The 72089-nt window shown below is 41.9% G+C and overlaps 1 protein-coding gene across 1 annotated transcript; it reads right to left on the bottom strand.

Annotated features, from left to right (window-relative positions):
* Positions 1 to 39634: 39634 nt before the first annotated feature.
* On the bottom strand, positions 39635 to 40850 carry LOC122005993 (zinc transporter 1-like). Its single transcript, XM_042561289.1, has 2 exons — positions 40235 to 40850; positions 39635 to 40154 (listed from the first exon to the last, which is right to left on the bottom strand). Exons 1-2 carry the CDS (start codon positions 40848 to 40850, stop codon positions 39763 to 39765), a joined length of 1008 nt encoding a protein of 335 aa, XP_042417223.1. The 3' UTR covers positions 39635 to 39762.
* Positions 40851 to 72089: the final 31239 nt, after the last annotated feature.

Raw genomic sequence — 72089 nt, 5'->3', positions numbered from 1 at the left:
CTTCAAGATTCTGCGCAAGGCTACTAAGTTCCAGTGGGATGAAGAATGTGATCGAGCGTTCGGAGAATTGAAGACATATCTTAATTCTCTGCCAGTGTTAGCCAAGCCGATCGGGGGTGAGTCACTTTATATTTATTTGTCGTCAACTGAGCATGCTGTAGGCTCAGCACTTGTGAGGGCAAGCGGTGTATTTTCTAAGTCACATTTTAAAAGATGCTGAATCTCGTTACACCGGGCTCGAGAAGTTGGCCTTTGCTTTGGTTCTAGCCGCTCGGCGCCTTCGACCGTATTTCTTGGCTCACACCATCATTGTCCGGACGAACAGTCCACTCGGAAGAGTACTGTTAAATCCAGAAGCGTCCGGACGGCTCATCAAGTGGACGACAGAATTAAGTGAATTTGACATCCAATATCAACCCCGCTCGGCGATCAAAGCCCAATCCTTGGCTGATTTTGTGACCGAAGTGCAAAGGCCAGAGCCGGAAGCTATGTGGAGAATATATGTGGATGGGTCCTCCACTCGGCTCGGAAGTGGGATTGGACTATTGTTGCTCTCACCTCAAGAAGAGAAGATGCACCTATCCGTCCGGCTGGATTACAAAGCTACCAACAACGAAGCAGAGTATGAGGCCCTCATAGTCGGATTGCAGGCAGCCCGGCATGTGGGTGCCGGTCGGGTGACTCTCTATTCGGATTCACAGTTGGCCTCTCAAATTAACAGCGCTCGGCTTAAGCTCTACGCTGAAGCCTTTGAAAAACTCAAAGCCACTTTCCGAGAGGTCCTTATTCAAAAAATTCCCCGAACGGAGAACCAGGCAGCAGATGACTTGGCCAAGCTAGCAAGTTCTATAGTGCCGGTCACCATTCAACAACCTATTGAAAAAGTACTGCTGGTAGCACACGTCGACCGGATGGAAAGCCTTACGTTTCCCAGCGACTGGAGGACACCCATCATAGAGTTCCTTCGCTCGGGAGTCACACCGGCCGATCGGGATGAAGCCCAGCTGCTCAGGAGGAGGGCCGGTCGATTCACACTTATCGGCGATCAGCTCTACAAGAAGGCTTTCTCTCGCCCATTGTTGAAATGTGTGAGCTTGGAAGATTCGGCTTACATCCTCCAGGAGGTACATCAAGGATCGTGCGGAGGACATCCGGGCGGACGATCACTAGCCAAGAAGATTTTGCTAGCTGGATACTTTTGGCCGACCTTACAAACGGACTCCGCTCGGACAGTATCTACGTGCCTTTCATGCCAGAAGTATCACAACTTCTCTCACCGACCGGCAGAGGAGATGAAAGCATCAACCGTTTCATGTCCGTTCGATCAATGGGGAATGGATATTGTGGGTCCATTTCCCATGGCGACCGGGCAGAGGAAATTTTTGCTGGTAGCGGTCGATTATTTCTCCAAATGGGTAGAAGCCGAGCCACTAGCTAGGATCACCGAACAGATGGTCAAAAAATTCATATGGCAACACATCATCTGTAGGTTCGGTATCCCTCGCCGATTGGTTTCCGACAATGGGCGGCAATTCACAGGGAAGGTGCTGGAAGATTGGTGCAAAAGCTACGGAATCGAGCAACACTTCACGTCCGTGGCTTATCCCCAAAGCAACGGCCAAGCCGAAGTAGCCAATCGGGAAATTCTCCGTATTCTGCGCGCTCGGCTCGACCACGTGGGAGGAAGTTGGCCGGATGAAGTGCCGGGTGTTTTATGGGCCATCCGGACGACTCCTAAGGAAGGAACGGGCGTTACACCTTTTCATCTGGTGTACGGCGGTGAAGCGGTCATTCCAATTGAAGTCGGCGTAGAGTCCGTCCGGGTCCAGTGTTATGATGAAGTCAACGCCGAGCGGAGGAATATGGAGCTGGATATGGTTGACGAAGAGCGTGCCAAAGCATCCGTTCGGCTGATGGCATACCGTCAACGGATGAAGCAAAACTACAACCGGCGCGTCATTCCCCGATCATTTCAGGTCGGCGACCTTGTCTGGAAGAAAGTCAAGCCGGTAGGCGACGTCGTTAAGCTTGAAGCTCCGTGGGCGGGTCCCTTCAAAATCGTCGAAAAGCTCCGCTCGGGCGCGTATTATTTGGAAGATGAGGACGGTCGGCAGCTAGATAGGCCTTGGAGCGCAAACCACCTCTAGCCTTACCGGGCGGGGTGAAAGGTGTGCCTATGTAAATCATCCTGTGTACGTCTTTCGACTGAATACTTGAAATGCAGAAATGAAAAGTCAAAAGAACGAATATAAGGCATCGTCATCAAGGAAAGAAGGCCCCGCGCCGCTCGGCCGGAGGTAAAAGGGTCTAACCGAGCGCGCGAGTATCGAAGGCCCCGTTCCGTCTGGACGGAGGGAAATTAGCCGAGCCAAAGTGCTCGACGAAGCAGATCCTGAGCCGTTCGGCTAAGCGTACGTTCTCCAAGTTGGGCGAAAGGTGCGCTAAATACAAATTTATATACTTTTTGGTCGCCTATGTACTTGCGATGCAGGAAGTAGAAAGAGGAAAGCACATTGAGTATTCTTTGCTGAAAGGAAGGCCAAGGTCGCTCGACCTGGCAAGGAGTTAGCCTTAAAGCCATCTAGCCCAGACGTTAAACCGTAGAGCCGTGCCGACTGGCTATAAATATCCGCGCCGACGAGCTCCGTCGTTAAAGATCAAGAGACGAGCCGGCGTCTATAAACCCTCCGAGCGGAAGACCGACGAGCTCCGTCGTTAAAGATCGAGAGCCGCGCCGACCGGCTATAAATATCCGCGCCGACGAGCTCCGTCGTTAAAGATCGAGAGCCGCGCCGACCGGCTATAAATATCCGCGCCGACGAGCTCCGTCGTTAAAGATCGAGAGCCGCGCCGACCGGCTATAAATATCCGCGCCGACGAGCTCCGTCGTTAAAGATCAAGAGACGAGCCGGCGTCTATAAACCCTCCGAGCGGAAGGCCGACGAGCTCCGTCGTTAAAGATCGAAAGCCTCGCCGACCGGCTATAAATATCCGTGCCGACGAGCTCCGATGTTAAACATCAAGAGACGCGTCGGCGTCTAAAAATAATCCGAGAGGAATATCGTCGACACGGCAATTACCCGCAGCCGATATTGTTAGACCGACGCTAAGTTCCGCTCAGACTCGAGGTATAAAAGGTTCTGGTCGGCCTATAACGAGCGAGTCTTGCTAGCAACACAGAATGATATTCGGCCGCACGGAAGGGCTGGGGAAAACACTTGCAAGAATGCACCTCGAATGCCAAAGGGGTGATAGCGGACGAGCGGACAGCACAGGTATTAGCAAGTGGACAGTGCAATAAGATAGAGTACACGAAAGGAAAACATTTCATTAAAATTAAAAACCTTAGGCCGAGTGGCCTAAGTACAAAAAGATTCATGTTCAGTCGAGCGGCGAAATTACAAGAATTACTCGATGTAGTCGTAGAGGTCCCTCGGAATGTTGCTCAAGAGCTCCACTTGATCGCCGGCCGGAATATTGGTGGACTCAGGAAGAAGGCCCTTCGACTTCAGATAGGTCATAGTAGCCGTAATGGCCAAGTCGAAAGCCGAGTACATCCGCTCGCAAATTTTCTCCAAGAACTCGGGCGATCGGATGTGGCTTTGTCGGAGAGCGGCGACTCGGCTCGGCAAGCATCCCGGTATTCTTTGAAGGTCGCCGGAGCTTGGAGGGCCTCATTCGACTTTCAATCTTCTCCATCGACGGCCGAGCTGCCTTCTCCCCGAGCTCGTCCGCTCCTTTATCTTCAACTCCGGCCCCGGCCTCACGTTTTCTTCTCGGATCGGAGATGGTTGTGTGGTGGCCAGAGTTATCTTCGTGTCAAGCGACTTGACTTGTCGCTCGGATTCGGCTAGGGCGTGGGCCTGGTCAGCTGTTTTCTTCCGCTCAGCAGCCAGCAGAGTTTGAGCTTTCTTGAGCTCTTTTTGCAGCTCGGAGTAGGAAGGGCCTTGGGAGCCGCTCGGACCGCCTGCCGCCCGTAGTTGCTTTATCTCCTCGTCCGCCATAGCCAGGCGGCTGGAAACTGCTATCTCTTCCACCCATCTCTGAAGCAAGACGCATTTGTTAAAAGCCGGGCGGAAATATTCAGACAAAACTTCAAAAAGCAACAAACTTACCCCCGTAGCCGCTTGCATATGGCTGTTGGCTAAGTTCTGGAGAGGGATCATTGCTACTCGCGCCCGAGCGTCGGCCCACATCTCGGCGAGGGGCCCTTTCAAAGTAATGGTGTGCTCGGGCGCGGTGGGCCGGTCGGCTTCTGGTAGCAACTCTTCAGTTGGAAGATGAAGAGTAACTCGTATTGTGCGGCCGTGACCAGGGATCGCCCGACCGGGATCAGAAGCTGGCGCAGAAAATCGCGAATGGATGGTCGAGCGTTGGACTAAATGGCGAGCAGGGGGGAGAGTGTCGACCGGAGTGGCCTCAACCGGAGTAGGCAGCTCGTCCCAGTCAGAAGGCGTCCGATCGGACGAGATGGTCTCGGGCACTGGCGCCTTGCCTTTAGCAGTCGCAGCGGCCCGAGCGCAGCGGAGTAGCCACCCGGCGCCTCTTTTGCAGTGGTTGTTCCTCCTCCCGAACGGGTCCTTCCTCGGTGGCCGTTGGTTCCCTGGAGGGGGCAGCTCCGCTGGCCGCCTGCTGTTGAGAGGTCGGAGCGGCCGATTCAGCCCGGGTGCCGCTCTCTCCTTCGTGAGAACCGACCGGCTGAATGCCCAGCGCCTCCATTTCCTTGGCCGCCGCGGCCTCCAGCGCCGCTGCCTTTCTCTTTAGAACGCCGGCCATCACCGAGTCCATGACGATTTCAGCTACATGAAAAGAAGAAGAAATCAGTTAGCAATTAAAGCAAGTGCCCAAGCAAAATTCTTACCGAAGCCGGTCGGAAGTGGGGTCCGTAGAGGACTCAGCCCAAAAATGTACATCACTCCCTCGTGAAGAAGTTTGTTGATGTTAAGCCGCAGACCGGCTAGTACATTTGCGGTGTGAAGATAATCCGGTCGGGTCTTGAATTTCTTCAACTCGGGAGTAGGAGGTAGACTGACCTGCCACTGGGTCGGAAAGTTTGGCTGACTGGGCATGCGAATGTAGAAATAATAGTCCTTCCAATGTTTATTGGAAGTGGGTAGTTTATTGAAGAAGACCAGACCGGGCCGAGCTTGGAACATAAAGGTGCCCGGCTCGGCTTGTTTAGGATAATAGAAATAAAAAAAGACCTCCGGGCGGAGGGGAATGTTGTGAATCTTAAACAAAACGACAATGTCGCAGAAGAGACGGAAGGTATTTGGTACTAAACTTCCGAGCGGCACGCCAAAATAATTACAAACGTCTGCTATAAAGGGATGCACGGGAAACCGCAGACCGGCGGTAAATTGGTCGCGGAAGACACAGAAACCACCGCGCGGCGGTCTGTGTGGCCGAGCGGCGGGACCAGCTAGACGAACTTCGATATCCTCGGGTATTTCGAAATTGTCAGCCAAAATATCAAAATCCCGTTGTTCGAAACGGGACCGCATGGTAGTATACCATGGGCCTAGGGATTGTTCTTCGGGATGAGAGGAACTGGCCATGATCCGGATAGGAGAAATCACAAAAGGAAGTTCCAAAGGCGAAGAAATGGAATTTCAAAGACTGGAGCTAGGGGAAGAAAGGCGAATTCGATACCGAAAAGGAAGGAGGAAAGCTCTAAAACCTTACTGAAGGGAGATGGATCGAGGAGAGGCGCCGGAGAGCGTCAGAGGGCAGCAACAAGATCGCCGGAGCTCCAAAGCGCAGAGAGCAGCAGTAGAGGTAATGGAGGCGTGTGAAGGTGAAAAGGAAACGAAGAATTTATAGGGTGAGGGCCGGGCGGCCTCCACCGTCGGATCCAGGTCACGGGAATCAAAGCACACATCTAGCCGTTTATTTCGAATTGCTTCGATCACATCACAATATCATGCAACCGCCTCCGTACTCTGGTGGCCTTGCTCCACGTGGCAGTCAATCATTCGGAGCATTTAATGAAGGTATGATCGGCCTTGATGGCGAAGATTGGCGCAGAACGCGAGGAGATCCGTTGAAGGCCATCGTTGATTCATTCAAGGATATTTCTACGGCTGACCGAGCGGAGAGTATTAGCATTGAGGAGCCGTTCGGCTAGACTCACAGTCCAGTCAGTCGGACTATTCGCCTCCTTCGACTAGACTTGAAGGGGAGGCAAGTGATCCGGTAGTAAGAGCGGGCCCCCCCCTTCTTGCAAAGTCAACGCCAAGTGAAAGTCACCGGAGCAGCCGCCCATCCGAGGAGAGTGTGGTCCGACCGGACGGACGACCGTAGATGGCCGGCCGATGGAATCGAATACCCGGATGGGTCCGACCGGCTCGCACTTATGGTTGGAAGACACCCTGTCAAATCGGGGTTCTGACGCTCAGTTAAAAAGGTCACGGACCGAGCTGACCTTTTGACCGGCCACAGTCATAAAGCTTCCCTGTTTATTAGTCTCCACAAAGCACAGGTAAACCACTGCGTATGTCCGGTCGGATGTTGAGGGAGCTGTCCGCTCGGACGACAAGTTTGGAGCAAGGAAAAAGACCCGAGGATTTCTCCTCTGACAACCGGTAGGTTTCACGTGTGTGTCATGCTCCAAATCTTGTGACAGGGGATTCTGCTGTCCCATCGAGGGCATGCTTTGACTGTAGCGATATGGGTCAGGTAAGTTTTCTGACAGCCACATACCTAGGAAAGGACAGGTAAGCTTTCTGACAGTCGCATACCTAGGAAAGGACAGAAGACACGTATGCACCTAGGTACGCGTGCCCAGACCCTTCATAGCTCTATATAAAGAACCTCAGGTTTCGCCGGTGAGGTACGTATTCTGAGATTTGGGAAGCCACTTTGTTCATCGTAGCTTACCTGACTTGAGCGTCGGAGGGTCGTCGCCGGGACACCCCTCCCGGCTCGGTTTTGCTGCAGGTTCACCGGAGCACTCGAGGATCCAGCAGGGAGCGCCGCATCCCCAGCGTTCGTTGACTCTTGGTTCGAACAGGATCAAATTTATTCTATTTTATGTTTCAGCTATTATCTCTCGAGTTTCTGAAAAACCTTGAAAAAGCGACATGCACTATTCACCCCCTCTAGCACTTCCTCAATCTGACAAACAATGCGTGCAATCAATGTTTCGTGTTACTTGGCCTTCTTGTGGCTACACTAATGGCCATTTTCAACTGAACTGTACCAATTTAGAGTTTTGGCTCTATAGAGTTGTCCGAGTGGATGGTAGATTATCAGACAAGGTAAGGTCGAAATGGATGAACTGAGCCCTTGGGGCTTGGTGCGATGATAAGTAAACAAATGAGTTTCTCAAGTAAGGAAGTTTGATTCCCCATGCAATGCAAAAAAAATATATGTGGCGCTTGAACTACTTGTGGTGCTAAACCACCTTGTGACCCATCAGCATTTTCCGGATTTATGAGAATATGTGAACTCTAATTATCAAATTATAGTTGTTATTAGCAGTACAAAAAAGGGCATTTTGCAATGAAATTAAAAAAAACATCGCAAAATTAGTTTGTGATGAATTTTGTGATGAAGCTATTTTTGTTGCGAATAAGTCTTCACCAAATTCTACAACAAAATAATTTAAATTTGTCGTGAATTCTATGATGAACAGATTTTTCTTCTCTAAAATTGTTACAAATTTGCTACGAAAAATGTATTTGTCACATAATTTCATGATCTCAAATCTATGACGAAAACCTATTTTTGTCGCAAATCTACGATGGAAAACATATTCATCGTAGATTTGCAATGAATCAGGATTCATCACAAAACTATGACAAATTAGGGTTCATTGCAAATTCACAAATTTGTGACGAATTAGGGTTCGTTGCAGATTCGTAGAAAAATAGATGATTATTTTTGAGTTTTGTTTTAAAAAAAACTCTCTTTACTTTGATCTTTCCATGCTTGGACTCTAGGATAAAAATTATTAACTTTCCCCTCAAACTAAAAGCACTTAGTTAAAATCTTTAAGGCACTAATCAAGGGGGAGCTTAAAGTAAAATATTTTTAATTTATAATTTTTTTAATTACTATTCTTACAAGCTTTCTCTATTTTAAAATTCTTTTTGATATATGTTAAAGGGTGAGTAAAAGTAAGTTTTCAAAGTTAAGAATAGTTCAAAAAGTAAATTTATTTTTAAAAGTAAGTTTTAAAAGTTAAGAATGGTTCAAAAAGTAAAGTTATTTTTTAAAAACTAAGTTTTCAAAGTTAAACATTTTTCTTAAGCATTTTCTTTAGCATTTTCTTTAAGTATTTTTTAAAACAAAAACTTAAACTTTAGCTAAGGTTTTTAAAGAAAAAACTAAGTCATTTTCAAAATTTAAAATTTAGCTAAGTTTTTTTTTAAGAAAAAGCTAAGTCATTTTTAAAATTTAAAATTTAGCTAAGTATTTTTTTTCTTAAGCCAAGTTTTGTTTCAAAATTAAGAATTCAGTTAAGTTTGTTTAGGTAAGAAAAATGTTATATTCCAAGAGGAACCTAAAATCTTCAACTTAGAAAAATCATACCTCTTGAAATAGCTTTCATGAATTCTTACTTGCTTGGTCTTAACTTGATTAAACTATTGTGTACTTGATTAACTTAACTTTGAACTATGTTGCCATAATAAAAAAAAAGGAGAGATTGTTGGTGCAGGGAGTACTAGATGATCAAACCTATGTTTTGATAATGACAAAGGCTCCAAAAGTTAAGTTATTTTGTTATCTAACAAGTGTGAATGAGCTTTCAGGAAAGTCCTAGTGGATTCTAGGCAGGTGGAAAACCCAAGGAGGAGGTAACCCTATGTCCTAGGGGGAGGTAATTCTAAGTTATGGAAAGTCCTAACTACAGTTAGGCAACGAAGTCTTGGCGGGTCGAGGACTTTAGGAGAAATACTAGAATTGAGGACTCTGGGTGAAAATCTTAGGGGGTCGCGGACACCAGATGGAAGTCTGGACGGGTCATAGAGAGGGGTTTCAATAGAAAGTCCTAAAGTCTTGGATGCTAGGCAAAAGTCCAGACGGTTTGGAGGACTGGTCTGGCAAAAGATAATTTCTCCTAAGAGGAGTAGGTGAGAACGCATTCCCCAAAGAGGGAACAGTAGATGTCGATTCGACCTATGGTTTTCGAAAAATCCAAAAGTCAGAACTGAACAGCCTGAAGACTGTCAAAGTTAAATTTTATATTATTTCCCTATTTCTCTAACTCTTATGAAACTAATATCTTGCAGGTTGAAGTTTGCGGCCTTGATCGGTCGACCGAACCTCCGGATCGGTCGACCGAACCCCGGAGATCAGATCAGCTTCTTGGTAAGTTTCGACTAAGGGATCTATCGACCAAACTTGTGGTTCAGTCGACCGAACGATGGATAGGCGCTGACTCAATCGGACCAGATAAGCTAGTGAGGAAAGCGGGATCGTCGACCAAACGGCGGGATCGATCGACCGAACGAAGACTCATCCGAAGCGACAACATCTGGAAGGAAAGCAGGGCGGGTTCAGCAGGTTTGTTCGACCGAACAGCTGGATTGGTCGACCGATAAGCTTCGAGTCAAATCTAATCCTGAGATCAGTGGATCTAGATCAGACTCCACTGTACTATAAAAAGGAGCATCGACCAGCACTTTGAATCACCGAAACTGAACAACTTCTACTCTCATGTGTGCTGCTCCGAGATGATTGACGATGCCCAAACGATGCTCCTACAATCGACTAACAACTGCTAATCCTTTGTTGTCGGTAAACTTTATTGTTAATTTCAATACTTGTAATTGCTATCTCTCTAAAGATTTGTCGAGCTTATAGTGATTGCCCAACGAAAACGATCAACTATCGCAGACCTTGGAGTAGGAGTCGTCACTACAAGAAGAAGAATAGGGAGAGAGCAAGAAATAATATGAGAGCAATAAAATCTATTGTTCATTGATATTTGCCCCAAGGACAATACAATATAATATTCAAAAAGTACTTGGTCAATTAACCAATTAATAAATAACAAAATTATTCTAAGAATAATTCTAAGAATTATTCTAATAATTATAACAGAATTATTAGAATAATCCAAATACTAATTTGATTTAATTTGGTGATTTAATCCGGTCAATTCTGGTAATTTTCTTTTATATCTTTTACCCCCCGACAAATTTAACAGGAAATCTTTGACGTTGAGTTTGCTTGCTAACTTGTTGAAGCATTGTTTGGATAATGGCTTAGTAAAGATATCAGCTATTTGATCTTCAGCAGAAATATAAGAAACGGATAACTGCTGAGTTGCCACACGTTCACGAATAAAATGAAAATGAATTTCCACATGTTTTGTACGAGCATGAAAGATTGGATTTGCTGTGAGATATGTTGCACCAATATTGTCACACCAAATTTTTGGTGCAATATTTGATGCAAGATGAAGTTCAGAGAGAAGTGATTGAAGCCAAATAATTTCTAACGTTGTATTTGCTATAGTTTTATATTCTGCCTCGGTGCTTGAACGAGATACTGTAGATTACTTTTTTGAATTCCATGAGATAAGATTTCATCCAAGAAATATTACATATCCACTAGTAGAGCGTTTATGTTCAGGAGAACTTGCCCAATCCGCATCACTATATGCATGTAAATCTCGAGACGATTGACGATAGAAAAGAAGACCATGTAGAATGGTACCTTTGAGATAGCGAAGTATTCTTTTTACATTATCCTAATTTTGTTCAGTTGGAGCATGCATGAATTGACAAGCACGATTTACTGCAAAAGTAATATCAGGGTGTGTGATAGTGACATATTGTAAGACTCTAACAATATTTCGATAAATCTGTAGATCAGACAGAGCAAGAAAGGATGAAGTTGAAAAGTTATTTATAGCAATTGGTGTAAAGACCGGACGTGCTCCATCCATTTTGGCTCTTTGAAGAAGTCTAGTAATGTATTTGCTCTGAGAGAAGATAGTCATCCTCATGTGGAATAAGCTCAATACCAAGAAAAAAATGAGCATTACCCAAATCTCGAGTAGGAAATTTTTGTTTGAGAAGACTTAATAAAGTTGTGATACCCTTGTGATCATTGTCGGTTATCAGAATGTCGTCCACATAAATAAGGAACAATATTATAGATCCATCATTATATTTGTAAAATAGAGACGAGTCCGTCTTTGATCCAGAAAATCCTTGAGCTTGTAACCAATTAGATAGTCGATGAAATCATGCACGAGGAGCTTATCGAAGACCATATAAGGATATTTCTTAAGTTGGCAATCATGAGATGGAAATTGTGGATGAATGAACCAGGTGGTTGCGCCATAAATATAGTTTTCTCAAGATGACCATGGAGAAACGCATTTGAAATGTTCAATTGTCGTACAGACCAATTAGAACTAACAACTATTGATAATAATAGTCTGACAGATGTAATTTTGATGACTGGGCTAAAAATGTCATTAAAGTCAATACCTGGTTGTTGACTAAATCCTTTAGCTACAAGTCGAGCTTTGTGTCGTTCAAGAGAACCATCAGCTCGATGCTTAAGATGGAATACCCAGTTAGAGCCCATAATATTCATTGAGGGAGTGCGCGGAACTAAACTCCATGTTCCATTTCGAAGAAGTGCATCAAATTCTATAGTCATTGCACTATATCAGTTTGTATCCTTGTTTGCTTGTGTAAAACAAGTTGGTTCAATAGATTTTGAAGAGACCACTAGAGCTCGTGGAAGGGGATATCGAGTTGCATTTGGTGGGCAACGCTCATAAATGTCACTAATGGGAAGCATGCGACGAGGAGCATTATTATCTGAATCACTTGTTGATGGAGACGAGGAAGTAGGCTGACATGGTGATGTAGATGACGGACTTGCATTATCCGAGGATCCAAAACTAGAAAGCATATTATCTTCGACCGGCGAGGCTTCCAAGATTGGAGCAGCACCCTAAGGTGATTCTGATGGTATAGGGGAGTTATTAGAGAGTTTCGGAGCAAGACCTAGGATGTCATCACTTCTGACAATATTGGGTGGCATCAAGAATGTGTCACTTGTATCTGGAGGAGAGATCGAAGAAGCTACCGAAAAAGGGAATAGATACTCATTAAAAGTAACATGTCATGAAATATAAATTTGTCCTGTTGGTATATGCAAACAACGATAACCATGGTGCAAATTGATATAACCAAGAAAAACACATTGTAGTGAACGAGAGTCAAGTTTGTGTTTAGAATAGGGGCGTAACCATGGATAACATGCGCAACCAAAAATTTGAAGGAAAGTGTAATCAGGGGTTTAATTATAAAGTTTTTCAAAAGGGCACTTATGATTGAGCAATGGAGTAGGAAGTCGATTTATGAGATATACTGCAGTGCTAACAGCTTCATCCCAAAATTTACGCGGAACCGATGCATGATGAAGAAGAGCTAAGGCAGTTTCAACTATATGTCTATGTTTTCTCTCAACAGAGCCATTTTGTTCTGGAGTGTGAGGACAAGAAACTCGATGAACAATTCCACAAGAGACAAGATGACGATGGAGAACTTGATATTCACCTCCTCAATCAGAATGAAAAGAGAGTATTTTACGATTAAAATATCGTTCAACTTGAATTTGAAAATTACAAAATATATCAAATAAATCAGATTTCCTTCTCATATGATAGAGCCAAGTATATTTACTAAAATGATCAATGAAGGTAACATAATATTGGAAACCTTGATTAGACAAAATAGGTGCAGGCCCCAAACATCAGAATGAATTATTTTAAGTGAAAAATTAGAAACATGATCAGATGAAGAGAAAGGTAGTTTATGACTTTTAGATTCCATACAGGCCCTACATGAATGAGATGGAGAGGAAGTAATGGAAGTAGGTAAACCATACCTATTGATGATTGACTGAATAATACGAAGGGAATGATGACCAAGTCGAGCATGCCAAGCTGGTTTATTTGTGTGTTCACCAACAAAAACTTTGATTGAAGAACTCTGAAGATAGTAGAGGTCATTTTTTATTCTCCCATAAAACACAATAGCATTTGTTCCTCTATCCTTTATAAGATAATGATTATGATAAAACTAAAAAATGACATCGTTATCAAGACAAAACTGACGTGTAGAAAGTAGATTTTTAGTGATAGATGGAACATGAAAGACATTGCGCATGCGAAAAGTTCGATTAGATAAATGAACATATGTGTTTCCAAGATTAGTAATTTGCAAACCTAAATTATCGCCTACTTGAACCATATTTGAGTCATAATATGACATTACGTCTATAAGGATATTATAATCTGATGTGACATGATGAGTTGCTCCAGTGTTAATATACCAATCAGTAGATGAAAACTCTGGGGTTTTACCACAAGTAGGCACAGATGAGAGGACTTTAGGATATACTTGTGAAATAGATGGTTGTCTTGAGGCTGTAAGACCACCAATGAAATTTGAATCAAATGGGCTAGGACATTGAATATGTAACGACCCGATTCTCCTTACTTTGAGTTCTAAATATCTTTGGAAATGTCTGAAAATACTTTTAAAATATTCTAGGGATTTTTAGGAATTTTTAGAGTATTTTTATGTAATTTTTGGAGTCCGTTTGGCATTTTTACCGGGAAGAGGAAGTTTAGAAAAAAAAAAACACAAAGTGCAAGAGCTAGGATTCGAACCCAGCTTCTCGGGCCCAAGCTGTAATCGGCCCAACCAACCAGCTGAGCTACACGGTTTTATTAACCTAGTATGGAGAGAAATAAATTTAAGCATAGTTGGAATCGAATTAAAACTAAGTTATAAAGAGGTTAAGTGTTTACCGTGACCTAAACCTAAGTTTTTCCTCTCTTTTCTCTCCCGACGGCGCGATTTTTCTTTCTCGGGCGAAAAAGGGGCGACGGTGCTAGGGCTCGTTTCCGGCGGCCGGCGAGGACTTCTTTCCGGGAGTTGTTCGCGGATTCGTGGTCTCCTCGTCAAGGAGAACACGCGGATAGGAAGGGATCGCCGAAACCTTCACCTCATCCGAACCCTAGATCTCTTTCTCCGGTTGTAAGTCCAAGAACCCATGGTAAGTGCTTCTCACCTGCGGTAGGAGTAGCTTTCGGTTTTTTTCGTTTGTGTTTTGTTGTTGTGAAATGAACAACAGTAGCCTTTTTCCTCAGTGTATGTAGTTTCGGATCTTGTTCCTTGATCTGGCAAATAGGTTTAAGTTTTGGTTTCAATCCTTGATGTTTTATTTAGTGCACGAACAGAAGGTTTGAGGGTTTCCCTTGATACCACAGCATGCTAGTTAGGTGTGTTTACCTTACACATCAAGCATGTTTAAGTAGATATATTCTAGTTTAAGCCTGTTGTGTTACCACTGGAATTATACTATCTGGCATTACCTGGAATATTATTGTCGATAGAATTGGCTAACCTCATGTATTAGTACTGAATTAGAAATGCTAGTGCTGATGTATTAGTGCTTTGTTTGGATGCCATCATCCTCAGATGTTTTCTATTGGAAGCAAATTTTAGTTCAATAGAAACTAGTTTTAGTGATGAATGCAGTAGGTTCGAACTTTAGTCTTCCTATCAATTCAATCATGATAAAGCATGCAAATTGATCATAATTGGTTATGGATAGTTTCGCAGTAGAAAACTGATTACTTGTGATGTGATATATATTGAGTTGATTCAGCTATGTCTCATGAGGCTATATTTTTGGGTTATTTCTAGAATTCTTACCTTTACATCTATTAGGTATGAAAAGTTGGTATTGGAGTTAGTTCTGTAGCTTAATGTGAAAGAGGGATATGCTTAAATTGCTTAAACCCTTAATGTGAACGTGGCATGTGTTTGAGCTGCTAAATGAGTTGCTTAAATTGCCTCTAATAAATGCCAAGGCATTTTATTAGAAGAAGTAATTAAAGAAAGATATAAAGAAAAGTATTTTACTTTCAAGGGCATGTACCGGACATAAGGTCCAAGGGATGGGCTCCAAGTTGCCCCTAGACATAAGGTCTAGAAGTGTCTTAATGGTTTTGGGATTAGCTACCTCAATTCTCATTAAGAAAGGCGCACAAAGTGGTACAATGCCGGGCCCAAGTTAAGTTGAATATTATTTTTAAAGTATACAAGTATTAATTTGGAAACCAACAGAACAAGTTCTTTTATCAAAGTTGCCAATTTTAGCAAATTAAATTGTTGTTTCCTTTAGAGATGCATGATGTAGTTCCATTTGCTATTTTCATGTTGAGCATGTATTTCCCTGCTTTCTTTTATGCTTATGCATTCCGTATCGGATTTTGTGAGTAGAAAGCACTTACTAAGCTTTTAGCTTATAGATACTACTTTTTCCTCCTACTGCAGATATAGATAAAAGTAAAGGAAAGGCTAAAATGGCATAGAAGAAGGCGACAAGGAGACACTGGTGATGTGTGTGTGGATGGCGGTGATGGAAGATTTGGGGACCTTGCTCTTAAATTTCTGCAAGTTAAATTATTTAGGTTTCTTCTTAAATAACTAGGAGAATTAATAAAAAATTCAGATTCTTTATGCTCTCCCTGTTTTACTGTTTTGAAGTTGATTAAATACGTTGGTTCTGTTGAGTACAATATGAATTGTTTGAGTTATGTGAAATTCGGTTTTGGTGCATTGCTTAAATCTGGAGTTTCAGATTGTTACCGTGATACTTATCTGCTCTTGTGTTATCTGTTGCTGCTGGAAGTTGTTTTTTTTTAATTGCAAAGTAACACTCTGTGAAAACTGACATGCCATGAGTTTGCTCAAGATGAGTAATAGCCATATTTGCTAATCTGTTAATGGTTGTTAGATGTATGATTGGTAGAAGTACATGCAAAAATGTTAACTGGTAGTTTACAAATTTATCATGTGCAAGTTTGCTTAAGTTCTTAATGTGAACAAATGATGGATTTCGTTTGCTGGGGTAACTAATTCAGTTTGCAAGTTTTAAATGCCTACACATTTGTGGCTATACATGTTAACTGGAATTCGTTTGCAAGTTAACTGAATTGGTTTACAGATCTATACATGCCTATAAGTGTTAAATGCTAAACACTGTCATGGTAACATGTTAATACATTTAAGCATGATTGATAAGCTTGGTTGAGGGTAGTACTGAGATATTTAGAAGTGATAGCATGCTAAAAAAAAAAACAACAACAGATATCATGACAAGTTTATTTTCTTTAAGTTAAGAGAAAATTCAGTTTAGTAGAACGAGTAGTAAGTAACGGTCGTCATCAGAGTAGTAGTAGTAAGGAGGGCGGCCGTTACAGTTGGTATCAGAGCAGTTTCTATTTTCTAGCATCACACACACATCATCATCATCCTTGCCGCCTTCAAGTAAGAAAGTATTTAAGTTCTTTCTTTATTGCTTTCCTTTACTTACATTATTATTTGCAGTGTGGATTGATAGTTATAAGTGAATGAGTAAGATAAGAGTTTTATTCTTTTAGCTATTTCCTTTCTTAATATATAAATTGGTATGTTTAGAAAGGGTAGAGAAATCATCAAATTTTCTTATTTGTTTAACTAGATGTCGAGAAGAGGACGTCCCCGTACCGCTCGTACTGAGGACCAAGTTCAGGAGGAAGAGAGACCAGGCTCAACTGAGCCCAATCTTTCTGAAGTTGTTGCCCAACTTCAGAAACAAGTAGCTGAGCAGCAGCAAGTAATTGCCAATCTGATGGCAAATCAACAACCAGTCCCTCCTACTCCTCAAACAGTAACTGTGGAGACTCCAGTGGTAACTGAGGTTCCACCAGCTACCCAGGGAGGCGTCACAGCACCCCAGAGACAAGAAGCTTACCTTATACAGTGGCTGAAACTGAAACCAGAGAGCTTCTCAGGCACGACTGAGCCCTGGGATGCCCAGGCTTGGTTCAAGACACTGGAGAGCACCATGGAGCTTCTTGACTGGCCAGAAGTCGAGAAGGTCAAGTGTGCCTCCTTCTGCCTGACTGGAGACGCACGCATGTGGTGGGAGAGAGTCAAAAGTAAGAGGGCAGTCAATCAGATGAGATGGATTGATTTTGAGACAGAGTTCTACGACGAGTTCTTTCGCCAAAAGATCACCAACAAGCACTACGAGGAGTTTATGGAGTTCAGACAGGGGGATCTGACAGTGGAGGAAGCAGTTAAAAGATTCAACAGGCTAGCTCGTCTCTGCCCAGAACTAGTAAGCACAGAGAAGGAGCGAGTCAGACTAATGCTCAGAATGCTGAAGCCTGTGATATCACTTAATGTGAGCAGTGAGACTCATCAGCCCCTGACTGGAGAAGAGTTGGTCAGTAGAGCCTTAGTAGCTGAGCACTACCTGAGCAGCATGAAGGCACAAAGAGAGCAACACAAGCCAATCAAGATGGAGACCAAGACTGGGGGAAATCAGAAACCCCAGTCAAATAACCAGAACTGGAAAAGCAAGGGCACTAAAAGAAAGCAGTGGGATTTAGGAAGTAACCAGAAGGGAGGACCAGAAACCAAACAGACTAAGCTCCTTCCCTGCCCTAAATGTGGGAGAACACATCCAGGAGCCTGCCTCTTGGGTAAGACTGGATGTTATTCTTGTGGTCAAGAAGGACACATGGCCAAACAGTGTCCTAACAAGTTCAAAGCACCCCAGCCACAGCCAATACAATATGGAGCCAAGCCTCAACTACATTATATGCCTGCAACTCTGGAAGGACCTCAGATCAGTCAAGGAAGGTTGGAAGCTCCACCAGCCTTTGACAATGCCAGAGTATTCTCCCTTACCAAAGAGGAAGCTGCTAGTGCCTCCACGGTCGTAACAGGTCAAGTAGTTATTTTTCAGCATATAGCTACTGCACTATTTGATACTGGGGCGACCCATTCTTTTGTATCCATACCTTTTGCCAAAGAATTACAGGTACCTACAGAAAGCATGAATTCCAAGTTCCTGACAACCCTACCTTCTGGGGAAGTCATGGAATCTAGTCAGTGGCTTCGGTCTGTACCAGTCAGAATTTTAGACCGAGAGCTATGTGTTAATCTGGTAGTCCTCGCTATGCAGGATTTCGATATCATTTTGGGTATGGATTTCCTCAGCAAGTACAATGCTTCTGTGGACTGCCGCAGAAGAAAAGTGATCTTTAGTCCAGAAGGTGAACCATCCTTTGAATTTACAGGAGTACCAAAGAGGAAGACCCAGAAATTCCTCTCTTCTCTCACAGCTCACCAGATGTTAGCTAAAGGGTGTACTGGTTTTCTTGCATTCATCGTGAGTACAGAGGAAGAAGAAAGACCTAAGCAGGAGGAAGTTCGGGTAGTCTGTGAGTATCCAGAGGTGTTCCCAGAAGAGCTACCTGGACTACCTCCCAATAGAGAGGTGGAGTTTGAGATTGAACTGGTTCCTGGTACCGGTCCAATTTCAAAAGCTCCATACCGCATGTCCCCAGCAGAGTTGAAAGAGCTACAAGAACAACTTCAGGAGCTGCTTGACAAGGGTTTCATTCGCCCTAGTCACTCACCATGGGGAGCTCCGTGTTGTTTGTCAAGAAGAAGGATGGATCTATGCGGATGTGCATAGATTATAGGGCTCGAATCGGTGACCATCAAGAACAAGTATCCACTGCCCAGGATCGATGACTTATTTGATCAATTGAAAGGGGCAACAGTGTTCTCCAAGATAGACCTGCGCTCTGGGTACCATCAGTTGAAAGTGAAGGAAAGTGATATACCCAGAACAGCTTTCAGGACCAGATACGGACACTACGAATTCGTAGTCATGCCTTTTGGTGTGACTAATGCACCTGCAGTCTTCATGGACTTGATGAATAGAGTGTTCAGAGAATACCTTGACAAATTTGTCATTGTGTTCATCGACGACATTCTAGTCTATTCCAGAACTTCAGAGGAGCATGACACGCACTTGAGAATAGTTCTGCAGACCCTTCAACAAAAGCAACTCTATGCTAAATTCTCAAAGTGCGAGTTCTGGTTGGAACAGGTGGCATTTCTAGGTCACATTGTTTCAAAAGAAGGCATTCAGGTAGATCCAGCCAAAGTAGAAGCGGTCAGCAACTGGAAGAGACCCAAGAATGCCAGGGAGATCAGAAGCTTCCTTGGTTTAGCTGGGTACTACAGGAAATTTGTGGAGGACTTTTCCAGGATAGCCTCTCCACTTACAGCCCTCACCAGGAAGGACAAGAAGTTTGAATGGTCAGATAAATGTGAGCAGAGTTTTCAAGAACTCAAGAGGAGACTGACCAGTGCTCCTATACTGACTGTTCCAGAGAGTGACAAGAGTTTTGACATCTACAGTGATGCTTCCAAGATGGGCTTAGGAGCTGTACTCATGCAGGAAGGAAAAGTTATAGCTTATGCTTCAAGACAACTCAAAGACTACGAGAAGAACTACCCTACTCATGATCTTGAGCTGGCAGCTGTGGTCTTTGCACTGAAACTCTGGCGACACTATTTGTATGGAGTCCAGTGCAGAATCTTCACAGACCATCAGAGTCTTAAGTACTTCTTTACTCAGAAGGACTTAAACATGAGGCAGCGTAGGTGGCTAGAGTTGGTCAAAGATTATGACTGTGAAATCCTCTACCACCTAGGTAAAGCTAATAAAGTGGCAGATGCACTAAGCAGAAAGTCCAGTGCATCCTTGATGTCCTTATCATCATTAGCCCTGCCACTACAGAAGGAGTTGTCAGATTTCAGACTTGAAATTATTTATGGGCAACTCTCTGCATTGACTCTAGAGTCAACCCTGCTTGAGGATATACAGAAGAAGCAAAGTGAAGATCCAGATATCCAAAAGATCAAGCAAGGGATACGAGAAGAAGAAAATTCCGAATTTCGAGTATCAGACAGTGGAATTCTTTATCAGGGAAATCGCCTTTGTGTTCCCAATGATGAAGAGCTGAGAAAGAAAATTTTAGAAGAAGCCCATAGTACACCATACTCCATGCATCCTGGTTCTACCAAGATGTACCAAGACGTGAAACAGAAGTTCTGGTGGTAAGAGATGTAGCTAAATATGTCAGTACCTGCCTGACGTGTCAGAGAGTCAAAGCAGAACACCAGAGACCAGGAGGAGTTTTACAACCTCTTCCAATACCAGAATGGAAGTGGGAAGACATATCCATGGACTTCATAACAGGTCTCCCAAGAACCACAGATGGATATGATGCGATATGGGTGATAGTGGACAGATTGACCAAGTCTGCTCATTTTCTAGCCATCAAAGTGTCTCACTCTATAGAGCAGTTAGCACAGCTGTATGTTAAAGAGGTGATCAGACTTCACGGAGTTCCCAAATCTATTATTTCCGATAGAGATGGGCGCTTCACCTCTCACTTTTGGGAGTGTGTACAGACTGCACTAGGCACCAAGCTCAAGTTCAGCACAGCCTTCCATCCTCAGACTGATGGACAGACAGAGCGAGTAAATCAGATCCTAGAAGATATGCTTAGGGCTTGTGCATTAGATTTTAAAGGCAGTTGGTGCAAGTATCTGTGCTTAGCTGAGTTTGCCTACAACAACAGCTACCAAGCCACCATCAGGATGGCACCATATGAAGCATTGTATGGCAGAAAGTGCAGATCACCTATATGCTGGCAAGAATCAGGTGAAGGAAAAGAAATGGAAGTAGAGCTGGGCATTCAGACAGAGCTGATAGATGAGACCACTCAGGCCATTCAGAAGATCAGACAAAGAATTGAGATTGCCCAGAGCAGACAGAAGAGTTATGCTGACACACGCCGAAGGCCATTGGAATTTCAAGTAGGAGATTCAGTTTTCCTCAAGGTCGCTCCTATGAAGGGAGTGATGAGATTTGGCAAGAAGGGCAAATTAAGTCCTCGTTATGTAGGACCTTACCTGATCATAGAGAGGATTGGGAAAGTAGCTTACAGACTGGACTTACCACAAGACATGTCAGCAATACACAATGTATTTCATGTCTCCATGCTAAAGAAGTGTCTCCATGACCCTAGCCAAGTGATTGAACCTCAGTCAGTGCAGATCCAAGAGGATCTTAGTTATGAGAGTAGACCTACACAGATAGTGGATAGAGCAGTCAAGAGACTAAGGAACAAAGAAGTGCCACTAGTGAAGGTCGTCTGGCAGAACCAGAAGCACGAGGAAGTCACTTGGGAACGAGAGGACAGTATGAGGCAGAAATATCCAGAACTATTCTAAGTTCGAGGACGAACTTTTTATAAGGTATGGGGAGTTGTAACGACCCGATTCTCCTTACTTTGAGTTCTAAATATCTTTGGAAATGTCTGAAAATACTTTTAAAATATTCTAGGGATTTTTAGGAATTTTTAGAGTATTTTTATGTAATTTTTGGAGTCCGTTTGGCATTTTTACCGGGAAGAGGAAGTTTAGAAAAAAAAAAACACAAAGTGCAAGAGCTAGGGTTCGAACCCAGCTTCTCGGGCCCAAGCTGTAATCGGCCCAACCAACCAGCTGAGCTACACGGTTTTATTAACCTAGTATGGAGAGAAATAAATTTAAGCATAGTTGGAATCGAATTAAAACTAAGTTATAAAGAGGTTAAGTGTTTACCGTGACCTAAACCTAAGTTTTTCCTCTCTTTTCTCTCCCGACGGCGCGATTTTTCTTTCTCGGGCGAAAAAGGGGCAACGGCGCTAGGGCTCGTTTCCGGCAGCCGGCGAGGACTTCTTTCCGGGAGTTGTTCGCGGATTCGTGGTCTCCTCGTCAAGGAGAACACGCGGATAGGAAGGGATCGCCGAAACCTTCACCTCATCCGAACCCTAGATCTCTTTCTCCGGTTGTAAGTCCAAGAACCCATGGTAAGTGCTTCTCACCTGCGGTAGGAGTAGCTTTCGGTTTTTTTCGTTTGTGTTTTGTTGTTGTGAAATGAACAACAGTAGCCTTTTTCCTCAGTGTATGTAGTTTCGGATCTTGTTCCTTGATCTGGCAAATAGGTTTAAGTTTTGGTTTCAGTCCTTGATGTTTTATTTAGTGCACGAACAGAAGGTTTGAGGGTTTCCCTTGATACCACAGCATGCTAGTTAGGTGTGTTTACCTTACACATCAAGCATGTTTAAGTAGATATATTCTAGTTTAAGCCTGTTGTGTTACCACTGGAATTATACTATCTGGCATTACCTGGAATATTATTGTCGATAGAATTGGCTAACCTCATGTATTAGTACTGAATTAGAAATGCTAGTGCTGATGTATTAGTGCTTTGTTTGGATGCCATCATCCTCAGATGTTTTCTATTGGAAGCAAATTTTAGTTCAATAGAAACTAGTTTTAGTGATGAATGCAGTAGGTTCGAACTTTAGTCTTCCTATCAATTCAATCATGATAAAGCATGCAAATTGATCATAATTGGTTATGGATAGTTTCGCAGTAAAAAACTGATTACTTGTGATGTGATATATATTGAGTTGATTCAGCTATGTCTCATGAGGCTATATTTTTTGGGTTATTTCTAGAATTCTTACCTTTACATCTATTAGGTATGAAAAGTTGGTATTGGAGTTAGTTCTGTAGCTTAATGTGAAAGAGGGATATGCTTAAATTGCTTAAACCCTTAATGTGAACGTGGCATGTGTTTGAGCTGCTAAATGAGTTGCTTAAATTGCCTCTAATAAATGCCAAGGCATTTTATTAGAAGAAGTAATTAAAGAAAGATATAAAGAAAAGTATTTTACTTTCAAGGGCATGTACCGGACATAAGGTCCAAGGGATGGGCTCCAAGTTGCCCCTAGACATAAGGTCTAGAAGTGTCTTAATGGTTTTGGGATTAGCTACCTCAATTCTCATTAAGAAAGGCGCGCAAAGTGGTACAATGCCGGGCCCAAGTTAAGTTGAATATTATTTTTAAAGTATACAAGTATTAATTTGGAAACCAACAGAACAAGTTCTTTTATCAAAGTTGTCAATTTTAGCAAATTAAATTGTTGTTTCCTTTAGAGATGCATGATGTAGTTCCATTTGCTATTTTCATGTTGAGCATGTATTTCCCTGCTTTCTTTTATGCTTATGCATTCCGTATCGGATTTTGTGAGTAGAAAGCACTTACTAAGCTTTTAGCTTATAGATACTACTTTTTCCTCCTACTGCAGATATAGATAAAAGTAAAGGAAAGGCTAAAATGGCATAGAAGAAGGCGACAAGGAGACACTGGTGATGTGTGTGTGGATGGCGGTGATGGAAGATTTGGGGACCTTGCTCTTAAATTTCTGCAAGTTAAATTATTTAGGTTTCTTCTTAAATAACTAGGAGAATTAATAAAAAATTCAGATTCTTTATGCTCTCCCTGTTTTACTGTTTTGAAGTTGATTAAATACGTTGGTTCTGTTGAGTACAATATGAATTGTTTGAGTTATGTGAAACTCGGTTTTGGTGCATTGCTTAAATCTGGAGTTTCAGATTGTTACCGTGATACTTATCTGCTCTTGTGTTATCTGTTGCTGCTGGAAGTTGTTTTTTTTTAATTGCAAAGTAACACTCTGTGAAAACTGACATGCCATGAGTTTGCTCAAGATGAGTAATAGCCATATTTGCTAATCTGTTAATGGTTGTTAGATGTATGATTGGTAGAAGTACATGCAAAAATGTTAACTGGTAGTTTACAAATTTATCATGTGCAAGTTTGCTTAAGTTCTTAATGTGAACAAATGATGGATTTCGTTTGCTGGGGTAACTAATTCAGTTTGCAAGTTTTAAATGCCTACACATTTGTGGCTATACATGTTAACTGGAATTCGTTTGCAAGTTAACTGAATTGGTTTACAGATCTATACATGCCTATAAGTGTTAAATGCTAAACACTGTCATGGTAACATGTTAATACATTTAAGCATGATTGATAAGCTTGGTTGAGGGTAGTACTGAGATATTTAGAAGTGATAGCATGCTTAAAAAAAAAAAAAAAAAAAAACAACAACAACAGATATCATGACAAGTTTATTTTCTTTAAGTTAAGAGAAAATTCAGTTTAGTAGAACGAGTAGTAAGTAATGGTCGTCATCAGAGTAGTAGTAGTAAGGAGGGCGGCCGTTACAGAATATCAAAATGTCCAATTTCGAGACAAATTTTATATTTTATCCGAGACCAATCAAGTCTTTTAGGGCATATATTTCTAGTATAATCAACGATGTGACAAATCTGACATCGGTCTGAACTTTGCTTTTGTCCTCTTTGATGTCGTTGAGTATTTGACATCTAAAGTAAAAATAACTTTTCTGGCGGCAGCTGTTGGATGGCGTCACAAGAAAGAGCTTCTACCTTGTGGTCGATAGCCATGGAGAAAACCCATAGAGACAGAATCGTTAAGGAAACCTTTTTTTTTTTGAAGAGAAATATAGAGATTAAGGAAGAGGAAAGAGAAACAAAGGGGTTGGCGACGGAAGAAAATAGAGAAAAATAAGAAAATTAAAATACGTAGGAAAGAGGAAGAGGCTTGCTCTCAAAAAATGGGTTCGCCGTTTATTGGATCTCCGCCTCAAGAAGTTGAGGGAAGATAAAAAGAGATGGCTCTGATACCGTGTAAGAAGAAGAATAGGGAGAGAGCAAGAAATAATATGAGAGAAATAAAATCTATTGTTCATTGATATTTGCCCCAAGGACAATACAATATATAATGTTCAAAAAGTACTTGGTCAATTAACAAATTAATAAATAACAGAATTATTCTAAGAATAATTCTGAGAATTATTCTAATAATTATAACAGAATTATTAGAATAATTCAAATATTAATTTGATTTGATTTGGTGATTTGATCCGATCAATTCTGGTAATTTTCTTTTATCTCTTTTAGTCACAGGTTTCGAACCAAATAAATTCTACTTGTGTTTACGATTGTATTTTTATTTTCCACTACGTTTCATCCTGTGCTTTCTAAAAAGAAAGGAAAAATAACCACAAGTATTATCCCCTCCTCTAGCGTGCATCGATCCTACCTATATGTCGCAAACTTCTACGACGATTTTATATTTGTCGCAAATCTGAGAAAATATTGTATTTCATCACTCATCGGCAATGAATTTGGAGATGAAATATACTTTGGTACTAATTTACGATGAAATTCTTTCATTGCTAATTTCATGGTAAATTAGCGACGTTTTCTTATTTTGTTGTAAATTTGGAATGAAAATTTTCATCCTTAAATCAAGGTTTTTTTTTTTTTTTTTTGGTAGTGGGGTGCTATTACACTTAAGTTATAAAATATTTGAAAGTGGATATTTAAAATTTATTTTCAAAGTGTGCATAAATATGAATCTTATGGAAGAGCCCTTTTGCTTGTCCAAACAGGGAAGTTTAATTATAATGGGAAGAATCATATAGTTTTGGTTTTTTAGTGGTATTTCACTCTGAAAAAGACTAATCTGAAAATTCTTTCACATCAATTTGTTTGGACTTTTGCTTAGTTTCACCTTAGCTTCATTCCGATCATTCATATATAAGTTGCCTGGGTCGCATTAAGAAGAGTTGCATTCACTACTACTCTAGCGGGTTTCCTATTCCAAGCCTCTATCTATGAGTCTTTAGGTCATTCTTCAACAAACACAGTTTGAAATTACGTTTATCTCCCGCAGCAGGGGGCTCATAGTATCATATTCTATTTCATATCTCAATGAGTCAATGGGGGAATGCCAGTAAGCAAGGATTCTTTTCATATTTCTATTACTATTCCGTTAATAAATCTCCAAATGATCAGAATTAAATTTTGCCTAAAGAGAATCCCTCCATAAAATTTTCATGCATATGACGACCTGCATCTCGTTTTTCTTAATGTAGCTAGCACATGAGGTATTGTCATAATGAGATCTGGGGTTTAAATCTCGGTAAAGTCTGTTAGAGTGTATACTAAAAGCCTAGCTTTTGGTATAAACATTTATCCAGAAATAAGAATCACATTGGTCAAATGTCTACATTTATGATAAATGTAGTTGTTTAATTAATTTATATTGTAGATAACATGGTGTGTGGTGTCACACACAGAGGATCATGTTATCAGTATCTTATAAATTATAAACAGTAGCTCACGACCATAATGGAAAGGAACAAACCATTGGAAGGTCGTAGTGAAATTAGGTATCAGTTTATCTTGACTGTATAATTACACTAGTACACTCAGAGTGTATTGAGTAGGACCATTTGAGGTCGTTTCTTTTATACTAACTTTATAAAGAAACAAAGACCTCGGTTATTATGGAAGTGTGTGCTCTTAATCCTAATATAATAACAAGCACATATATTTGATATTTATTTCTTTAATTTATCAATGGGTGAGATTTAGTTCGATAAATCAATAAGCCCGATAAGTTGGGAAATGGTATCACTTATAGTGTGTGTTGTTGATTATAAAAGGAAACTGTGTCCTAGAGATACTAGGTTGATAATGTCCTCAAGAGGAGCTCATAAGGATTGTCATGTTAAACCCTGCAGGTGGACTTAGTCCGATATGATAATAAGGTTGAGTGGTACTACTCTTGGACTAAGATATTAATTAAATGAGTTGTCAGTAACTCACTTAATTAGTGGACATTCGATATCTTAAACACAGAGAGACTAACACACTCATAATAAGAAGGAGCCCAAAAATGTAATTTGGGATTGGTGCGGTAGTTCAATAATAGTTCTCTAGTGGAATGAATTATTATTGATAAAATTAAGTTATGTGTTCGGGGCGAACACGGGATGCTTAATTTTATCGGGAGGCCAAAACCAATTCCTCCTCTCGGTCCCTATCGTAGCCTCTTATTTATAGAGTACTATACCCACCTATACCCACCTTCATACCCATGAGAAAAGGGCCGGCCAAGCTAGCTTGTGGTTCAAGCTAGGGCCGGCCAAGCCTTGGTTCATGGGTGGCCGGCCCTAGCTTGAACCCAAGCTTAGGTGGCCGGCCCCCATTAAATTTAAAAGAATTTTAATTTTTATTTTTATTATGTGGAAGATATAATTTATTACAGAGAATTAAAATTAAAATATCTCTCTTTAAAAAGATCTACAAAAAGATTAAAAGAAAGAGATTAGATCTCTTTCCTTATTTGTAAATTGGAAAGATATTTTATTTTTTCTCTTTGAAAAATTATTCACATGTTGAAAATTAAAATTATAGAAATTTCTTTTTATCAACCATGAAGGGATTTTAAAAGGAAATTTTATTTTTTAAAATTTCCAAAGACAAAAAAGGAAGTTTTAATTGTTGATTAAAATTATCCTATTTGCTCTACATGAGGTGGCCGGCCACATACAATTAATTAGGAAATTTTATTTAATTTTTTCTTAATTAATTATTCTTAAGGAAAGTTAAGGAAATTTTATTATAAATAAATTTCCTTATTTGCCAAAGCCAAGGAATATAAAAGAAGGGGTAGGGGTGCCTTCATGGTGAACAACCTCTATTATTTCTCTCCCTCTTTTCCTTGGTGTTGTGGCCGGCCAACCTCTCTTCGTCTCTTCCTCTTGGTGGTGGCCGAACCTTCTCTATTGGCTTGGAGCTCTTGTGGTGGCCGGATACTACTCGGAGAAGAAAAAGAAGAAGGAGAGAAAACTTGTATCCCTTGGAGCTTGGTTGGTGTTTTGTTCTTCGTCCTTGGTGAAGCTTCTTTGTGTTGGCCGAACCTAGCTAGGAGGAGAAGAAGGTGCTTGGTGGTTTCTCATCTCGGAAGATCGTTGCCCACACAACGTCCGAGGTTAGAATAGGAATACGGTAGAAGATCAAGAGGTTTTTCTACAAGGTATAACTAGTAATTTTTCTTTCCGCATCATACTAGTTATTTATGGAAATAATACCAAATACAAGAGGCTTACGATTCTAGAATTTCGAATATATTTTTCGATGTTGTGTTCTTTTGTTTTTTTCTTTTCCTTGTGATTTGATTGTTCTTTTCGGTTAACCTAAAGTTATTTTAGGAAATTAAATATTAGCTTTCTATAAAAGGTTTTGTCTAGTCGGTGGTGGTTGCTCCCATATCCAAGAAGGCCGTGTGCCTCGCCACGTCAGTACTGGGAACCAATTATGGAAATTAATATTTAATGGAATTAATAACTTAAGGTGATTTGGGTCGAACGTGTTAAGTTCTGCAGGAGATCCAAGTCAAAACCTAAAAGAACAAATAGATTAAGTTTTGGATCAAACGTGTTAAGTTCCGCAGGCGATTCAAAATTTAATTTAAAAGAACACATGGTAGCTAGGAAAAGGTTAAGACCTTTGTACAAAATTTTTGTACAGTGGAACCTCTAGGTTTTCCGAGTAGCAACCAACAATTGGTATCAGAGCTAGGGTTTTGCCTCTGTGTATTTGGTATTAGTTTAATTATGCACATGTCATACATAATTTAGGTAGGTTAATAGTAGGATGTGCTAACTTTGTGGATGCAGGATCCAAGTATTATGGCTTTTAGTTATTATGTGTGTGATTGGACCCTTGGACATGTCAAGGGCATTTATATGTGTGTGCATGATTGTATTAAAATACAGCAGGAGCTGTATTTAGTTTTATTAGGATTTTATTTTTGATCTAGATACATGTACATTCCTTTTATGGAATATAGGATCAAAAATGTAAAATTCTATTTATGTCGCGGATCAAATCTTGCAAAGCGTGGAACCTTCTAAGGACCAGAGGCGCAGCGGAACTTGGAGCAAGATGGATGCGACAGCTAGACCCGGTGGCGGTGGCCAAATATGGCAGCAGCTTGGGATGACAACACACGGAGGACAACTAGAGATAAAAGTCATAATAGTTGAAAATTAGATTTTCTATTTATTGCTTTTATATTGTGCATGTTAGTTTACAAGTTTAGTAGGCTAGCATAGTTAAAATTCTTCATTTATAAATAACTAAGTGGGAGAGGGATTTTTAAGTAAATCTCATGGTCTCCATTACTGGTTTGTAAGTGATGCAAACAAGCTTGCGCGTTGGCTCTGAGTGCCTTCCTCCATAACGGATGAGCTTGTTTGTGGATCACTAGAACAGACTTCCTTTTTTGGATGACTATAGGAAGTTAATTAAGAGCGTGTGATCTTCCCCAACGGAAGGGGCATAATCTTATTAATGGATTTAGTGTCAAGTAATGGTATACACTTAGACACATTTAATAGTATCCTCCCCAACGGAGTCACTACTATCACTTGTGTGACCAAAGGGAAACCAACTATTGATTTGTCATAAAACTAGATTGGCAATATAATAAAATTAATAAACCCCTCTTACAAATGTTTGAATTTGTATACGTCCACACTAACGTGGCATACAAGATTCATGATGTTTGAGGTAATTTTATTTGTCAAAAAGTTATATTGACAAGATAATCAATGGGTAAAACCCTCCTCTTACAAATGATGAATTTGTATACGTCCACACTAACGTGGCATGCAAAATTCACGGTGTTTGAGGTGTTGGTGAATTTAAATAATATTGTTTAAGGAATCAATGTTATTTTAAATTCAAAGAGTTTTGACCAAATATTTGATCAAAGACCGATCAACTATTAATTTTATTTGTCATAAAGTAAAGTTGACGAGATAATAAAATTAATGAATAAAATCTCCTCTTCGATTTTATATACATAAAATTCATGGAGATTTTAAGGAGTTGATCTTGACCAAATATTTTTGTGATTCTTAGGATGTTTGTCAATCCCTAGTAGTCATACTATAGAAAAAGACTTAGTAGTCCCAATTGTAATGATTGGAAATAGGACTTGGACATTAAGGTAGACTGTCTTCTTAGAACTAAGAACAATTTAGGTGTATTTAATTCATTAGTTGAAACATGTCTAATGGTGTTATCTACTAGAACCTGGAGTGTAGATACAAGATGCCATTAATCATGTCTGCAATTCATTGCAGGGTTCCAGGAAACCTGACAACTAAATGAAAGGTAAATCACCATCCACATGGGCACTACTGTAAAAGTGGTAGCTGTTGCAGTGGGAGATGTTTTTCTTTTGATAAGAATAAAATTTGGATTTTAAGTAATTGTCTTTACGTACCAAGTTTAGAAAGAACCTGATTTCAGTTTCTAAACTATTATAGATATTGTGTCTATTTTGATGACAAAGTTGTTATCAAGAAAAATAGGGAAGTTATCTATTCTGGTATGATGGTTGACAATTTATAATCCAATAACTCCCACGATGCAACAAATGGAAATTAGTAACACATCCTCTAATTTTAAGAGAAAGCAACCTTCGGAAATGAACCAATTATATCTTTGGCATCTAAAAGCTAGGTTATACTTGAGTAGGATTCATTGGTAGCTAATGAACTTTTGGGTTCATTGGTAGTGGAAATATTTCCAACCTGTGAGTCTTACTTGGAAGGAAAATAACCAAGAAGCTTTTTGGAGTCAAAGATATGTTGAAATCGGTTCATTCTGATTTGTGTGATCCTATGACTATCCAGACAAGAGGTAGTATTGAATATTTTGTCTATTTTATAGACAAATATTCAAGATACAAATAAATTTACTTAATGTATCGCAAGACTAAGTACTTTGATTAGTTCAAAGAGTACAAGGTTGATGCGGAGAAATGTTAAAGTAAAAAGTCACTATGGAAGATCGTAGTGGCAAGTACCTCTTGAGAGATTTTAAGAGTCACTTATCAGTAGTTGGATTTCAATCCCAACTAACTGCATCTGGTACACCCCAACAGAATGGTGTAGTAGAAAGAAGGTAAAGGACTCTTATGGAATAATTAGATTGATGATGAGTTATTCAGAAAATTACCAAATTTGTTTTAAGGATAAAACTCTGAAAACGAAAGTGAACATAGTACCTTCCAAGTTAGAACTCTCTACTCATATAGAATTGCTGAATAGGCGTAAGCCTATTTTGAAGTATATTCGGATTCAGGAAATCCAGCACATATGTTAAAGAGAGATAATAATAAGTTGGATAGGAGTTCACTTGTTTGTAAGTTATCCTAGATAAACAAAAGTAGGTTTATAGTCTTAAAAATCAGAAGGTCATTGTTAGCATCAATGACTGATTTTAAAAGGACTATATAATGAACCACGTGCTCATAAGTAAATTTGTTCTTAAGGAAATAATAAAAGACGTGTCTAATCTAGTACCAATTGTACAAGATGAGATACCACAAGAAAACTGCAACACGTATCACAAATGATACACAATTGCAGAAAATGTCTTGTCGTAGTGGGAGGGTTGTTAAGCAACCTTAAAAGATTCATGTTTTGGAAGAGTTTTTGAACTCGATCCCTGAAGGACATGAACCTGATCTCCGGACATATGATGAAGCACTCCAAGATAAATATGCAGCATCTTGGCAAAGAGTAATGAATAATAGAATTAGAATATATGTATTTTAATAAAATCTGGAAGCTTGTAGAACCACCAAGTGGTGTAAAAGCCTTTGAGTGTAAAAGGTCTATAATAGGAAAAAAAAAAGGATAGACAGGGAGGTAGAAACCTTCAAAGCAAGGCTTGATGAAAAAGGAAACCTTTTTCACTGGTAGCCATGCTTAAGTCTATCCGGATTCTTTTATCTATTTGGCAAGTGGATGTCAAGACAGCATTCCTTAATGGAAGTCTTGAAGCAAGCATCCATATAAAGCAACCAGAAGGGTTCATTGCAAAGGGCTAAGAGCATCTTGTGTAAAGCTCAATCAGTCTATGGACTGAGGCAAAGCTTCAAGGTCTTGGAACATCCGGTTTATCAAAAGTAATTCAGACCTATGGATTTATTTAGTAACCGGGTAAGTCTTGTGTATACAAAAGGTGTGATGGAAGCGTGGTGGTATTTCTTGTACTATACGTAGATAACATTTTTGGTAGTTGGAAACAATATCAAAATGTTGTCAGAAGTAAGGGTATGGTTGTCCAAACAATTCGATATAAAGGACTTGGGAGAATGAATATATTCTTGAGATCAAAGTAATAAGGGATCGCAAGAAAAGAATATTTTACTTATCCCAAGCTTCATACATCGGAAAAATCCTTGCTCGTTTTAAGCATGCAAAACTCCAAGAAAGGTTTCTTACCTTTTTAGCATGGAGTAACTTTATCTAAAGAGATGTCTCCGTAGACATCAAAGGAGATAGAGGAAATGAAGGCAGTTCTTTATGCTTCGACTGTCGGAAGCCTAATGTATGCTATGCACGAGATCAGAAATCTGTATTGCCAAGGGCATAGTTAGCAGATATCAAAATAGCCCTGGACAAGGACATTGGACTGCAGTAAAGCATTTATTGAAGTACCTTAGAGGCACTAGAGATTATATGCTAGCTTACAAGGCAGTTAATTTGGTCCCTATGGGTTGCACAAATTTTGACTTCCAATCAGATAGGGACAATAGTAAGTCAACCTCGGGGTTTTGTGTTTACTTTAGGAGGTAAAGTCATAACTATGGAAGAGTGATAAGCATAGGTGTTTTTCTGGACTCCACCATAGAAGCTGAGTATATGGCAAGCCTCTGAGAAAGTCATAAAAGCTGAATGACTCAATAACCTCAAGATAGACTTAGATATGATTTCTGGTTTGTCCAAAGATTATTACAATTTATTGTAATAATATTGGTGCAGTAGCAAACTCGAAGAAATCATAAGTCTATAAAGGCAAGTAAACACAATAGAGCGCAAGTACCACCCAATACGAGAAATCGTATAAACGAGGATAAGTTGTTGCTGTCTAGATTGCATCAGGTGATGACCTATAGATCCTTCCACCGAGGTCCTTAAGGCAAGAGCTTTTGATGGACATGTTGAAGGGTTAGGAATCAGATGTATGACAGCAGATATAGCAGCTTAGTCTTTTAGTATAAGTGGGAGATTGTTAAAGTGTATACTAAAAGCCTAGCTTTTGGTATAAACATTTATCTAGAAATAAGAATCACATTGGTTAAATGTCTACATTTATGATAAATGTAGTTGTTCAATTAATTTATATTGTAGATAACATGGTGTGTGGTGTCACACACAAAGGATCATGTTATCAGTATCTTATAAATTATAAACAGTAGCTCACGACCATAATGGAAAGGAACAAACCATTGGAAGGTCGTAGTGTAATTAGGTATCAGTTTATCTTGACTGTATAATTACACTAGTACACTCAGAGTGTATTGAGTAGGATCATTTGAGGTCGTTTCTTTTATACTGACTTTATAAAGAAACAAAGACCTCGGTTATTATGGAAGTGTGTGCTCTTAATCCTAATATAATAACAAGCACATATATTTGATATTTATTTCTTTAATTTATCAATGGGTGAGATTTAGTTCGATAAATCAATAAGCCCGATAAGTTGGGAAATGGTATCACTTATAGTGTGTGTTGTTGATTATAAAAGGAAACTGTGTCCTAGAGATACTAGGTTGATAATGTCCTCAAGAGGAGCTCATAAGGATTGTCATGTTAAACCCTGCAGGTGGACTTAGTCCGACATGATAATAAGGTTGAGTGGTACTACTCTTGGACTAAGATATTAATTAAATGAGTTGTCAAGAACTCACTTAATTAGTGGACATTCGATATCTTAAACACAGGGAGACTAACACACTCATAATAAGAAGGAGCCCAAAATGTAATTTGGGATTGGTGCGTAGTTCAATAATAGTTCTCTAGTGGAATGAATTATTATTGATAAAATTAAGTTGTGTGTTCGGGGCGAACACGGGATGCTTAATTTTATCGGGAGACCAAAACCAATTCCTCCTCTCGGTCCCTATCGTAGCCTCTTATTTATAGAGTACTATACCCACCTATACCCACCTTCATACCCATGAGAAAGGGGCCGGCCAAGCTAGCTTGTGGTTCAAGCTAGGGCCGGCCAAGCCTTGGTTCCTTGAACCCAAGCTTAGGTGGCCGGCCCCCATTAAATTAAAAAGAATTTTTATTTTTATTATGTGGAAGATATAATTTATTACAGAGAATTAAAATTAAAATATCTCTCTTTAAAAAGATCTACAAAAAGATTAAAAGAAAGAGATTAGATCTCTTTCCTTATTTGTAGATTGGAAAGATATTTTATTTTTTCTCTCTGAAAAATTATTCACATGTTGAAAATTAAAATTATAGAAATTTCTTTTTATCAACGATGAAGGGATTTTAAAAGGAAATTTTATTTTTTAAAATTTCCAAAAACAAAAAAGGAAGTTTTAATTGTTGATTAAAATTATCCTATTTGCTCTACATGAGGTGGCCGGCCACATACAATTAATTAGGAAATTTTATTTAATTTTTTCTTAATTAATTGTTCTTAAGGAAAGTTAAGGAAATTTTATTATAAATAAATTTCCTTATTTGCCAAAGCCAAGGAATATAAAAGAAGGGGTAGGGGTGCCTTCATGGTGAACAACCTCTATTATTTCTCTCCCTCTTTTCCTTGGTGTTGTGGCCGGCCAACCTCTCTTCCTCTCTTTCTCTTGGTGGTGGCCGAACCTTCTCTATTGGCTTGGAGCTCTTGTGGTGGCCGGATACTACTCGGAGAAGAAGAAGAAGAAGGAGAGAAAACTTGTATCCCTTGGAGCTTGGTTGGTGTTTTGTTCTTCGTCCTTGGTGAAGCTTCTTTGTGTTGGCCGAACCTAGCTAGGAGGAGAAGAAGGTGCTTGGTGGTTTCTCATCTCGGAAGATCGTTGCCCACACAACGTCCGAGGTTAGAAGAGGAATACGGTAGAAGATCAAGAGGTTTTTCTACAAGGTATAATTAGTAATTTTTCTTTCCGCATCATACTAGTTATTTATGGAAATAATACAAAATACAAGAGGCTTACGATTCTAGAATTTCGAATATGTTTTTCGATGTTGTGTTCTTTTAGTTTTTTCTTTTCCTTGTGATTTGATTGTTCTTTTCGGTTAACCTAAAGTTATTTTAGGAAATTAAATATTAGCTTTCTATAAAAGGTTTTGTCTAGTCGGTGGTGGTTGCTCCCATATCCAAGAAGGCCGTGTGCCTCGCCAGGTCAGTACTGGGAACCAATTATGGAAATTAATATTTAATGGAATTAATAACTTAAGGTGATTTGGGTCGAACGTGTTAAGTTCCGCAGGAGATCCAAGTCAAAACCTAAAAGAACAAATAGATTAAGTTTTGGATCAAACGTGTTAAGTTCCGCAGGCGATCCAAAATTTAATTTAAAAGAACACATGGTAGCTAGGAAAAGGTTCAGACCTTTGTACAAAATTTTTGTACAGTGGAACCTCTAGGTTTTCCGAGTAGCAACCAACAAAGTCAAGGTAAATATCTCTCTTATGTGTTAGTAATTATTCCAAAGGCTAGTAGCCGCCCGTGATTTACCTCCTCCGTGTTGGCCCTGGAACGAGTTGGTGGGGGTGCTGGAGGCGAGCGTATTCGCCTTTTTTGCCACAATTAATGTAGCCTAGCTATATCCGCCCCAGGACCTGGCTGAATTACTCACTACATAATAGAATTATCAAATCAAGCAAGAATTGATTTATGGTAAAGTCGGAAAAATACCTTCTCATATGGTGACTTGTTTAGTTTCTTAATTTATCTCTCTATAAATGATTATGAGATCGACAGTATGGAATGCTCAGAGTTAACATATGACTTTTTTTTTATGATAGAATTGCCAAATTAATGTAGCCTATAGCCAACATGTGATGTGGCGAGTATTATCGACTTCCACATGTGCCAATTGAGTCAAGAGTCATGCTAAACTATAAGTCAAAGTCAAGCAGATCAAACTTGCTTAAATCATATTCAAGTCTAGTCAAAGATGAGCCTTGGGTAAGTTGGGTTCACTCAACCAACCGATACCAAGAAGCTCGGCCATGCTAGACTTCTCTAACTTGGCCACACCAAACCTCTACAACTCTATGATGCTAGATAAGTTGGGTATCCCTTCAACGCAACCCATTCTTGAAACCTCATGAGATAGTCACTGATACGGTGCATAATGGTAGGGTCTGGTCAAGGGGACGTGGTAGTCAGAAGTCAAGGGGACGTGACAGTCAGAAGTCAAGGGGATGTGATAGTCAGAAGTCAAGGGGACGTGGCAGTTAAAAGTCGAGGAGACATATCACCTCAAAAAGGGGATGTAACGTTAAGGGTCGTTACCCAGTAATGCCCTGACAGGATGCCCAGGTCGTAAATTCAGATGGGTCACTCAGGCGAGGGGCCCAGGTCAGGAATTTAGACACGTTTCTCAGTCAAGATGACCAGGTCAGGACTTCAGACAAGTTACTTGGTCAGGATGTCTAAGTCGGGAATTCAGACGGATGAACGGGTCAGGATGCCCAGGTCAAGAAGTCAGATTAGTAATACCAGGAATGAGGAAGAAGGAGAAGGAACCATCTCTACTGGCGAGTTCAGACAAGTTTCTCGGTCAAGATGACCAGGTCAGGAATTCAGACAAGTTACTCGGTCAGGCTGTCCAGGTCGGGAATTTAGACGGATGAACGGGTCAGGATGCCCAAGTCAAGAAGTCAGATTAGTAATACCAGGAATGAGGAAGAAGGAGAAGGAACCATCTCTACTGGCGAGTTCAGACAAGTTTCTCGGTCAGGCTGCCCAGGTCGGGAGTTTAGATGGGTTACTCGGGCGAGGGGACAAGGTCAGGAATTCAGACAAGTTACTCGGTCAGGCTGTCCAGGTCGGGAATTCAGATGGGTGAACGAGTCAGGATGCCCAAGTCAAGAAGTCAGATTAGTAATACCAGGAATGAGGAAAAAGGAGAATGAACCATCTCTACTGGCCGAGTTTTCTCATAGCAGACTCATATACACTAACTTGATGCGCCTGGTTGGGATATGACGGATTACTCAGATGCACCCCGGTTAGGCCGGGTGATCGCTGGTTGTCAGAAGTTCTCTTGTTCATGCTCGGTCAATGAAAATGACAAAAGAGTCAAAGAATCGTAACCACCTGTCAGAGAATATCTGCTGTGTGTCAGGGTATATTCTAACGATCTAAGACTAGCTGATAGCAGAACCTTCCTCTGACCTATAAGAGGATGCCAAGTGTCACCCACCGCCAGACAGAGTCTGACATCCGACATTCCCTGACACTTGCCAGAAGCCCTAAATACACATGGTCATATAAAAAGGGGTGCCCTCTCCCTGGCACAGGTATACTCACTCACCTTTTAACATATGTCTTCTACTTTCTATAATTTTTACTGTTCTTCTAGGAAAAAGTACTTGACTTGAGCGTCGGAGAGCCTGTTCCAGAGACTTTTTCCCTGGTTCTTGGTCCCTAATGTAAGGGGGGTTCGTTGAGTGTGCGCAGGAAACTCTCGCTGCATCATCCTCATCATCACCCCCTGTCAGCAGCATGTGGAGCTTGCCCATGCATCATTGTACTCGTAGGAAGCCTCCATCGCCTTCCGTCAACGCCAACGACAGCACAGCCGACCTCTATCTGACTCAGATTCCGGACGGGATCAGTCACCAACTCCCGCTAATCATGGGGAATGTAGTGGTCCGGATAAGCCGAGAACATGGAGTGATGTGCGTAGATTGTATACACTTGTTTAGCATGTTTTGACGCACATTCACATATTTTGCACATGATTTATCTACGTATTTTTATACTTCCAGTTTTCCTTTTAGCATATTTACTCTTTTTGTTCGGATATCTGCTTTTGTACATTTTTTGTACACAGGAGTCGAAATTGGTGAAGGTTTCATGTTTAAGGCCAAATCCGCAAGCGAAGCAAAGGAGGAAGGCACCATTCTTGTACCTCACACGGCCCCGCCATGGGGGATTGCCCAGGCCGTGTGGAGTTCCTTGGCCGTGTGGATGCAGCAGAGATGGAAGTTGTCACTGCCGTGTGAACCTCACACGACCGTGTAAAGATTTGAAGCCAGATGGAGCCCTGGCCATGTACACCACACGGCCATGTGAGATTTTCAGAGACCAGGAAGGCCCTGGTCGTGTACATCACACGGCCGTGCAGGATTTCCAGTGAGCAAGAGGGCCTTGGCCATGTACACCACACGATCGTGCCAGATTTCCAGAGGCGGAGCCAGTGCAGGCCGTGTAGATCTATACGGCCATGCAAGGGGAGCATTGGCAGAAGCAAGCCACGACCGTGTACCACACACGGCCGTATAAGGTTGGCAGAGAAGGGAATGTCTCTAGCCATGTGAACCTCACACGGCCGTGCCTCGGGGCCGTGTGGCGCCCGAACCTCACCTCTATATAAAGGTTTCTTTAAGATTTGATGGGGGTTCTTCTCCCTTTTGGGGGGAATTCATGATTTGGGCGTTCCTCCACCTTCTTGAAGGGATTTCCGGTAATTCTAAGGGCGGATCTTCAACATTTCGACTCTGGGGAGCGAGGATTGGATCCGAAGACGGTTCTTCATAGTAGATAAGTTTTTTTTCCCTTTCTTTCTTGGATTTGAGGATCAAGATGTTTATCTTTTCTTCTTCTTTTGGATTCTTTCCTTGTTCCATGGACTAGATCTCTTGTTCTAGGATGGAGGGAGTATTTGTAATGGAGATTTGATGTAAACTCTTGTGGATTTGTCAACATTTTTATTTATATGATTTTGCCTTGTTTGTATCTATTCTTTCTTGTGTGGATTGTTGTGATTAGGGCTTAATTACCATGCTTGATTGAATATTTGAATATCTTGTGGATCTTGTAGAGGTAATTCCTCATTCGATTTTTCGATGAACGTTCGTGACAGAAACATGCCCGTGTAAGGACGTTTGAGGGGTAATCTTGAAGGGGAAATTAGGTATTTCAAGAGGGTAGGATAGATTGTATGCATTAATCTTTATATCTAATGAGGTTGAAAAGTAGTGATTTCTATGTTGATTTTCTGAGGGGCGCACGTGACAGGCAAGCCCGTGTAAGGACAACATAGGGTTCAATCCTAATTGATTGCATTTAGATATATTTCATTCCTAGGCCGGTTATCTATTGCAAGAGGGACCGATAACCTTCTACAAATGATGGACAATTAAGAAATAAGATTTGGTAGATCATTATATTGGATAACATTACAAAGAAATCAAAACTCCTAGAACATACTTTTATTATTGTCCTTATTCTTGTTTTTTATTCTTTTGTTTCTTTGTTTACCTTTCATAGTTACACATAGACTTTGTAAATCAATTTATTGGTTGTTTAGCTAACTCATTTTGAGACATCTTTAGTGCTTATTCTAGTCCCTGTAGATTTGATATCTTTTATTATTACTTACGACATATCCGTACACTTGCGGAGGTCAACATGGAGCAACTAGGGGATAAAGATAAAGTACGTATAGAACTACACGACTACTCCACGATTTGAACATGGGATTCCTACCTTCCTCCTAGGAGATGGTATAAAAAGTAGCCTGCTTTGGCGGGTGCAAGTACACACACATGATCCCTAACATTTTTCCTTCTAATTTCCCAACTCTCTAATCATCAAACTAACTTGAGTGTCGGAGTAATTACGTTGGGATCCGTTTCGGTGTCATTCTAATCTCTCTTGTCGAGTTCTTCAAGTCCAGTACTTAATTGTCTCCCTTGACCTTTGGGGTCATACCTTCGTTCTCGATATATTCTCTAGTAGCTCAATCATCCACTATCTTTGGCCGGAACAAAACACAATTTGATTCTTAACTCACAATAGTTTATTTGCCACATAAGAAGGTTATTTTTTTTTACTTTAATCTTAGTTATTCACCAAGTGCTTAAGAAACAAAAGTAAATGAAACAAAAGCATGATCGATCGATCTTATTACATAAACCATAAGTAGTCGACAAGGATCATAACTAAGCATATTACTCTGATCAGATATCAAATCGCAAACAGAAGGATCCATGCATGTATATTCACAAGACAAGGATAGAGACAAACAAAATGTCAAGCAACTCAAGGAGCTAGCCTTATATTAATCCCAGATCATGACCACTGCTATGACTCCCACCCCAGCCACCACCGCCAAGAACTTGATGAACGGCGTGTCGAAGTAGCTCGGCTCGTACGGCTTGAATCCCTTGGCTATCAGATGGTTGATTGCCACGTAGATGAACACCCCGCAGGCGATGCCCATGGAGATGGCGTACGTCCAGTCGGCCACCGCTCCTTGCGTCGTCGCGTCGATCGCAATTCCAATGCCGACGCCTATCGGGCTCGAGATGGCGAAGGCCATGGAGTAGGACGCCGTCGTCAAGAACGGACGCTTCGGGAGCATCCTCAGCAGTGCAATCCCCATGGCGATTGCCGCAAAGATCTTGTGCAGGCATATGGTCCAGAGGTTCCTCCATGCATCGGCCTTCGTGTCTGATTAATTACAACAAGTTTTAATTGCTTGAAATAATATATAGTAGAGAAACATTCTTAATTTGTGATCTGAAACATACCTGAAACTCCAATTGCTATCCCCTCAAAAACAGAGTGGAAACATAGCGCAAGTATGAGCAAAACCGTGTCCCCAAGCGACGTCGCTCTGGAAAATGCCGGATCAACGACGGCGACGCGGCCATGGCCATCGCCGCCAGCCTCTGACTTCCCTCCCCCCGGTGTGCCATCTTCCACCTTGGACTGATCCTTCTTCTTCGCTCTGTCGGTCACCATTATGATAATGCAATCGCCGAGCATCGTGAGCAAGTAACCGGCCGACGCCAGCATGAAGGCGAAAGGGTAGGTCTTGTCGGTGTGGTCCTCGAAGGTGCTGCTGGAGTCTGCCAAGAAGTGCATCAGCGACGTGCCCAAGAAGACGCCACCGGCGAACTGGGTCCCCATCAGAAGGAAGCCCTCGTTCCACCGGAAGAAGTAGGGCGACACGCCGCCGGCGAAGGTACTGACGAGGAGGATCACGAGGCACCATATCTTGACGTCGATCAGGCCTTTGGCGTGCAGGTTGGCGGGTTGATCTTGCCCCCCGTCGCTGTCTCCGTCGCCGCCGTGACCATAGACACGGAGAGAGAGCAGAGAGAAGAGGAGGAGGAGATAGAGAAGTTGTCTTGTGGCTTCCATGGTCTTGTCAACTAACCCTATCTCTAGTTCTGTTATATGCATTGCTTGTGTAGTACACTTTTGACTTTCGAGTTTGTACTGCACATTATACACACACAGGAGATGAGGAAGACAGAGAATTATTAGTTAGATTAATGTATATTCTATTGGTCTTATTAATTTACGAGTTTAGATATGATCGACCTACCTCTAAGTTTCCCTTGTTATATTAATCTGAATTATCTCTTTTTCCAATGGTTTCTCACTATGTTCTTTGTAGAAGCCCATAAGAATCAATAAGTTATCTATTGCAATATATTATAATCAAGCAGACTATTATAGTTATATGTTTTGGTGTTCAGTTAACTGTCTGGGGTGATCTTATTTGAGGAGGGGGGAGTACGTCTTATTTTATGTTGCGGCCACATCATCCAAGAAATATATATTTTTGGTTTAAAGTTACAACTAATTCTAGAGAAGTTGAAGGTTGGAAGAATTGTATTTCATCATCTTTTTCACTTTAGCAAAAACTCTGATAGCATTTTACTTTCTTTACCAATTAATTAGCATGATAATATTGATTTCAAACTGGAATTTATGCATCTATCATGAACATTGCATGTGATTAAAGCATTCATTGCTGGAACTTGCAATTTGCAAATACCTACTGTTCCTCAAACAAAAAGGCGTTGGTGATATATTCACATATAATTACCTTTAATGATTTTCAACTTCCACTTTAGCGATGACATTGGCTGGTGGTTTTGAGCTGAACAAGAAAGTAAACAACGATATGAATTTATTGAGTAGTTAGCCATGCCATTTATTGTATAAGTTTCAAGACCAATTGAGAAAAAACGTTTATCTCTAGAATTAATGGGGGAACAAGAAAACCTAAATTATATAAAAAAATTGGTTGTATCTTTTTTATATCTTCTGATGATAAGCTTAATCGGACTTATTTATCGTGTTTGGCTTCTTCTTTTTTTGAATAGATTTATCCTTGTCTGAGATTGAATCACATATATAATTGGAAAATGATTTTTGGATATTGACATAACGAGTACTTTCATGAGTTTTGTTTTTATAATATGCAACTAGCTATCCTTGGTTGAGACGAGTTCTCCATTTTTTTAGTTTTATTTTTCTTATAAATAAGCAATCCGGATCTGTGCAAAAGTTTGTTAATCTCAACTAATTAAGAGCGATTATATGAATTTGATTTAATTTTCTTTATTTTTGTTAATTCGTTGAACTCTAAGGTTGTAAAATTAATGAGTAATACGGATGATGCAGGAGGAAGAATAGCTCCATGTGGCATGTCCCAGACTTAGTCAACATAGAAGTAGAACTAAAGAAGGTCAACTTGAACGGGTCTAAGATGGTTTGGTTAGTTGGATCAAGTAAAGTAACTTGCCAAACGACATGCCCAGAGGTGACATCAGTAACGTCGGTTACATATTTAACGGAAGACGCATCAGCAGCATCCTCTTGGATGAGAAGGAGGAGGAGCGTTAGTTAAGGTACATGCAATAATACCGCCGCCATTAATGATGAGGCACGGCAATTACAGGAAAGAGAGGCGAGGCTGATGTAAAGGAGACGCGTTGGGATTCCCGCGCGTTCTCTCTTTTCTGCTCTATACAAGGGGATGCCATCAACATGGAAAGACGTACAATTCAGGACATTTTTCTACTATCCACTCCACTTTCTTTCTATTTTTTCTATCATTCCCCCTTCTAATCTCATGTTAATCCCTCTTAGAGAAGTCGACCTTTAAAGGCCAACCTCGTCATCGCTAAAGGTTGACCTTGCTGAAGGCTAACCTTGCCCAAAGCTGACCTTGCTAGAAGCCGACCTCACTGAAGACCAGCTTTGTCAGAAGGGTTGAAAATTAAATTTGATTTTTTGTTGATAAAATTTTATGAAGATAGAATGGTGAGATGACAAGTCTTGACTAGAGATAGGATAGAGATAGAATTTGATGAATTGATAATTTTGATAAGAATTCGTGGAGATAGAATTTAAAAAAAAAAATTTATTATCATGATTATCTCATATTAGTGTTTATCCAATAAACCTATAAATATGTACTTCTTTTTCATGAATGAACAAGTTGAGTTTTCTATTTTCTTCTATTCCTCTTTCACATAGTTATTTCTCCTCTTCCGCATTTTCCCTTCTATAATTCTTTTTTTTCTTCTCCCATAATTTCTATTTCCAACAAAGTGGTATCAGAGTCATGGCTAATGGAGGTATGGTTCCCTTCCAAGTTCCAGTACTCAAAGCGAGTAATTATGACAATTGGAGTATCAAGATGAAGGCGCTTCTTGGAGCTCATGATGTTTGGGAATTTATAGAAAAAGGCTACGTTGAGTCTCGTGATGACTCGACGTTATCTCCAACTGAAAAAGACAGTCTGAGAGATTTAAGAAAGAGAGACAAGAAGACTCTCTTCCTCATTTATCAAGCTTTAGATGAGGATGGTTTTGAGAAGATTTCAAGTGCACTTCAGCCAAGCAAGCATGGGAAAAGCTCCAAGTCTCATATCAAGGAGAAGAAAAAGTAAAAAAGGTACGACTTCAGACATTAAGAAGTCAATTTGATGTTCTTCGTATGAAAGAAGGAGAGTTAGTATCAGATTATGTTTCTAGAGTCTCTACCATTTCCAATCAACTAAAGAGAAATGGTGAGAAACTAGAAGAAGTAACTATCATTGAGAAAATTCTTCGATCATTGGATTCAAAATATGATAGCATTACAACCATCATTGAAGAGACCAAGGATCTACAAGTTATGACGATTGAGCAACTGCTGGGTTCATTACAAGCCCATGAAGAAAAGAACAAGATAAATGAAGAAATTACTCAACAACTCCTAAAGACAACTCTTCAACCGACAAAGAAAGATGAAAGCTCCAGTAATAATAGAAGTCAACGGGGAAAAGGTCGTGGATATGGACGAGGCCATTCTAATGAGCAAGGATGGGTCTCCAACAACAACAATGAAAGAGGAGAACATTCAACAAAAGGACGTGAAAGAGGGTATACAAACTCGAGGTACGATAAATCTCAAGTTAAGTGCTACAATTGTGACAAATTTGGACATTATGCAAAAAAAATGTAGATCGCCCAAGAATAAAGTATATGAAAGAGTAAATTATATGGAAGAAAGGAAAGAAGAAGATGACACCCTACTGCTAGCGTATAAAGATAATGAAAGAGAAGAAGATACAATTTGGTATCTCGACACTGGTGCAAGCAATCATATGTGTGGGAAAAGAAACATGTTTGTAGAGCTTGATGAATCAGTTGGTGGTAATGTATCCTTCGGAGATGAATCAAAGATTGAGGTAAAAGGCAAAGGTAACATTCTCATCCGTTTGAAGAATGGAAAACATGAATTTATCTCAAATGTTTTCTTTGTACCAAATATGAAGAGCAACATCCTAAGCTTAGGACAACTTTTGGCAAAAGGGTATGATATTCATCTAAAAGATGGTATGCTCATCTTGAAAGATCATATTGGTCGCTTAATTGCTAAGGTGCCTATGTCAAAAAATAGAATGTTCTTACTTAATATTTAAAATGATGTCGTCAACTGTCTCAAAGCTTGTTACAAGACATCACTTGGCTATGGCATCTTCGATTTGGACATCTGAATTTCGGAGGACTAGAACTGCTTTCAAAGAAGGAGATTGTGAGAGGACTACCTTACATCAAACATCCTGATCAAGTATGTGAAGCATGTCTACGTGGGAAGCAATTTAGAAGAGGTTTTCCAAAGGAGTCAAGTTCAAGAGCTCAAAAGCCTCTTGAACTTATACATACAGATGTTTGCGGTCCGATAAAGTCAAGTTCACTTGGTAAGAGTAATTATTTCATTCTTTTCATAGATGATTTTTCTCGAAAAACTTGGGTATACTTCTTGAAGAAAAAATCGGAGGTCTTCGGCATATTCAAGAAATTTAAAGCTACCATAAAAAAGGAGAGCGGTCTCGAGGTCAAAGCTATGCATTCCGATCGAGGAGGAGAATTTACCTCAAATGAGTTTCAAGAATTTTGTGAAGCCAACGGAATACGATGACCCTTGACAGTTCCAAGATCTCCTCAACAAAATGGAGTGGAAGAAAGAAAGAATCGAACCATCTTTGACATGACAAGGAGCATTCTCAAAAGCAAGAGGCTACCAAAGGAACTTTGGGCAGAAGCGGTTGCATGTGCAGTATACTTATCCAACCGATCACCAACTAGGAATGTGTGGGGCAATACACCACAAGAAGCGTGGAGCGGAAGGAAACTTGGAATTTCTCATCTAAGAGTTTTTGGGAGTATAGCACACGTTCATGTGCTTGATGAAGCAAGAAGCAAACTGGATGATAAAAGTAAGAAATTTATTTTTATTTGCTATGATACTAACTCAAAAGGGTATAAGTTATACAATCCAGATACTGGGAAGATAATCATCAGCCGAGATGTCATATTTAATGAAGAAGAAGAATGGAATTAGGAATCTCAAAATAAAGATTACAACTTCTTCCCATACTTTGAAGAAGAAAATGTGGACAACCAAGGGTAGAGCAAACAAGAGAGGAGCCTACTACTCCACTAGTAACACCAACATCAAATACTCAAGAGAATTTATCTGCATCAACTTCAAGTGAAAGAGTACCACGCTTTAGAAGCTTACGGGAAATTTATGAGGTAACTGAAAATCAAGATAATCTTACTCTATTTTGTCTCTTTGCGGATTGCGAGCCTATAGATTTCCAAGAAGCTATAAAAAGCAAAAGGTGGAAAGATGCAATGGATGAAGAAATCAAGGCGATAGAGAAGAATGACACATGGGAGTTAACGACACTTCCTAAAGTACATAAGGCGATTGGTGTGAAGTGGGTGTATAAAATAAAGAAGAATGCCAAAGGAGAAGTTGAAAGATATAAAGCAAGATTGGTGGCAAAAGGCTACAGTCAAAGATTTGGCATTGATTATGAAGAGGTATTCGCTCCCGTTGCTCGATTAGAAACTATCAGACTAATCATTGCTTTAGCAGCTCAAAATAAGTGGAAAATACATCAAATGGATGTAAAATCTGCTTTTTTAAATGGACTTCTTGAAGAAGAAGTCTATATTTAGCAACCATCAGGTTATGGAGTTAAAGGACAAGTAGACAGAGTTCTAAAATTGAAGAAGGCTCTCTACGGGCTAAAACAAGTACCAAGGGCATGGAATAGCCGAATAGACAAGCACCTGCAAGAGAAAGGTTTCATCAAATGTCCTTATGAACATGCATTATACATTCAGAGTAAGGATAAAGATGTTTTGATTGTATGCCTATATGTCGATAACTTGATCTTCACAGGAAGCAATCCAAGTATGTTTGGAGAATTTAAAGAAGTGATGACTAAAGAGTTTGAAATGACTGATATTGGGCTCATGGCATACTATATGGGCATTGAAGTGAACCAAAGGGAAGATGAAAGCTTCATCTCACAAGCAGGTTATGCAAGAGAGATATTAAAGAAGTTCAGGATGGATAACAGTAGGTCTATAAATACCCCAGTAGAATGTGGAGTCAAGCTATCAAAGCATGATGAAGAAGAAAAAGTTGATCCAACATTTTTTAAGAGTTTGGTTGGAAGTTTACGATACTTGACGTGTACAAGGCCTGATATTCTTTATGCTGTTGGACTTGTTAGTCGCTACATGGAAGATCCAACTACTACCCACCTTAAGATCGCTAAGAGAATTTTGTGCTATATTAAAGGTACGATAGATTTTGGATTACTTTATTCAACATCTAACCACTTCAAACTTGAAGGATATAGTGACAGTGATTGGGGTGGAGATATAGATGATAGAAAGAGCACTACATGTAACACCCACGAATTTCTTAAGCTAAGTATGTGAAGATTTTTTCTCTTAGAATAAAAGGATAAGATAGAACCAAAAATATATAAAGAAAAGGAATTGGTCAAGGATTGAACCTTGAACCTTTTTAAGCTAAGGATTATGGAATTACCACTAGACCATCATAATTTATTGTTAAAGAAGGAATGGAAATTCTAGATTAAGTTAAGAGCATGATAAAAAGAAGGAAGCAAGAAAAAGATAAATTGTCTTCTTCTCCTTCCTTCTCCTTTAGTTTTCGTGGGATGATGAAATGAGGGAATTGGAGAGCAAAAGGGGATGAATGAAGACATTTCTTCATCATTAAGAGAATAAAGGATGAGTTAAGAAGAAGGGAAGGCAAAGTTTCTTTTTGCTTCTTACTCCCACCTAGCATAAGAGGAAAAACAAAGAAGAGATTTCATTTTTTTCTTCCCTTTCCTCACCATTGCCGTGACCTAGAGCATCCCCTCTCCCCTTTCCGAAAATCCAACTAAGATTTTCTCCCTAAGAAAACCAAACCACAAGAAGGGATCCTCAAGATCTATCTCTCACAAGCAAGGAGAAGCAAAAGGGAGCACTAGAAGGAGAAGCTTTCTTCTTCCTCTTCACAAAGGGTATCTTCTCTTAGGGAAAAGACCAAGCAAGAGGATGTGAGTATCCCCTCACCTGTGGTACAAGTTGTTATATGATTTTGTTCGAGTTTAGATGGATTAACAACCTAGGGTTTCTTTTGAACTTTCGGCCATGACACTTGTAAGGCTTATGGAAGCTAAAAACCAAAACCCACATGCTTAAGTTTTCTTTCCTCATGATATGCTATGAATATGACCTTGATATTTCATGCTTGTATGTGGCTTGGAGTTAGGTAATACCCCACCTTAGGGTTCGGCCATGAAGAGACTTAAAACCCTAGGGAAGCTCAATTTAAAAACTAACATGCTTATGATCTCTTCTATGATGTGATATGAATGTTCTCTTGATGTTTTATACTTGTATGTTGCTTAGAACTAGTAGGACCTTACTTTAGGGTTTCGGCCATGAAGGGATTAAATACCTTAGGAAGGCTCAATCTCAAATCTAGCTTGCTTATGTCTTTACCTCATGAAAGGATATGAAGATAACATAAGGCACTTGAGATTTCATGTTGCTTAGGGTTAGGTTTTCACATGGTGAACTTTCGGCCCAAAATAAAATGTAGGGCTTAGGCAAGCTTAAATTCAACCCTAACATGTTTATATTCTTCTTTATGATATGCTATAAAATTTATAGGGTACTCACATGCTTGTATTTGGTTGAAAAATCCTAGAAGAAGTATCAAGTATGAAGTTTCCCATAATATGTTATGTATGTTCTCTTAATGTTTTATACTTGTATGTTGCTTAGAACTAGTAGGACCTTACTTTAGGGTTTCGGCCATGAAGGGATTAAATACCTTAAGGAGGCTCAACTTCAAATCTAGCTTGCTTATGTTTTACCTTATGAAAGGATATGAAGATAACATAATGCACTTGAGATTTCATGTTGCTTAGGGTTAGGTTTTCACATGGTGAACTTTTGGCCAAAATGAAATGTAGGGCTTAGGCAAGCCTAAATTCAACCCTAACATGTTTATGTTATTCTCTATGATATGCTATGAAATTTATAGGGTACTCACATGCTTAGAACCTATGTTTTGTGGCATTCGGCCACCTATGTTTGTGGACTTAGGAAGCTTGAAACTTTAACCTAATATGCTCATGTGGTTGCCTATGATAAATGCATGGAAATTGTTTAGGGTTCACATGTTTACATGCTATTTGTAACCAAGTTTTGGACTTTGTATGTTTCGGCCAATGTGGGTTTCTAAACCTAGGAAGCATAGAACCTAAATCAAATATGCTCATGATGTTCTTTATGATAAATGTTATAGAAATGATTTTGGGTTCATATGCTTGTATGATTTCATGCAACCTAAGTGAGCCTATGCATGTTTCGGCCACCCTTAGTTGGTTGAGGATTTAGACCAAATTATGGCTCATTATGTACTTTCCTTTGCCATGATATGAATTAGGAGAAGTTAACTCGTGATCCATGCATGATTAGGTTTTCTTTTCCTTACATGATATATTATATATGCTCGTTTAAGTATGCTTATGAACCATGCATGAGAATGATACCTATATTGGCTATGTGCCCAAATGTGATGGCTACGTGCCCTAATATGATGGCTATGTGTCCAAGTATGCATGGCTATATGCCTATTTATGCATACCTTATGAATGACATGAACATGATATGCTATGAATGACATGAACTTGATATGCTATGAATGACATGAACATGATATGCTATGAATGACATGGACATGATGTGCTATGAATGACATGAATATGATATGCTATGAATGACACGAATAGGTTATGAAATAATAAAGATATGAAATGACATGTATTTTACTTTGAATGGCTTGTACCAAAAGGGTGGGCTCCTTATGCGCCCCTAGGTCGAATTACGGGTCTAGTAAAGGGTGGGCTCCTTACGTGCCCCTAGGCCGAGCTACGGGTCTAGTTCCTAGTAGATTCAAGACTAGCTACCTTGGGTCTACTTAGGATGCATGCATTATGTATGTATGTGGTACTAAGCCGGGCCCCTTTCATGTTGAGATTATTTTCAAGTACTATATGATATTGTTTTAAGACATCTCACACATGACATAAATCATGTTTTGAAAGGAATATTGCACATGACATTACCCATGTTTTAAAGGACATCTTGCATCCATGCTTACGATATGATGTGAAATAATGCTTACAGTTATGCTATGATATGATGCCTTGATGCTATGAAAAGAAATGTCATGATGCTTTCACTTATGATATGATGATTTCTTATGCTATGATATGATCTATACCATGATATGATGATTCCTTACGCTATGATATGATCTATACCATGATATGATGATTACTTATGATATGATATGATTTATGCTATGATATGATGTTACTTATATCATGATAAGATTTTTGTCATAATATGTTGTTTACTTTATATTATGATATTATTGAAATTTATGCCATGGTAAGATATGTTTTTAATTATATGATGATATGAGCGTCATTTATTCTATGATGTATGATATGATGATTTTACATGATATGTTGGTCTTTGTGAGTAGGAAAGGATCTCACTAAGCCTTGAGTGCTTACAGATACTTTTCCTTGTACCACAGATAAAGGTAAAGGATGGATAAACTAGAGGAGCAGCAGGAAGGGGCAAGAGATGTGTGATGGTGACTTGGCTAAAGAAATAAAATGACCTGCTGAAGTGAACTTATGAATAATATGTTATGTTATGTGATGTCTTTCATGATTTCCTATGCATGTGTTAGAAATGAATAATATGACTATTTAAGTTGAACCATGTCATTTCATACTCATATGCTTAGTATGATTCTAGAAAAAAAAAATATATGCTTCCGCTGTATGTATGTTTATGTACGCTAAGTCAAAGAAAGTGACCCCGCCCTCACTAGGCAGGAGTGTAGGAAAAAGGGCGGGCGTCACAGGTTGGTATCAGAGCCAAGTTAGTCATCTCACTACACACATCAAGCCTCGATCCTGCCGCTCCAAGTATGAATTTTCTATGCTTACTTTATTTTATGCATGATATGTTTATTTAAGTATACATGCCTATCTTATTGTTATGATGTTAGTCTTGGGATATATGATGGTAGGATAGGATTGATGATAACATATGCTAGGTCGTATTAAGAATGATAACTACCTTATGTTAGTCTAGTTAGGAACTATAACGACTTATGCTAGCATTATTGTTATTTATGAAGTTAATCATGGCTACTAGAAGACGCGGTGGCAGACCCGATGAGACAGTAACTCCACCAGACCTGACCCAGGTAGTCACAGACCTCCAGCATCAGATCACCGAACAACAACAATTGATCACTACTCTGATGGGTCAGCAAGGAAATCCGGTCACCCCGCCAGCAAATCAAAACACTATGCCCGTCATACCTGCAGCTGCCCCGGTGCCACCAGTAGCCCCTGTTCCAGTAGTCCGATAGGAGACTTATTTGATACAGTGGCTGAGACTAAAGCCGGAGAATTTTACGGGTACATGTGAGCCATGGGACGCCCAGGCCTGGTTCAAGACGGTGGAAAATATCGTAGAACTGCTGGATTGGCCCATACCGGAAAAGATCAAGTGCGTGTCTTTCTGTTTTTCCGGAGACGCAAGGATGTGGTGGGAAAGAGTTAAGGCCAAGAGACAAATCAATCTGATGAACTGGGCAGATTTCGAAGCAGAGTTTCTGGAGGAATATTTTCATATGCGAGTGACAAATCGGCATTATGACGAGTTCACCGAGTTCCGGCAAGGCGATTTATCAGTTAGTGACGCCGTGAAGCGCTTTAACCGCCTCGCACGCCTATGTCCAGAGTTGGTCAGCACGGAAAGAGAACGGGTCAGACTAATGTTGAAGATGCTCCAACCTGAAATAGCTTTAAATGTGGCCGGCGGAGTTAATAGACCGCAAACCACGGAAGAGCTAGTCAGCAGTGCATTGATCACCGAACATTATCAAAAGGCGATGAACGAAGGAAAGAGTCTAGCACAGACGGAAGGACAGAAATCGCAGAGTACCAAGACGAACTGGAAAGGAAATTCTGCTGGAAAAAGAAAACAATGGAACAACAGTAAAAGTGGTCCAGTAAATAAGCAGCTGAGGTACTCTCTGTGTGCCACTTACAAAAAGCAGCATTCCGAAGTATGCCACCAGGGTACGAGAAAGTGCTACAATTGTGGACAGGAAGGACATATGGTCAGAGACTGCCCAACCCGGTTCCAGGTACCATCTCAGCAAAATGACCAGAATAGGAGTACCCCCGCACAACTACATCAGATGCAAGCAGCCCTGGAAGGGACCCTGATTAGCCAAGGGAGATTAGAAGCCCCACCAGTGACGACGAATGCCAGGGTTTTCTCTCTCACCAAGGAGGACGTGGCGAGTGCTTCTACAGTAGTCACAGGTCAGCTATATATTTTCAGTCAGTATGCTACTGTATTATTTGATACTGGAGCGACCCACTCGTTTGTCTCCACACCCTTCACGAGAAAGTTAGAAGTGCCACCACAAGTCATAAATGGCAAATTCTTAACAACCTTGCCTTCGGGAGAAGTGATGCCTTCCGATCAGATGTTGCGAGCCATGCCTATCCGAATCGCAGACAGAGAACTCTACTGCGATCTGATAATACTCGACATGCAGGATTTTGATATTATACTAGGCATGAATTTCCTGAGCAAATACGGTGCTTCAATCGAGTGCCGTAAAAGAAAAGTAGTCTTCCAACCGGAAGCCGAATTGAAGTTCGAGTTTGTTGGGGAGCAACGGGAAAAGATGTGTTACGGGATCAGAATCATTTCAGAAAGGCTCTCTACTCTGATGATAGCACCAACGCTATTTGACGACATATTAGAAAAGCAAGGTCGCGACCCGAGCACCCAAAGGATCAAGCAAGAGGTTCTAGAAGGAAAGGATAATGGATTTTGTATCGCTGATAATGGAGAACTTTATCTCTGAGATCGGTATGTATACCCGATGACCCAGAGTTACGGAAAAGTATATTTGCGGAATCTCACGCAACCCCTTATGCGATGCATCCAGGATCCACCAAAATGTACCAAGATTTGAAGAAGAAATTCTGGTGGTTCGGCATGAAAAGAGATGTGGCTCAGTATGTCAGTTCTTGCCTGACTTACCAGAAGGTCAAAGCAGAACATCAGAGACCTGGCGGGTTACTGCAGCCAATTCAGATTTCCGAATGGAAATGGGAAGACATTTCTATGGATTTCATCTCGGGACTACCCAAGACAACAAATGGGTATGATGCTATATGGGTAATTGTGGACAGACTGACGAAGTCCGCACACTTTTTAGCAATCAAGATGACATATTCAACAGAGCAATTGGCCCAATTATATGTTAAGGAAGTTATCAGATTACATGGGATTCCTAAGACCATTATTTCTGACAGAGATGGTCGCTTTATTTCACATTTTTGGGAATGTGTTCAGAAGGCTCTTGGCACAAGGCTATTGTTCAGTACTGCCTTCCACCCTCAGACTGACGAACAAACAGAAACGATGAACCAAGTGCTAGAGGACATGTTACGAGCTTGAGATTTGGACTTCAAAGGAAGTTGGTGCCGATATTTATGTTTGGCGGAATTCGCTTATAATAATAGCTACCAAACTACCATTGGAATGGCGCCTTACGAAGCCCTGTATGGAAGGAAATGTAGGTCACCTATATCCTGGTACGAAGGTGGAGAAAAGAAAGAAATGGGGCTCCGAACGGATTTCATCGATGACACCACCCGAGCTATACAGAATATTCGTCAGAGAATAGAAACTGCTCAGAGCCGACAAAAGAGCTATGCCGACAAACGGCGTAGGCCGTTAGAATTCAGTATCGGAGACTCGGTATTTCTCAAGGTAGCTCTGATGAAAGGAATAATGAGATTTGGGAAGAAGGGCAAGCTAAGTCCACGATATGTGGGACCATATCGGATACTGAAAAGAGTGGGTCAAGTGGCGTACGAGCTAGAGCTGCCCCAGGAGATGGCAGCTATTCACAACGTATTTCACGTCTCAATGCTCAAGAAGTGTATTTCCAGTACAGATCAAGTGATTGAGAAACAGACAGTACAAGTCCAAGAGGACCTAAGTTATGAAAGTAAACCCATCCAAATACTGGATAGAGGAGTCAAAAGGTTAAGGAACAAAGAAGTACCTTTAGTAAAAGTCCTATGGCAAAATCAACGGTTCGAAGAGGCAACCTGGGAACGTGAGGACGATATGAAACAAAAGTACCCGGAGCTATTCTAAAGTTCGAGGACGAACTTTCTATGAGGTATGGGGTACTGTAACACTCACGAATTTCTTACGCTAAGTATGTGAAGATTTTTTCTCTTAGAATAAAAGGATAAGATAGAACCAAAAATATATAAAGAAAAGGAATTGGTTAAGGATTGAACCTTGAACCTTTTTAAGTTTAGGATTATGGAATTACCACTAGACCATCATAATTTATTGTTAAAGAAGGAATGGAAATTCTAGATTAAGTTAAGAGCATGATAAAAAGAAGGAAGCAAGAAAAAGCACTACAAGAAAAACCCTTGATCCTGTCCGAATCGCTGAACCAACGGACGCTGGGCACGTGGCGCTCTCCTAGTTGTTGACGTAGATCTCCGACTGGTCGTATGGAGCTTCGGCGAACCTGCAAAGAAGTCGGGCCGGGAAAGGGTTCCCGGCGATGACCCTCCGACGCTCAAGTCAGGTAAACGGAAAACAAGAAGGTGGCTTCCAGGATCAGAGATTTTATACCTCCGGTGAAGTCCAAGGGCTCTTATATAGAGCTATGGGAGCTTGGTACACACAAACCGAGGTGTGCACGTGTCATACACCATACCGCAGCATGGGCTTGTCAGAAGAGCATGTCTAACGTCATACTGCTACAGTCTGAGCGTCTTCTTGATGGGATAGCAGAACCTTTTGTCGTACGATACTGAGTATGGCCTGGTCTTCGAACATGCCTGTTGTCAGCAACAGGGGTTACTAAGATGACGTACCCGCTGTCCCACACTCTGTGACTTCTTTCCGGATCGGCCATCAAGCCGCTCGGCCAGACTATTCGCCTTTGGTTTGGCGTCGGTGGTCGTCCGTCCGGGATAGTTCAGAGTCGCCGCCCGCTCGGCTCTTGTAACTGGACACCCTGGCCGAGCGGACAACCGTTCGGCCTTCACCCTTGATTTACAATGCAGCCGAGCGGACTATCCGCTCAGCCATATGATCCGAGCGGACTATCCGCTCGGCCATATGATCCGAGTGGACTATCCGCTCGGCCATATTATCCGAGCGGACTATCCGCTTGGCCATATGATCTTTTTCCCTTGAAAATTTGGGCTCACGGCCAGCAGGTTGCTCTCTCGGGTGAAAATCATTGCCTAGCGATCGGCCTGTCCTGCCTGCTCGTCGAGCCCATGGGATTGACCCCCCTTTGACTGTTGACCTCCACGCGTCGTTGACCTTTCCCTCATGAGGGTCCTCCGGCCTTACCACTGGATCACTTGCCTCCCCCTCAAGTCTATTCGAAGGAGGCGGAGTCCGACTGACTGGACTGCCGGTCTGACTGAGTGACCACCACTATGCTGGGCCCGAGAAGGTTCATCCGCTCAGCTTACCTTCTTCTTCATGCCCGTTCGGCGCTATCATGCTGACGCCTTCAATATCCCCTCGGGATTCACGCCGAATCTTCTCCATTAACGGCAAGCACGCGCACTGCGCGCGGTAAGGGGCGTTGATTAAATACGCCCTGTGTCTTGCTGACACGTGGCGCTCCCGCTGTCGTCATCGTACGGCGCTGGCCTCACCTCCGATGGGACAGCCGCCATTTGAAATGAGCGGCTGGATGACAACCTCATTCTTTACGACCTGAATCGGACGGCTGAGGCTATCCGAGGCCAACGCTATAAAGCTCTTGATTTCTTCTCTCCGCCGCATTCTTGCTCCATCGCACTTCGACGCCCTGCTGCTTCTTTCTGCTCCGGCGACTCCGTTTCTCAGCTCTCCGACGACCTCGCAACCCCTTTCGATCATCCTTTTACTCGTAAGCCCTTCTTTTCTTCACTTCCTCATTCCTTTACGCTTTCTGTTAGCTGCCCTTGTCATTCTGCCACCTTTCTTCCCTGCTTGATTTCCCTTTCTTTTTGTCCCGCATTTCTTTTTTACTTTCGACCATGACTAGCACTTCCCAGCCGACCGCCGGCGCTCCTGGTCTGTGGTACACGACCATAGAGAGTCGGTTTGACGAGGAGGTCGCCCTGCGCCTCACTCGGACGTATAACCTGCCTGCCGACCAACACATAGTATTAGCCACACCCACCGACCGGCCTCATGACCCGCCGCCCGGCACCGTTCTCTTTTTCCGAGACCAATTTTTGGCCGGGCTGCGATTTCCTCCACATCGATTCTTCTTACAAGTGTGCAACTACTTTCGCATCCCGTTCGGCCAGCTAGTTCCGAACTCCATTAGGCTGCTGAGCGGGGTGGTAATTCTCTTTAAACTGAACGACATCCCCTTGAACCCTAAAGTTTTCCACTACTTCTACTATCCTAAGCAAGTCGAGTGGGGTACCTTCATTTTCCAATCTAGGATAGGTTTTGTTCTTTTCGATAATATGCCGACCTCCAACAAACACTGGAAGGAGCATTTTTTCTATATGCGTTTCCTCGAGCCACCGGCTTTCCGTATCAAATGGCAGACGGCGATGCCAGCACAACCGGAGCTCGGCAAGTTTAGGGGTGATCCGACCTATCTTCATGCAGCAGACCGGCTGGTCGACCAGCGCTACCACATCGACAAGTTGCTCCTTCCGGGAGTGCTGTATATATTCGGCTTGTCCCCAGTCCCAGCCGACTTGCCTTGCAGCATGAGTAAGTGCTCTTATCGTCCTCTTTCTTTTGTTCTAACTGATTTATTCTTTGCTTCTGCAGCCGAAGTCATGTGGCGCGCCAAGGCTACCGAGCGGCTAAAGTTGAGAGCCGCTGAGATTGAGGCGGCGAAGAATAAGGAGGTCGACGAACCGGGATTGGTCCTGGCTGGCTCAGCAGCTGGAGGGGGTGAGGGGACTCAGATGGTCCCCGAAGCCGTAACCGCTTCTGTCTCTCTAGACGAGGCTGGAGGCGATATCGCGTCCTCTGCTCAAGCCGAGGTAGAGGGCCGCTCGGCAGATGAGGTTCCTCTAGCGACTCGGAAACGCAGACGGAAAGAGCAAGCCTCTCAGCCGACCCCATCTGATGAGCAGCGTTCCGAGCGAGGTGATGATGCTCCCTTGATCTCTGGAGCGGTTTCCACGGAGAGCACCCCTACGCCGCTCGGCTCCCCCCGGGCTGCCTCCGAGGTGCCGTCTACTAGTCCTCCTCGGACTCTGCATCGCCTAAGACGCTTGGGCGACTGCCCTTCCACCATTGGCGAGCCGTCTGGCACAGCAACTGCGCCCCAAGATGATCCGAGCGGCCTGCGGTTGATAAAAACTGTTCTGCGATTTCCGTCGGAGGAATATTTATTGGTTGCCGATCGGCCAGCGGTTCCCGAACAGCAAATCACTCTTACAGGTCCTCTGGCCAAAGCTTAGGAGGACGCTCGGCTTCGCATCACTCTTATGACCCCCAGCCAACTAGGAGACAGCAATTTGCAGCAGGCGACTGGGGTATATCCTTTGTCTTGTTGGCTAATTTGGTTTAGCTTCTAACTTGATCACATCCGTTCACAGAACTGGGTGGAGCAGATCGCCATCAGCAACCGCCTGGCCGAGTTGGAGGACGAGCTGAAAAAGTTCAAAACCTCAAACGAAAGCAGAGGACAATCCACGGCTGCTTTGGAGAAGGCCAAGAAGCTCTTGGAAGCCAAGCGGAATAGATCCTCTGACTTGGCAGGTGAAGTAACTCGGCTCAACGCCCTGGTCAAGCAGCGCGATAAAGAAATAAAGCTCGCGACCACCCGGAAGCTCAAGGCCATCGAAGATATGGACTTGATGAAGGTGGAAAACCGAGGGCTAGAACAGCGCGTGAAGGACTTGGACGCCTTGCTAGCCACTGAACGGGAGAGCCGCTCGGCTGACCAGGCAAAATCTGAAGGGGCTTTGAAAGATCTTCAGGCTGCCCTTGACGCTTCCCAAGCCACGCTCAAAGAATATCAAGATGGGGAGCCCGGTCGGTCGGCTGAAGTGCGCAAAGCTTTCGTCCGCTCGGACGAATTTGGTGAAAAGTTCAGCGACAAGCTGTCCCTAACTTTTGAAGAGGCTATTAAGGTGGCGGTTGATTATCTGAAGACTAAGGGCCACCTACCAGCCGAGCTGTCTGTCCCACCCGAAGATCTGGCAGTCATGATGGGCTCTATCCCGGACGCCCTCTTTAACTTTGATGAGTGAGGAGTATTTGAACTATTTTTTGTACGCCCGTCGTTCGGCGCTAATACCCTTGTTATTACTATTTTTGTCTGTCTGTCGTTCGGCGTAAATGAAATCTGCTTTTATTTGCTTGCTAGACCAATATTCCTCCTTAGCCTTTGTTTCAGTCATAATAATTTTTTCACGCTAAGTATTCTTTATAATGGAGCCGATCAGTCGTACAATGGCCTTATTCTTGTCTTTATAGTAGGACTGATTATGGGTGGCGATTACAACCGGGTCGCGTCATGCGAATAGCTATCCGTCCAGCGGCTTTATAAATGCCTGTTCATCGCTCGATTTTTAACGTCGGCGCTCGACTGTCTTCCGACCGGCGGATTTATAGACGCCGGTTCGTCTCTCGATTTTTAACGTCGGAGCTCAACGGTCTTCCACTCGGAGGGTTTATAGACGTCGGCTCGTCTCTCAATTTTTAACGTCGGAGCTCGACGGTCTTCCGCTCGGATGATTTATAGACGCCGGCTCGTCTCTCGATTTTTAATGTCGGAGCTCGACGGTCTTCCGCTCGGAGGATTTATAGACGCCGACTCGTCTCTCGATTTTTAACGTCGGAGCTCAACTGTCTTCCGCTCGGATGATTTATAGACGCCGGCTCGTCTCTCGATTTTTAACGTCGGAGCTCGACGGTCTTCCGCTCGGATGATTTATAGACGCCGGCTCGTCTCTCGATTTTAACGTCGGAGCTCGACGGTCTTCCGCTCGGATGATTTATAGACGCCGGCTCGTCTCTCGATTTTTAACGTCGGAGCTCGACGGTCTTCCGCTCGGATGATTTATAGACGCCGGCTCGTCTCTCGATTTTTAACGTCGGAGCTCGACGGTCTTCCGCTCGGATGATTTATAGACGCCGGCTCGTCTCTCGATTTTTAACGTCGGAGCTCGACGGTCTTCCGCTCGGATGATTTATAGACGTCGGCTCGTCTCTCGATTTTTAACGTCGGAGTTCGACGGTCTTCCGCTCGGATGATTTATAGACGCCGGCTCGTCTCTCGATTTTTAACGTCGGAGCTCGACGATCTTCCGCTCGGATGATTTATAGACGCCTGCTCGTCTCTCGATTTTTAACGTCTGAGCTCGACAGTCTTCCGCTCGGATGATTTATAGACGTCGGCTCGTCTCTCGATTTTTAACGTCGGAGCTCGACGGTCTTCCGCTCGGATGATTTATAGACGTCGGCTCGTCTCTCGATTTTTAATGTCGGGGCTCGACAGCCTTTAAGGCTAATTTGAACATTGTCGTTCGGCGAAGCTATTCGTCATCCTTTATCATTCTTGCTGCCTGCATTACAAGTACATAGGCGACCAAAACATATGCAAAATGAGTTACATCAGTGCACCTTTCACCTAGCTCGATAAGGCTGGAGATGATTCGTGCTCCATGGTCGGTCCAGCCGTCGTCCGTCTTCATCCTCCAAATAATAAGCTCCCGAGCGGAGCTTCTCGATGATTTTGAAGGGGCCTGCCCAGGGAGCCTCCAGTTTGCCGACGTCGCCGACCGACTTTACTTTCTTCCAGACAAGGTCGCCAACTTGGAATGCTCTAGGGATCACGCGCCGGTTGTAGTTTTGCTTCATCCGTTGCCGGTACGCCATCAGCCAGACGGACGCCTTGGCTCGCTCCTCTTCGACCAAATCCAGCTCCATGTTCCTCCGTTCGGCGTTGCCATCATCATAGTTCTGGATCCGGACGGACTCGATGCCAACTTCAACAGGAATCACCGCTTCACCGCCGTACACCAGATGGAAAGGCGTGACGCCCGTTCCTTCCTTTGGGGTCGTGCGGATGGCCCATAAGACGCTAGGCACTTCATCCACCCAGGTTCCTCCCAAATGGTCGAGCCTAGCGCATAAAATGCGAAGAATTTCCCGATTGGCTACTTCGGCTTGACCGTTGCTTTGGGGATACGCCACGGACGTGAAGTGCTTCTCGATGCCATAGCTTTGGCACCAATCTTCGAGCAACTTTCCTGTGAATTGCCGTCCGTTGTCTGAAACAAGTCGGCGGGGGATGCCGAACCGGCAGATGATATGTTGCCAGATAAACTTCTTGACCATCTGCTCGGTGATCTTGGCTAGCGGCTCGGCCTCCACCCATTTGGAAAAATAATTGACAGCCACTAGTAGAAATTTCCACTGCCCGGTCGCCATAGGAAATGGACCCACAATATCCATTCCCCATTGGTCGAACGGACAGGAAACTGTAGATGCCTTCATTTCTTCCGCCGATCGGTGAGAGAAGTTATGATACTTTTGGCAAGAAAGGCATGTCGACACGGTCCGAGCGGCGTCTTCTTGTAAGGTTGGCCAGAAGTATCTGGCCAGCAGGATCTTCTTAGCCAGCGATCGTCCGCCCGGATGCCCTCCGCACGATCCTTGATGCACTTCTTGGAGGATGTACGCCGCGTCTTCCGAGCTTACGCATTTCAACAGCTGACGGGAGAAAGCCTTCTTGTATAGTTGGTCTGCAATGAGCGTGAACCGACCGGCTCTCCTCCTTAGTAGCTGGGCCTCATCCCGATCGAACGATGTAGCGCTCGAGCGGAGAAACTCCATGATGGGTGTCCGCCAGTCACTCGGAAATGAGAGTCCCTCCATCCGGTCGACGTGCGCCACCAAAGATACTTGTTCAATTGGCTGCTGGATGGCGACCGGCGTTATTGAGCTTGCGAGTTTGGCTAACTCATCGGCTGCTTGGTTCTCCGCTCGGGGTATCTTCTGGATAATAACCTCTCTGAAGTTGGCCTTGAGTTTCTCGAAGGCTTGAGCGTAAAGCTTGAGCCAAGCGTTGTTGATCTCAAAAGAGCCTAAGAGTTGTTGAGCTGCCAATTGGGAGTCTGAATGTAGCGTCACCCGTCCGGCCCCTACATGCCGGGCAGCCTGTAAGCCGGCTATAAGAGCCTCATACTCTGCTTCGTTATTTGTAGCTCTATAATTCAGCCGGACGGACAAGTGCATCTTTTCTTCTTGAGGAGAGAGTAATAATATGCCAATCCCGCTTCCGATCCGAGTGGACGATCCGTCCACGAATATTTTCCACATGGCTTCGGGTTCTGGCCTTTGTATTTCAGTGACAAAATCTGCCAAGAATTGCGCCTTTATCGCCGAATGGGGCTGGTATTGAATGTCAAATTCGCTCAACTCCGTGGTCCATTTGATGAGCCAGCCGGGCGCTTCTGGGTTCAACAGCACTCTCCCCAATGGGCTGTTCGTCCGGACGATGATGGTATGAGCCAAGAAATAGGGACGGAGACGCCGAGCGGCGAGGACCAAAGCGAACGCCAGCTTCTCGAGCCCAGTGTAGTGAGATTCAGCATCTTTTAAAATATGGCTCAGAAAATATACAGGTTCTTCTCCGCTTGTCGTCACTAGTGCCGAGCCAACTGCTTGCTCAGTTGAAGATAAATAGATACAAAGTGGTTCACCCACAGCTGGCTTGGCGAGCACGGGCAGAGAGTTTAAGTATGTCTTCAGATCTTCGAACGCCCGATCACATTCTCCATCCCAGTGAAACTTAGTGGCCTTGCGCAAGATTTTGAAAAAAAGCAGGCTCCGATCGGCGGTCTTTGAGATGAATCTGGACAATGCTGTTATCCGACCGGTCAAGCGCTGCACTTCCCTTAGATTTCTTGGGGGCGGCATATCTTGTAACGCTTTCACTTTGCTGGGATTGGCCTCGATACCCCGCTTGGTCACTATGTAACCCAAGAAACGCCCACCTTTTGCTCCGAACAGACACTTCTGAGAGTTTAGCTTAACTCCGTATCTCCGCAGCGTTCGGAAAGTCTCCTCCATATCTTTAAAGAGGTCGGCCGCTCGGACGGACTTGATAAGGATGTCATCCACATATACTTCCAGATTTCGCCCGATCTGCTCTTTGAATACTTTGTTCATCAAGCGCTGATAAGTGGCTCCCGCGTTCTTCAGTCCGAACGGCATCACATTATAGCAGTAGATGCCGTCGGTCGTAACGAAGCTGACTTTTTCTTGATCTTCTTGGGCGAGCGACACTTGATGGTAGCCTTGATACGCGTCGAGCATGCATATCAACTCGCAGCTGGCCATAGAGTCCACCAGCTGATCAATCCATGGCAGAGGATAAAAATCTTTTGGGCACGCCTTGTTAAGGTCCCGGAAATCGATGCACACTCTCCATTTGTTGCCCGTCTTGGAGACTAATACCACGTCTGCCAGCCAGCTCGGGAACTGGACTTCGCGTATATGACCGGCCTCCAGGAGTTTCTCCACCTCCGCTTGGATGATGGCATTCTGTTCGGCGCTGAAATCCCTCTTTCTCTGCTTTACCGGCTGAGCGTCCGGTCGGACATGGAGCTCGTGCTGCGCTATACTTGGTGAAATTCCGGGCAGCTCATGCGTCGACCAGACGAAAACATCATGGTTTCTCTGGAGGCATTGGATCACTTCCTCTTTCTGGCTCACCTCCAGATCAGATGCAATGAATGTCGTGGCCTCCGATCGGGTCGGGTGAATCTGCACTTCCTCTTTTTCTTCATAAATCAAAGAGGGTGGCTTTTCAGTGATAGCGTTCACCTCGATCCGGGGTGTCTTCCGAGCGGCATTGGCTTCTGCTCGGACCATCTCGATGAAGCATCGTCGAGCTGCTAGTTGATCTCCTCGTACTTCTCCCACTTTGTCCTCGACGGGGAACTTGATCTTCTGGTGGAAGGTGGAGACGACCGCTCGGAATTCACTGAGAGCTGGTTGCCCTAATATGACGTTGTATGCCGACGGGGAGTCCACCACGACGAAGTTTGCGGTCCGCGTCCTTCTGAGCGGCTCCTCTCCCAACGAGATTGCCAGTCGGATTTGTCCGACCGGCTGAACTTCGTTGCCCGTAAACCCGTAGAGGGGGGTCGTCATGGGAAGCAGCTCGGCTCGATTAATTTGTAGTTGGTCGAAGGCCTTTTTGAATATGATATTGACCGAGTTTCCTGTGTCAATAAAGACGCGGTGAATAGTGTAATTGGCTATTACCGCTTTGATGAGCAGAGCGTCGTCGTGGGGCACTTCAACTCCTTCCAAGTCCCCGGGTAGATTATATACTCTTTTATGCATGTTTTTACGCACATTTACATACTTTGAGCATGCTTGATCTATCCATTTTTATACTTCCAGCTTTCCTTTTAGCATATTTACTCTTTTGGTTCGGAGATCTGCTTTTTGTGCATTTTCTGTACACAGGAGTCGAAATTGGTGAAGATTATGCGTCCTCGGGCAAGCTTGGAAGTAATTGAAGGGAGAGAGCATCAGGCCGTGTACCACACATGGCCTTGTAGTCTTAACAAGAAGGGAAGAGGACATGGCTGTGTGAATCTCACACGGCCGTGTCTTGATTTGAAGAAATCATAGCAGATGCCTTACATGGCGATGTGGATCTACACGACCGTGTGAGGTTTCCAGAGGCCAAGCAGGTGGTGGCCGTGTGCATCACACGGCCGTGTGAAGTTTCCAGAGACCAAGCAGGTGGTGGCCGTGTGCACCACACAGCCGTGTAGCATTTCCAGAGAGCAGAAGGGTCTTGGCCGTGTGAACCACACGGCTGCTACTGAAATTATTGGGAACTGACCTGCAGATTTCTGATAAAAGAGAGAAACAAAACAGAAAATGATGCTGCCATTGATGTATCAACCTCAACATGTTGCATGCCAAGTTTCTTTTTCAACCTTCTAATTATTGGTAGTTCAAGTTGAGCTTTTGTACTCTCACTCAGAAGATGTATACTCAACCAAAACTAGATTTAAGTGTTTGGATTCAAAAACTGCTAGAAGATTAAACTAGCTGGAATTTTGAACTTGCTGGAAATTCAGAAATACAGAATGTTGTATCAATGGCGTGCCAACCTTGTTAAACAAAGAGAATGTTGAAAGAAACTACAGACTTAATTCTGTGAACTTAGCAGTTTCCAAAATTCCAAGGTTTCAGATTTCTGCCAAGTTCTTCAACTATTTGTGCCAAGTTTAGTCTCAAATTTTCTGAAGGTTGTTGCTGTCCAAATCCAGTTTATTCAAAATCAGAATTCAATTTTGAAATTAAGAGATTGGAACTATTGAGTCTCTAAATCTGGATACTAAAGATGAGTTCATTATCAGTAATGCAGATTTGCTGAAACTGAAAAAGAAGGGAAAGAAGAAATGCTTAAATGGCTGCAGATTTGTGATGTATCAGTTGTTATAGGCTGTGTGCCAAGCTCTTTATGCAGTTTCGTAATCATTGAACATATTAAGTTAGAAGTGAAATTCTGCTGGAATTTGTTAGCTGGAATTTCTGATTTACCTTGATGCTGGAATGTGGAGTTTTTGAGTGGAAATTACACACTTGGATAAAGAATTAATTCCAACTTCAAAGTGTTGTAATTTCCAGAACTTATCAAATCTGTGTAACATGTTTGTTGGTGTGTTTTGTGCCAAGCTTAGTTCCAAATTCCTAGAATTGTTACTGCTAGGTTACATTAACTTGAATTGTATGAATGGAGTTTCAAGAAGGTAGGAATGTGCAGGGACACTACAGAACAGAGGAAAGGAAAAGGATCAATTGTGCCAACATTCAGAAATTTTGAGCTGTATTCTAGATTTCTGAAGCTGAATTCGTTATTACTAATACAGTCTTGAAATGTTAATTGAATGCATAGGTGATGATATCACTCAATGAAGGATGACTTGAGAAACATTGGAACCACTTGATGTTTGGAAAGGGGAAACTGTGCGTGCCAATCTATGATGAATATTTGAGGAGCATGTTGGATCGAGACGCGCTAGAGGGGGGTGAATAGCGCTCGCGGCTAATTCGTTTGATTCGTAAAACACTCGAGTAATTAAAACGCAGCGGAAAATAAGAAAGCAAGCACACAGAGACAGGAGGATTTACTTCGTTCGGAGCCTTGATCGACTCCTACTCGAAGGCCCGCGATCCTTGATCGCTTTCCGTGGGCAACAACTATAAGCTCGTAAAAACTATTACAAACTAATTACAATTCAAAGCAGTAAAAAGATTATACCGACAACAAAGGACTAAATCTGAAGCTCCGGGTTGTCGGGGTGTCGTTGCAGCACTTCGGGATCGTCTCGTAGGCAGCTCTTCACAGAAGAAAGATTAGAATTTGTTGTTGTTCTTTAGCTGCTCCCTCGACCCTCTTTTTATATGACATTCCAGACGCCTGGAGTGTGTCGTGGTCAACCAACCAGGATGCTCCACGTGGCGAAGTCGCGGCAGGGATAAAACTTGCTCCCGGGCGCCCGGACCTGTTCCGGGCGCCCGGACCACCTTTTTCCAGCAGGTTCCTCTCCTGCAAAACAAGGTTAGTCCGAGCAAATACCCTGCAAGACAGTGTTAGAATTTGATAAATCATAGTAAAGAAGAAATGACAATCTTCGGACTGTCCGAGTCTGACTTCGGATTTCCAACCGGAAACCCTAGGTCGACCCGACGCCTACTGTTCCCTCTACGGAGAACGCGCCCTCACCTACTCCCCTCAGGAGATTTACCTGCTGCCAGTGCGATCCTCCAGATCGATTGGACTTTTGCTCAGCACTCGACGCTTCCGGACTTTCTGCTGGACATCCGCTTCCCGGCTAGTCCAGTCTTTCACCTGGTTCACAACACCAGGACTTTCCACCTAGGGTTACCACCCCTAGGACTTTTGTCTGAAGCCATCGACCTGCCAAGCCTTTCTGCATAGGGTTACCACCCCCTATGACCTAGGGTTACCACCCCCTAGGGTTTTCCCTTTGCCTAACCGCAGCTAGGACTTTTCTCCACCTAGGGTTACCGCCCCCTAGGACCTAGGGTTACCACCCCCTAGGATTTTCACCTACCTAACCGCAGTTAGGACTTTCCTGAAACTCTCATTCAACATGTTAGATAACAACAACCCTTAACTTTGAATCCTTTGCCATTATCAAAACTCAGGTTCGATCGTCGGATGCTTCCCGCACCAACAGAGCATGCTTTCAAAATTTTGATAAGATTTCTTTGATTGGCTAAATGAGTTGTTTTCGAATTGCAATACCTGAGACTGGATTCTGAAATTCTGTAGCAAATTTTGTAATTGCAATATTCAATTGAAGCTAATTCTGAAAATGCTGAGCTGAATTTAATGCTTAATTGCACATCTGAAAATAATTTTCAAATTGGAGCTATGTTTGTTGAAGCTGAATTCTGTTGCTGATTTTCAGATTCCAGATTTCAATCTGATAAATTCTGCAATATTTGATTCTGCAGAGATGACACTAATGGAACAACAATTACATGTTGGTGTAATAAATCTGATGATGTTTGAATTGAAGCTCCTATCGATTAATTGTTTTTGTTATGTATCCTTCTGGAAAGCTAGTCTTTGATAGACAATGATATCAGGGGTTGCTGGAATTGGAAATGCAGACACTTGCAGATTGAAGAAAGACAAAGGAAGTGGAAAGGAAGAGTACTAAGTTATTGGAAATGATGGTTATGTTTTATTGTCCGAGACGGCCAAATTTTAAGTGTGGGGGAGGACGTTCTTATTCACAAGATTGAAGTGAGATATTTGAGCTTTCAAGTGATGGAATGAAGTGGAAAAAACAGTGAAGCGAAAGAAAAAAAAAATTTGGTAAGAAAAGAGAGTATCAAGTGTAGAGATAGAGTATCAAGATTCTTTGATTTCCATCAAATTGAAGGAGAGGTTAGCTTAATATGTTGAATTGGTAATGACAAATGGTATTCATCCCTTTTTACATCAAATTGGTCAACTCAATAAGTATATTCCTTCAATACTCTCATTCTCTCATTTTCTTCATTAATACCTTTTCTTTTGCTACTACATTCATGTCAATTGTTCTTCTTGCTTCCACTTCAATTCTTGTTGATAAAATCCTTTTGATTCATGTATGCTATGTTTTATAGTGGTGTAGAAGTAGAATATAAGCAAGCTTATGGTAGTGAAATGTTGTGAGTTGCATTGAGTGAGCTCCACTTATACACATGCTTGAGTGTGAGAGATAGATTAGGTAAATCTCTTGTGAGATTGCAACTTGCTTAATTTTTTAATTGGATTGAAACTACCGCACCTACTGATTATTGTTTGAATGGTATGCATGATTGTTTGTGATCTTTAGATGGTCTTAGTTAAATTCTTTTTACCATTTTTAGGTATTGTTAGGGAAATTTCTATGGAGATGATTTTTAGTTTTCTTTACTTGCAAGGGACGTTCAAGACTAAGTGTGGGGGATTTGATAACCATGATTTTACTGCATTATTTTGATTCATATATGCATGGTTTAATGTTGATTTCATAGGTTAAAATTATGATTACATCACATTTTGTGCATTGTGTGTATTTTTGGACTTAATTATAAATTACTTTATTTTTGGTATTATTTGATGCTAATATTTGATTCTTATTTTGCAGGCATCAAAGGATCTTAGATTTGGATCTATTTGGACCAAAATTGGGCTCGAATCGGAGTTCAAACGAGAAGATCAAGCTTTGAAGCATTATGGACCGTTTATCAAGAATAGGAGAGATCTGAACCATCCGTTGAAGATCTGGCCGATCCAACCTAATGGGGAGCAGATCTAAGCCATTGATGAAGATCCAGAAGTTTTGATCCAGATCTGAGTTCATCCAGCCATTGATCAAGCCGGATTAATCTGGGACGTTCATTGAAGATCGGTAGATCTGGGCCATCCAGTGATGATCTGATCGATCCGACCTACGGGAGAGTAGATCCAGACCCTAGATCAACATCAGTACCTTCGGATCAGATTTTGGGCAAGCTTTCACCGTTGATTTAGCTCCAAATCAATCTCAGCCGTCAGTTCAAATCTGAGATCTGTTTAAATGAGAAGCTACAGTGCTTCGTGTTCTTCGTCGATCCTCCACAGCACAGTAGCTTCATCCCGGCGTGGTTTTCTCCGGATTTCGGCCCCTTTCTCTTCTCCGATCATTCTACCAAGCTTCAACCTCGGTGAAGGATGTCCCAGCAGCTTCATCCCGATTCTCTGGAACCGATTTGGGTGTTCCCTCCGGCGCAATCTCCATTTCTTCGATACCTCTGTTCACCTCAGATTTGGAGGTGTTCTTCCAAATTTGAGCTCCGATTCCCATCAGAAACGCTAGGCGGTGGTCCTCCGGCGTTGTTGAGCTTCATCCGACCACAATTCTCAATCCGTAGCTCCCATTCCAGATTCAGAGGTCAAGGATGGAAGATTTCCATATTTTTGGCATTTTCTTGGGTTTAGGGTTGTTTCAGCTCGTCGGGGGTGGTCCATCGGCGTTGTTGAACCTTCCTTGAGCTGATACGCAGCTGAGACAATCCATTGAGGTCCAAAGTTGGGTGGTTTCGACTTTGGCACTCTTGTGTGACGGCTTGAGTGTGAAACTTGTGGAATTGATTGTGAGAATGGATTGGTTTACCATTTTATTTCATTTTAGTTCTTTTTCTTACTGTTTTATAGCTTAGACAGATTTCTTTTAATGTTCGTTATATTTTTATGCAAGTAGTTAGCATTTCTTTCCTTGTTGAAGCTTAGTTTAAGTTTTATTTGTGCTTGGTTAATTGTTTGTGTTTAAGTGCTAAATTAGGTTTACATCTTGCTTTAGATCAGATTTATTTGAGTCTCGTAATTTCATCCTTAGTTTGATGTGTGTTGATGGATTTATCACAACGTAGTGTGACAATGCGTAATGATTTGTTCATTGGCACATAGTTATGTTTCACTCTTGCTTTAGATTAATTTCTTAATTACTGTGTTTTTCCTCTGTTAGATTTAGATTTAAAGCTTTTAAACCCCCAACTCCATTTTTATATCGAAAACCCCAAAAAAATAGGAATAAAAGACAATCCTAAATTACATCATACTGTTGATTCCTCGAGAGCGATCCTGGGCTCGTTACTACAACGTTATTGTGAAATGAAGGGGTTCAGTGAAATATTAAATTGTTAATTTGATAAGCCTATTTGTGACATTTAATATAGATTTTAGGCCTCATCAATTGACACATTCATTTACAGCTTTAATGCATCATGCCAAATTCCAGTCTTCGAGTTCATTGGTCCCTATGTCTTTTACCACTAGAAATTCAAAACTTCCTTAGTTTGAAGATTTTGAACTACCACATAAATTGAGCATTTAATTTCCATTTTAAATCATCCTCAACAGCAACCACAGCAAGATGAAGACAGGATTTCAGTAACCCAATATAATTTTGATACACATATGTGTCACTGCTTTTTCAAAATCGGCTCACCAGATTGGCTGGGCATTCTGCATTTCCATTTTTCAATCAGTTAGGCCATATTTCTCTTAATATTTCAGTCCAGAGTTGGCACACAATTAAGTCCAGCTTCAAGATCAACAAATCTAGTAGAATCTGACTCCTAGAACAAATACATTAAGAAAGTATTTCAACATTTGTGATTCAACCATTTCAGAAAGTAGTTTACTGGAATTCCTCTCTGATTTGTGATTCAACATTCTAGATTCCAGAAATCAGCACTCCTCACTTGTATTTAAAAACTCCACAGATTTGCAGTTTCCTTGCTTAAATTCCAACAATCCACAGCTTCTGAATTTCTAAACAGATTCAACTTTCCATTTCCAGAATCTGACCTCAGTTCTCTTCCCCATCATTTCCTTTGTCACGCCCCCAAAGGAGTTCCTGTCAGACAAAAATCCGACAGAACCTCCCCTGTACCGGTGACAATCTGAAGCATCACTACAAGCAAAATACATCAGCCACATGCGGCTGGAATATTTTGCATACACAACCACGCAGTTATAATAACAGCCCACACGGTTGGAATGAAACAATCACAACCACGCAGTTATATATAAAACAGCCCACACGGCTGTACTAAAAACCAACACAGCGGAAAAACGAAAACGGAAAGCCCAATACAACACAATCAACACACTGCTAGCCGGCTAGGCTTATACAACGAATACAACACCAAAACCATAAGATAGCCACACGGCTATACACAAATACAATGCCAAAAATAAGAAATGAATATACAAAAGAAAACAATCACGATCTTCGGATGTGACGTAGGACCCGGCAGACAGGATACTCCGAGCGACACTCCAACCATCTACCTGAAAACATAAATATATACATGCGGTGGTGAGTATAGGTAACTCAGCGGGTAATAGAAAAGATAGTGCATGGTCTATAAACAACATGGAGATCACAAGTATACAGTCTCAGTAGGGAATAGAGAACATGATCATACTATCATAATCAATGCATCTGAACATACCTGACATAATAACCTAACATATAAACTGTACAAACCACAACTAACATAAGGACAGATACATACCCAATCCGGAATCGACGCAAGGTACAAAGATCAATAAACTCACTAGATCTGCAACAGATATACCCGTGACACCTGTGCAATATAAGTACGACTGCATATACATGTAAAATAAGTGACATGTATGCAGCATGACAACCAAATGCAACAATCATATCGCAAACAAATGCAACAACGACAATCACATGCAACTAGTAACTACTAGGCATGTATGCAAATGCAGATGCACCGCGCATCAAATGCAAGAATAATAACTGCGTATGCATGCTCCATGGTCACCCCCGCCACCTCTCCAGACACCACGACCCCTGTATGGCCGAGAGGCTTGGGTCTGTGACGACTGTACTACCCTCCAGCCCACTATATAGTGGTCGAGGCGGACAGTCCGCTAGTAGCTATCTAACTACATAGCATCAGGGTCCCTGACTGCTCACAACACCGGATCTCACTAAACCTCGTGACCGGGTGGCACGACAGGACTAGCAGCAACTGCTCCAACTACCACTACCCATGAGTGGCCGAGTGGGCGGTGCTAAACCAAACCAACTGATGACTCTCTCACCACAAGGGAGACAATGGTCATCAGATGCAATGAATGATGAACATGATATATATATATATAATCATCATCCATGCAACAACCCCAAACCTCATAAATACCTCCAACATGGGTAATCGTCATGATACCTCCACATATCCCACCAAACATATGTATACAACTACACATGTATAATCAACCAATAATCCCCAATGAACATATCAGACACACATGGACAACCCCACATATACAATCAACATGTATCCTCCAATAAAAACACATCGGACACGTGTATAAACCACAGACGTGCAATCAACACACTCCTCCAAAAGTACATAACAAATACGGATATACACACCGCATGTAAATGCACGGTCAATCAGATGACTCCTCTACACATACCCACCTATGTACAGTCCACATCATATACCCAATCAGCATGATAACACCAACCACCCGACAATCCCTACAGGACATACTCTACACGTGTAATCACCATAGAGTAGATATCAAGAGTTGAGACTGTATATGAATTAAATGGAACACCTCAAAGATCAAGCATAAGTCTCTAGCAGGAAGTCAACAAACAGATATGATATAAGGTAAAGCAGTCTAATCCATCGGATAACAACCATGCACTAAGTACAAGAAAATCTACATAGAGGTAAAGGAAGAAATACCCGCCTTGATATGCAGATCGTGTCCAGAATAAATTTCACGTTGAGACGCTCGCCTCGAAACAAAGTCCTGCGATCACATAATATATTTAGCTAATTACATAAGTAACAAATAGCTAAATAAACTCCCCAATCTAATTAGGGAAAACCCTAATCGAAATAATTAACCTAATCCCTTAATCCAATTAGGTTCACTCCAACCAAATCTAATATCTGATTAATCTTCCAATTAATCCTCAATCCAACTTCTCCTAAATCCAAACTCATCATAAATCCTTCTAAATCTCCCGATCCATCCACGATTCAACCAAATCAATATATCACATAAATGCAACCAAAACTCCATAGTTAGCTCACCTTGATCCAAAACAAAATCCACACCCTTGAGGAAGAAATCCAAGGTTTGCTGTGGAGAAAAAGAGCTTCTCCACCCATTTACAGTTGGTCCAACACAAATAGATACCCAAAATCAACCCCTAGCATAAATCCAATACATAGTCACTGCCATCCAAACAAAACACCCTAAATCAGTAGAAACCTAATCTAGCAATATACTAACGAAACCAACAGAATTACCTCATTGGAACATCACTTACCTTGAGGAAGGCAACGCATCCAGTAGCTCAACAGCCCTCACAAGAACTCTGCTGACAGCTACCAATGAAGCCCTCAATCCAGCTCAATGAAGAGGAAGAAGAACTCAGCACCCAGAAGCTAGGGCATAGCTTCAAGAGGTGGAATTTGCAATGACCAGCACAGGGCAAGTTCACAGCACACTAATCCTCTGGTTCCTCTAATCCAGGATAGGAAT

Source organism: Zingiber officinale, chromosome 1A (assembly GCF_018446385.1).
Source record: "Zingiber officinale cultivar Zhangliang chromosome 1A, Zo_v1.1, whole genome shotgun sequence".
Lineage (NCBI taxonomy): Eukaryota > Viridiplantae > Streptophyta > Magnoliopsida > Zingiberales > Zingiberaceae > Zingiber > Zingiber officinale.
The sequence above is the reverse complement of the archived record's forward strand: the minus strand, read 5'-3'. Positions and strand labels throughout refer to the sequence as shown.

Bases quoted from the DNA above. Each gene is read 5' to 3' on its own strand.
- LOC122005993 (XM_042561289.1), bottom strand. From the start codon at position 40,850: ATGGAAGCCACAAGACAACTTCTCTATCTCCTCCTCCTCTTCTCTCTG. The intron at 40,155-40,234 runs GTATGTTTCAGA...GTAATTAATCAG, and splicing joins GATAGCAATTGGAGTTTCAG to ACACGAAGGCCGATGCATGG.